A 66643-nucleotide genomic window follows, 5' to 3' on the forward strand; every position below is an offset into this window, starting at 1 on the left:
ATTTTCACATTGCTTGGGTGAAAAAGCGGCCATTACCTGAAAATTTTCCGACTTAAGCTCGCAAGAATTTACATACTTAAACTTACGTTACACGACGTTCACATCAGGAGTTGGCAAAAACCCAGTAAAAACAAATGTTGTTGACCGCATGACGCTAGGTGGTGTAGTTTTTTTTTTTTTTTTGTAATTCAATGACACGTTTTCTGGGACTGTTTGACTGTCGCGCAAGCCCTACAGGTGCTATACTGCGAGTAGACCAGGCGCCTTTCTGGAGCAGGACCGCGGAACTGCAAGGACCTTAGTCTTTCTCCTTAAGTTGCAGCTGCGTAGCGGCGTGCAACTAACCCGGGCAGCAGGTTAAGCTGGCCACGAAAAGCGAAACCGAAAACAACATAAAGTGCATCGACTTACCCTCCGGCGCCATGCCACAACATTCCCAAAAAAAATGTACACCCTCCAGGTGAACAGCCTCGGGCCCCACGTTGGGCGCCATTTGGTGGAAATTCTCTACCTTCTGTCCCTCAAAGGACACTTGTCTCATGCTCGGAGTCGTCCCCGACCCGTTCACCCTCACGTACGAACGACATCATAAAGAACAAGAGAATGGTTTATTTTACCATCTGGGCTTCGATGTAGACCGCTACACCGCAGGCTCATTCCGCTCCGTTCCGTGACCGGCTTCCCCCGGGAAGAGCCGGGCGCTTCCCTCAACAGTCTTTTAAGCCCGTCAATCGCGCCACGCTAGCACCCTCACTCTGGCACGTGTGTGGCCCCCCACCCCCTCAGATTGTCAGTTGCTCGCTCGAGATAACTGCGTGGCTGCCTTGATAACAACCTGCCGTTTTCGTAAAAGGTCGACTAGACACTGTTGTTTCCACTCCTCACAGAAATAGCCTACGTGCAAAAAAGCGCTCGAGCGCTCCAAAAGCTATATTATTACAACAAAACTTAAAATAAAGCCAAATGTTTCTTCCACTATAAGTATTGTGTTTGCTGGATGTTTTACAGTACAACACGTTACAGTACGTTGGTATTCTTCTTCTTGTTCGTGACGGAGTTTTCAAAACAACAAGTTCAGAGTTAGATTAGGAAAATGTCGTCTTACTCGAAAAAAAATCTACTGGAAAGTCACCCAGTACCAAACTGGTGGCAACTGGAAAGCGCACTGGTACCAGTTCAAGTTGGGCTGCTGGAAACTGGGCATTGTGTGGTACAGATGTCTGTTGCAAAAGAAAGAACAGCATCAGAACTGCGCTAAATTTCTGCGTCGAGAAGTACTCATATACAAACGTGTACATATATGACCATATGAATTCATCCTGAAATGGACATGATTAGCGCCTGCTTCTCGTCCCAACGCATGTATCACACCTTCAAATCATTAAGTTATACTTAGTGAGTCAGAATAATGCACGAGGTCATTTTGCCGACTATAGTTGAACGCAACCTTCCGCAAATGCTGGTAACGTCCAATGAACCCGACTCTCAAAAACATCTAACGTGCGTTTGCGTTACGCTGTGCTTGCGAAACTGAGTCCATTTACCTGCTCACTGGCCACTATCACAACAGGTTAGTTACGGCCTGTGTTTGTGACTTGCTTCACTTTGGGCCATACAAATACACATTTGTTTTTGCAGCATGTTAACGTGAAATTTCGGTGCGCCCTGGAGCACGTAGGCACAACATTCTGATACAAGAAATTACTGTACAATTTTATTAAACACTCTATACACACATGTAAATACTATCAGCGACCGCTTTCCACAACAACTCACAAAAAGCACGAATATGGCAGTTGCAAACAGCTAACCCGACAGACACCATGAACGATAGGGGAAAAATGGGACTGCAACTTGCCTGTAATGCGCACACGCCTCGCGCGGCTTCCATAGGTTGATTTCAAGGTACACACACAAAACACCTTCAGCGTGATCACTGAGAGGACACAAAGACACTGTCACAGCATACAGACGGCGATGAAATTACAGTTCGACGCACAGCATAGCAAAATACTTCCAGACGAGTCTGAGAACCAGGGTACAATAAGCAACGAAGCACCAATACATTGAAGCAGCACTCACAACACCTTAGATGAGAATCCAGGAGTCAACTAGGATGTTGTCCCAAGCAAAAACTTTTTGAACTGGTGCCAAATGCACTGTGTCACCGAAGAGGGACCAGTTCAACCGGTTCCAGCTCAACTGGTACTAGTTCGGGCAACTGGTCCCTGTTCGATAACACAGTTCAACCAGGCACAGTTACAACCGGGCCCAGTTGAGACTGGGACCGGTTATAAACTAGTTGTGCCAATGGTACCAGTTGAGACTTGGACCAGCCAGAAGCCAGTTGTGCCAAATGGCAAAAGTTGAGCGAACGGGGACCAGTTTGATCCAGCCAGAAGCCCAACTGGCTTCTGGCTGGACCCAGTCTCAACTGGTACCAATTAGTACACTATAGGTCTAGGTATAACTTAGAGACAAATCCTTTAGATTGTACAACCAATGTCCATGTCACGCATCACGCTAAGAACATAAAGAGCAAAAATCGCTGCTCAGGCACTCTTCTACAAGCAAGCGATAGTTGTACTGTAAACGCATCATTCATATCTCGGGAGCAGTAACGAGAAAAATACAAATATAACAATTCCAAAATAAGTTTCATTAATACTAACGAACTTTACCAAAAATTGGAATACGATCTTTTCTACTAATAAATTTACTTTCTGATCGTTTTTATAACTTCGTCTTGCAGTCTTCACATTAACCTGTCCTGGTACCGAAACTCCCCCCAAACATCTAAATAGTGCAGTTCGAACTGGCACCACTTCACTTCCAGTTGCAGCAACTCCAGATTCACCTGGCACCAGTTCACTTTCCAGTTGCCAGCAGCCCAGCTTGAACTGACTGCGCACAGTGCCCACTTGCCAACAGCCCAGCTTGGACTGATACCAGTTCACTTTCCAGTTGCCGCCAGCCCAGTTTGAACTGGTACGTTTTCACCTCCCGGTGGCTTCCAGTCGAGCTTGAACTGGTACTACCAAGTACCCAATTTCCACCAGCCCAGGTTGAACTGATGCCAGTTTACTTTCTAGCTGCCACTAGTTTGGTACTAATTGGTTCCAGTTGACCACCACTGGGCACTGTGTAGAACCAGTCCGGGCTGGAGTGTCGGCAACTGGAAGTGAAGTGGTGTCACTTCGAAATGGACCGGTTTACATGTTTTGAGGGAAGCTTCGGTTTCAGTACCAGGACAGGTTTCTACGAAGACTGCGAGACGAGTAAGAACGGTCCGAATGTAAATTTGTAGTAGAAAAAAAAATCATATTTCAATTTTTTGGAAAAGTTCTTCAGTACTAACTATAGCTATTTTGGAATTGTTATATTTGTATTTTGATCTATATGGTATCATTTCTTGTGGATCAGACTCCAAAGGCTTGTGTTTAACAACAACAAACACGGCTGTGTTCTAACACATCTCCAATTAAGTTATCAACATATTTTCACTAATTATGAGGGTAGATTATGAACGTTTACTAAGAGCTGCACCATTTACTGGAACACCACCACGTTCGAGAAGGCCTCATCGGGAACAGATATATTCAACGACCTTTCCGAACGTGAAACAAACAGCGAATTTAAGAAAATTCTTGCTAGGCATACGTGTCGTGCCACTTTACAGGGTGTTTCAGTAACCACGTTCTAGGCTTATAACTAAGTAGTAGTAAACGGTATTTAGTCCGGCTAAGTTTTTGCCACACGTTGCGTTAGTTAGCACATAAATCGCGCAATAAAGCAGCTGATCACGACAACTGAACTTGAAAGCTAGTCAAGAGAAGGTACCATTTTTCTTTCAAGCATTCTAGAACTTATGGCCGCAACAAACAATCCCGATACAACTAAGAGAGCTTTTCACGAGATCCCTGCAAGAGCTTGACAACCTAAAATCCGCTTCTCACCAATGCGCGCTTGTTGGAATACGGAGTTTTCCTTTCGGGAAAATTCGGAATTTTTTACTCCGCCAGAACTGCAGCAAAGCACAGTGTCCGACAGGGTGCTGTATTACACTCTCAACCCAGTGACGGATAGGTGCCGTCTGATCAACTGGCACGTATTTTAAAAAAATGTGCCAGATGACTTCAAGGGGCACGCGTGCCTGCGAAAGCTGTAGGTGCCATGTGCCCCCTGAAGCAACTGGTACAACAACCCTGCTGACGCCAGGAGCCACAGTGTACTGGACGTATTGAAGGTTTACTTGTACCCACTAATTACGCGAAACACATTGCGCCTCTCGAGTTCCCCAACAGAAAAATTACCTCCACGCTACGCAAAAAAAAAGAAAAAACAAGGAAGAAAATGCTCCACGCACATCGAACATGAAGCACCAAATTTTATTGGCTTGCACATACTTTTAAATTGCATCCAGTACATCGTCGTTTGCCGAATGGAAAGCATACACGGTTTACTAATCCCAACACACACACGCACATATGGAGCACACGTTGCACGGACACACAACTCATCCGATGATCCGATGCACCAGGCAGTCCTCCAAACGCCGAACACACAATCCTTGAAACTTCGAATAGGCTGACACTACAGAGCTCAATGATGATCCTTAGTGGCGAACACGACAGTTCCTCAAACGAAATGGCCGAGGAACAATTGTCCAACATGTGGCAACAGACACCGATTCGACGTGACAAGCAATCTTGCACGCGTATGTGTGACCGTTGAGACAGGTAACAACCTCCAGGCAAAAATCTAGAGTGGGACCAGTCCAAAGTGCTTTTTAAGACAGGTCTCATGCTGCTCCCCACTCCCAGGTGGTCCCAGTAGGGAACCACTCTGGGATGGGGACTGCTTGGGATCTGGAACCAGTCAGGAAATGGGACCACTTGATGGATGGGATTTCGTGGGACCCGTCTAGGCCCCGATCCCGCCCAGGGAAAAATCTGGAGTGGGACCACTTCAAAGTGGTTTATTGGACAGGTCCCGGTGTGAGTGTGGGACCACTTACTGTCTGGGACCAGTTGGAAGTGGAACCAGCTTCACGATGGTCCCACTTGAAGTGGCACCAGTGGAATTGATCCAGTGGTCCCCTCTGCTAAGTTGTCCGGGATTCGGCCACTTAGCAGCTGGGACCACTGAATGCATGAACGAAAATAATGCGTAGAAATGCACATATTACTGAAGTAAATACCGTTTATTCTGCTAAAAGCATACACTGAGCAGAAAGAAATAATCAATACATCTCTACATGTACATACTACGTAGTATAAGTCTGATCACTCACTGTGTCTAGACAAAGCATATGCCTGACTGTGCAATGCACTCACGGACCACTGGGAGCTTTCGTTCGTTGGCCACCTCACATCTTGTATTTTCTCAGAGAAGATGACACGTATAACACTCCTGTTTTCTATGCAGGTCGCGACATACACCCCCTTCCCACCGCGTACGTTCGGAATCTTCTTATCCTGTTTCTCTTCAAGTTCCTCCGAAGTTTCTAAAATGAAACATCTAATTAATAGTAATCAAAACATCACGGTCATCACTCATACCTGCAAACATTCGCGACGTGCAGTCCGATTCGCGTTTCACAGTGCGTTCTTACTCCTATGCCGTTTACGTCTTCTTGCCGTCAAAACTCTTCCGGGAAATCGACAATGTGTTGCACAGAAGCCACTGTCATCGCATTGTCTTACAAAGCGCACTAAAACACACGCAAATACTGCACAGGAGGGAGATACACCATCCTTGCGACGGCAACGGAAGACAAAACCAACTTGCTCCGACGCGTCCAAGTTCCAACTGCCACCTGCCAGTCTCCCCCCTCGCCCTCTCCTCGCCGTGGCGTCTTCACATTGCATCAGCCTCTGCAATTACCTTTTCTTCTTTTTTTCGTTGTCTTTCCTCTAGTTATTTATTTTAATTTTTGTTGTTGTTGAGATGTACTTTTTGACATTTCTCTGGTACTTAATATGTTATGATATTCATGCACCTTTATATGAGAATATGCGCACGAATTGGACTTACCGGGATATAGTATATGTTTGATCGCAGACGCGCGCACCTGGATAAACAGCAATAAAAAGAGGTCACGCATGTGCTAAAATAGATCAGAGTAATAGATCAAACAAAACCAGAAGGATATATGGCAAGCGTGGACAAGATGAAATCTCAAAGGGGGAAGCTGGGAAGCTTCCCAACTTAGAGTCTCAAGTGACCATTCTAGGAACAAAATGGTACCTGTGAGGCTCCAGTTGGAACTTCTGGAACCATCTGAGACCAGAGTGGTACCACTAATGTCAGCAAAGTGGAACCAGCCACTCCACTTCGGAATCCAGCTGGGACCATCCACATTCAACTGGAACCATTCCAGGACCGTCAAACATCCAACTGGAACCAGTCCAGATTCAACTGGAACCATTCTGGGACCAGTCTAGATTTTCGCCTGGGCCTGTAAAGAAACCGAAGTGAATATCACGCTGGTATAGTTCCAACGTTAATGCTGGAATAGTACTCCATTTTGTAACTCACTTCCTCGCAATCGATACACTCCCACGGTCACCTATAACGAAAGAATACAATTAACCTCGCTTGTAATGTACATCGTCGTTCCGCCGATGCAGCCGATCCTCTCCTGCCGCCATTTGCAATGCCTCCACCGTCTGCAACAGAATGTATTTCGATTGTTATACACGAGTAAAACGCAGGCGTCGTACGATGCATCACAGCTAGATTGACTTACCTGAAGCAAACATTAGACCCGTACTTAACAAGCAAGCTGTCATCCTTCTCAAAAGCGAGGTTGCTACGCAGACAGCGGACAAGAAAGCGGGAAGGAACGTACTGCGGGAGAATACGTTGTGCCATGTCACTCCTCACCGGCGGAGCGCGGAGCAACGTAGTACGCTCCAACGAAGGCACGGATATTCAGGCACAGATCTAGGGGGGGGGACGGATTCAGGGGTCCGAACCTCCCTCAATTCCAGACTTAAATGTAGGGTTCAATGGGCCAATCCGAGCATGCACCGGGCACTTGTCCATAGCGGGTCCCCTCCTCGGAAAAATGCCAGATCCACCTCAGAGGATATTCAGCCGGCACACGGATTATTCAACAAGCGCATGAGTACAAGGTTCAGGAGGCACACATATTATTCAGCTGGCACAAAGCCGTTTCATACCAACGTAACAGCTCGGTACCTGCTGCAATTTGATAACCGTTACGGCTGTTTCCAGACGGTTAAGTCTGTGTACCGGCTGCACTTTCTGAGGGAACTTTTTTAACTGGCACATGTCCGTCACAGGATTTAGAGTGTACCATAGAAAGTATTATGGCGCAATCCATTATATCTGTGGGTGATGGCTGGGCACAAAAGTGCGATTGCGGCGTGGCTTACTTTGCCCTTCCTTGCATTGAGGGACGGGGGGACGCGAACTTCCGCAGCGGCAAATACCAGCGAGTGCACCTCGGCGAGCGACAGGACGGGTTTGCGATAGAAAGGTCTTTGTATCTAGTTCATAAACTTAGAATACGGAAAAGCGAAAAAACTGAATTTTGTTCGAACTGTGTATTGTGCCCATGGGCTGCGGAATTCATGAGGCAAACCACTACCTTCACTAAGCTAAATTTCGAGGTTAATGAGCAAACATATTTAATGCGTGACATGGGCGATAGCTACCGCAACATGCTGCAAAATATGCAGCAGGAATAAATGCCGTTCGCCCCAAACAACGCCTTTATTTCGGGATAATGGGTGAGAACGAGAACGTTCAGCGAGGCTTGCAGATTCCTGTGGTGTCCGCACAGAAGTGAACGGTTCAACGCATGAACACGCATACGCACGCAGTAGTGTGGACCGGACCTAGTCAACAGGACCAAGTCAATGATACCTGACTTGGATAGGATACGGAGGCGACTGTCCACCTACGCAGTCTGATGCCGGCTCCCTCCGGAACTGTCGCATACAATCCGCCCCTCCCCGAAAGCCACACAGGTACCGCCATTTCTCATAACCCAACCTCATCTGACCACATCTTACGCACTGCCACGAGCGCCGCCGAATTCCCGCTATTGCCGCTGGTAGAAGAGTCACTATTATGTCAACACTGTTGTACACTCTTTTGCTGGGCGTTAAGTCTTTGCAGCACTCACCTTGTGATTGAGTCCGCGACGCATTTTGGTGTTCTGCCATTTATTCTCCAACTGGGTGCACTGGAAGCAAATCTTCTTCTTCTTCTGGTCTTTGTAGCAGCTGTAATCTTCTTTCCCACCCCGTTTCGGTTTTATACACCGGCGGCACGGTCCGAACAACCTCTTTGTTTATTTATTGTCACTGCACGCACTGCCACTGGCATGCATGGCAGGCTTGCTCAGAAACAATGGACAATGGAAGCATGTGTAACATTCTAGACAGGGCGGAACAACCCATTGTAAAGCAGTCATAGACAGCACAAGACAAATACGGCGCTTCTGGTATTGATCTTCAAAAATTGTGTGGGTAATGATGAGGGAGTCCAGCAATCTATCAAAAACCGTCACGATAAAGGCAAAACAGTGGAGGCGGGTTTCGGAATGCCCCTCCCCCACCCCACCCCCCCGCCCAAGTTAACACCGACTGGTGGAGCTTAGAATCTACCATGGAGGAAGGAAACAGAAGGAGCAGCCCCTCCGACAGTTTTCCATCGGGACGAGTGTAGCCGGCTTCGCATTGCATTCTGGGGTACTCCTGTCTACCACGTGACCGCTCACGTGACCCTCCAGACAGCACGGCGCCACCGGAGCAGACGACTCGAGCAGTAGTTTTGCAGCAGTTCAGATGGCAGTATTACGGTGAACGCGTGCTTGCACTTTATTTCTGCATGTTCGAATGTTTACTCTTCTATTAGAGGACCAGTCACAGTGTACAGAACGCAAAAGGAGTAGCGGGACCGGAAACATTACGTGTGGCAACGGTGACTTCCAACGTATGTACGTTTCTTGATTAAGTGGAAAAGAGTGCCTTACCCAGAGTCACATTTTTACAGCAACAGAGGATATGAAATGAATCTGTCGCACAGTGTCAGATCCCAAACGAACAATTCAAGATGACTCGAACGCACACGGACGACTAAAACAACTGACCGTGTACTTACGGACAAAACGTGCTCCCATGACAGAGCTGATATCAGTTCATCGAGAGCCGCAGCCAGGACGGGAACACATTACCATACGTCGTTTCTACGATGGTGCCTCATATTTTCACAATAAATTACTTTCGAAGAGCAAAACCACACGGAGAGCAACGCGAGGAACATAGCCTTGCAAAACCGAAACTTTAGAGAGGATCACGTGATGGACAAGATGTAATGGCGATTTTGACTCGAGCGACCGCTAGAGGGTGGCTACGCTAGTCTGGATCGAAGAGCCGCTCCTTGTGTTTCCTTCCTCCATGGAATCTACGATGTGTAATGTTGAACAACGTTGAATGTAGAATGATAATGCAGAACCAACGCTGTTTCAACTGTACCTCGTCAATGGTGGATTGTGAACGAAATGAAAGCTTATTTTCCATGAGACACTCAGCTGTAGGTATACGCAGCAAATTACAGCGTTGATCCTATATTGTACCTTCAACATATTGTCAACCTTTATCACGAATGGAAAAGTCGTTCTTGTTTCAGTGCGTACCCGATTGTGTTGCACTGTATTTTATTTTTACATTCTCTTGTGCCGTTGGCGTGTACACTAAGTGCTGTATGTCGTGATATTTATATCACTCCTGCTACCACTAATAATAATATTTATTTATTTTATACCCTCATAGCCATATACTTTTTATCCATATTTGTAAACGACTCATTACGTATCGCACGTATTCAGTAAACAAGGGAGAAAAACCTATTTTACATTTTCCACACCATTGTAATGATCGCTCACGGAGGTTGACGAGTGTCACAAGAAATCAATTCCCCAACAAGCGCGAGCCCGGCGCAACCAGGTCTGTCTCAACGCCATCGGCATTTTTCGACCGCCGTTTCAAATCGTCGAGGCTGGTGAGTGGCGAGGCGCGTCCAGGTCCCCACAGCTTCCCATAGAGACCATACTTTGAAGATAATTTAGGCAACACTGGGCATGCAACTTGTGAATATGCACGGTGATGCCTAACATTTCTGTCAATCAGGCGTCTCTCAGTTTGACCAGTTTGACTCACCTTTCGCCCGGTCCTGACTACCATCGACTTGTGCTGCTGTTCATTCCTGACGCCCGTTATTCCGTTTTTTAACACAACAAAGACGAGGTGTGAATAAAACAATTTTGTGCATCGTATTGACTGAAAAGTTATTCACAAATATTTACCATACAGAGCGTAGAGAGCCTTCCCAGGCGAAAATCTGTACTGGTCCCAGAATGGTTCCAGTTGAATCTGGACTGGTTCCAGTTGGATGTTTGATGGTCCCGGAGTGGTTCCAGTTGATTGTGGATGGTCCCAGCTGGATTCCCAAATGGGGTGTCTGGTTCCACTGTGATGACATCAGCGGTACCACTCTGGTCTCAGATGGTTCCAGAAGTTCCAGCTGGAGCCTCACAGGTACCGTTTTGTTTAAAGAATGGTCACTTGAGATTCCATGTTGGGCAGCTTCCCAGCTTCCCCCCTTGTGATTCCAACTTGTCCAAACTTGCCATATATCATTCTCGTCTTGCTTGATATATTACTCTGATCCATTTTAGCACATGCATGATCTCTTTTATTGTATTTTATCCAGGTGCGCACGTTTGCGATCAAATATATGCTTGTAACTTCAATTCGTGTACATATTCTCATCTGAAGGTGAATATCACCACAAGATATTAAGTACCAGAGAATTTTAAAAATACATCTCAACAACGAAAAAAAAGTAAGCCAAATAACTAGGAGAGAGAAAACGAGAAAACGAAGAAAAGGTAATTGCAGGGGCTGATTCAATCTGAAAACGCCACGGCGGCTACGAATTCAAACTTTAAACGGCGAGAGCCGAGAGGAAGAGGGCGAGAGGCGAGCGCGAGTGGCAGTTGGAAGGTTGGAAGTTGGAACTTGGACGCGTCGGAACAGGTTGGTTTTGTCTCCGGTTGCCATTGCAAGGATGGTGTATCTCCTGTGCAGTATTTGAGTGTGTTTTAGTGCGCTTTCTAAGAGAATGCGATGACAATGGCTGCAACACATTGTCGATTTCCCGGAAGAGTTTTGACGGCAAGAATACGTAAACGTCGTACGGGCAAGAACGCACTGTGAAACGCCAATCGGACTGCACGTCGCGAATGACTGCAGGTATGAGTGCTGACCGTGATGTTTTGATTACCATTAATTAGATGTTTCATTCTAGAAACTTAGGAGGAACTTGAAGAGAAATACGATAAGATTCCGAAAGTACGGTGAATAGCTCTTTCGCCTGAAAGATGCCAGTGTCCATGCGGTTCAGAGCCCGTAGTTTTGACCACAACACGAAGAAGTCATGATGGTCGACGACCTCTTCAAGTGAAACACTGGTCACTGCGCCGCGTCTTCATGACTATGCATTTGTAACCAAGAAGAAGCACTATATTTCGATCCGAATGTTCGTTCACGCTTAGCAGCATCACTTACCAGCCTCCGGTACATTCGTGTGGCGAAATCGAAGCTGGCGGAGCTTAGATTCCAACTCCATAAAACGTTTCGTCAAGAAGAGCAGACGTGTCGCCTAAACAGTGTTCAGTTCATCACCTGTCCTTTCCACGACGTCCGATGAACAACAACGCTTCCTGCACGGTCGGCTTGCCGGCGCGCCCGGCGACGCCGGAGCAATCGCAAAAAATACAGAAAAAGACGGCGCGGCCATATGACGTCAGCGGCTGGCAGCCGAGTGAGGGGCCATTTCTGCCACGAGATTCAAATCTCCCTCGCGCTCCAGGATTGCGCACTACGCCCAGACTTTTTGTGCGAATATGTATCACGGGGCTCAGAATCGTAATTTCTACTTCTCCCGTCATTTTCAATTCCGATCATTTCCATGCTCCTTTAATATTCTTCATGGTGACGATAACTTGAAAGAAATATACCCATCCCCTCCAAAGGTTGCTTTCCGCTGATCCAGTATCATACGTAATATTCTCACTTCTTCTTCTATGAGTCAGAACAAGCCTGGTAGTTATCCATGCGGTGGCACGCGCTGCCAAACTTGTAAATTTATCCTACCACGTGCTATAGCACAAAGCACAGTTTCCGATTTTAGTTTCAAAATACACCAATCCCTCCATTGTAGTTCGTCCAGTGGATGTTATTTAATATTCTGCCACAAATGCAATGTCCAATACATTGGAGAGATCTCTAGAACCATGAGAGAGAGATTCTACGGCCATAAATTCGATATTCGTAACAACCGCCAATCATTCAGGAAACAATGTATACAAGCTTCGAGATAATGTGTCTATTTTTGACCTGGCACGCTTTCAACAGCCATGACAGCCATGAGGGACCATGTTTCGGTAGAAAGAGCATAGGGAAGACACTTAGCCATGACCATACCTTATCTTGGCAGAGGATGTAGATAACCTCCTGAGTGAAACACCAACAACTTGCAAAGATGTGAGCTACAGTGAAATAGTAGCGGCCTGCAAAAGGCCTGAGCCCGCACCAATGGCTGCAATTGAACTGATATGAGAGAAAACATGGGAAATTTATAATAAGAAATTGAGAAAGTGTTGCAAAGATGGATGTGCACAGACACAGAAAAGGTCTAAAATTGTTGTCAACGACAGGGATGCCTCTGAAGAGAAGCCTCTGTTGATGCCATTGGCATGACCCCACCTAAGGCATTCTTATACTGATAAAGTCATGAACGCGAGATGTTTTATTTATGTATTTATTTATTTCTATTTTTGTGGTGCCCATGAACGGCCAGAGGGCCTCGCTAATGGTGCACCATACAAACAGTCAATACAAAGAAATGGATTAACAGCATAATTACATAAAATAAAACAAAAACAAATACTACGACAAAGACAAAACTATGTAGATGGCGAGGCAAAAACTGGTCTTGCTTTGAACTCATCATGAAGGAGGCATCGAAGTTGGCGTACGACGCCAAATAGGTCACCACTGAGCAGATCAAAAACCCCGGAATGGGAGTTATATACAGTCTGAAGCCTCAAAGAAGGTGATCTCTCGTAACCATTACCACATACATAAAATGTTTTGTGGGTTCTAGTGCTGCAATGTGGAACATAGAAATTGAGCCTTGATATGATCACAGCTGAATCGATATATATCTATCTCGATAGATAAATCGGTTATAGGCAAGCTGATAGCCTATGTTCTCTTAGAGATTGTGGACTGGAACGTGTTTGTGGCAAACACCTCTGCACTGAACGGAATTAAAAAAAGCTTACATACATTGCGTTACTGGTTGGTGCGAAGTAGCACTTGCAAATTGATATGAACACAGAATTGGGATGTTCTCCTTCGTTGCTTGCTTGTTTACTGCTATCACTTGTATGCTCATTCATAAACACAGTGATCAATAAAGCAACATTACAAGCTTTGATATCTGTAGAATGTATTTTACTGTGTAATGGCTGTCCGGTTATTCCAGAAGGGTATATGGCAGACCGCTATTGTTCGTGAAAGGGATACTGTTGTGATCAAGCAGTGTTCAAACCATCCAGTGTACCGCTGTCAAGATGGGAGGCAGTCAATGCAGCATACAAGCACCTGAAAGAAAAGTGAGAGCTTCATCTCAGTGAAAGTGAATAAACATGCACATGGTCAAACAGCATTTACTGCATCACACGTCAAAAAGGCGAAAGCCTTTGTGTGCTTCAGAAGGAAAGTTTTCCCTTATGGCATGTACAGCACATGCTTCGAGGACTTTTCTGCAGCGCTTTCAGCTTTCCTAATGTCCCCAGAGCCACCTGGTAAACTGTTCGTAGGCAACGTACCGAAACTTTCTGCATGTACCATGGACAGCGTAAAGTTATGATATGTAACTTTATTAATAAAAAACCGAAGGCACACATGGATGAACTCACTTGTTCACTTTGCTGTTCCTCTTAACAGCGTACTCGTCGCTTTCTCTCACGTAGCAGTAGGATACCTGGAGCAACTCAGTCTTCAGCCACAGTATTTTAAAGTACACATTTCTTGAAATGCAACCGCTGCGCTGCTTCAATAATGTCTCATTTCGCGGCAACAAAGGCATTCTTCTGCCGTCTGCATCGACACGCATGTGCCACAAGGACACCTGAACCTGAAGAGCAATGCCATATTTCCGCTGCGAGGTTCTCAACATTTTCATTACACATGAAGAGTGTTTCCTACGGCGGCTGGGTGACTGCAATGACGGTAATTCATCCTCCGTCGACGATTCTGCGGATGATGTCGTGTCATAAAGCGTCTACCGCGTGCACTCGTACGGACAAACGTTTTGCGGGCGTGACTGCTGGACTATCTCAAGCTCGAGGGCATTCAAGTTTGGAAAAATCAAAATCACACGACGTGGACCTCAAAACATGACGCCTTCGCCAGAGACCGGGAGGCGAATTAGAAAGGCGGGACTAGCCGTAGCCGACACCAGCCAACCCAGTGTTGTGTCTGAGGGGAGCTTTGCGCTCGAATGCAATCTTTGAAATTCGATTACTCAAAGAAAGAAAGGATTCAAAAAGAAATATTTCGTAACTGAGATGTACTCTTCCTAGGCTTTCATAAAATCATAAGGTAATCCTGAGTTGAAATTCACTTTACAGTTCCTTTAAGGCCGTCTGTGCGCCCGTCTCATACCTCTGTCGGACGGGCACGAATACGATTTTAAGGAAACGGCATTAAGAAAAGACCGTACCTGAAATATAGCTTTAAACACTCGAAGGCTGCCAGACGGTATCCGTGGAGGTGTTTTGACAGTGATGTCTACACGGGCAAACACATCTGCGAACGTTGAATGAAATGTTGTTAAGTCACATTTGTTCTCACTGTGAGTGCTCAGAAATAACGTTTCATTTTCACTTACCCAACTTTTGAAAACCAGCAAACGATATTATTGACTGATTTTAAAAGAAAAAAAATTGAGATGTTAGTCTCGAGCCACTCGGGACTGGCTACTCCTTAGACGCTTTCAGACATATGTCGGCACAGTTCCCTTAGAAGTCGGCCCAGGACGCACATTCCCCCAGGGCGTGAGTCGTGACGTTGCCCACATACGTGAGGCCGACAACGGCAAGCCCCACCACCACCACCTACGCTTTGTTGTGCACGCACAGTTTCGGACGCAGACGACACAGTAGCGCATCGCTATCGAGGGTAACACTACGAACTGACAAGATATGATGACAAGTAAGTGCAAACGTTCACCAGAAATACCCAAGACGTTGAGAACGAAAAAAGTTGACAGTGCATTATGCCTCCTAAAAACATTTTATTTCGAGTTGAAGAAAATCTGCACTATCCTGTGCGCGGCCTTTTGTAACGGGACTTCGACAGTTTCGGGAGAATGTCGTAAACGGTCTTGCGGGAGCTCCGTTGCATTCAGACCACAGTTTTGTCGCAAAGGCCGTATGACCGACAGTTTGCCAACAACTTAATGACGGAGGTACTTTGGACCGTAACCACTGAGGCCGTAGGTGCACCCGTCTGGCAGCGGCAATAAGCTATACGAAGATCTTACAAAATGAGAGGAATTTGGTTTCCGAGGGTTGTAAATGAAATGAATGAGGAAATGAGCAAACACTTCCATTATGCGGACCTCAGTTGGAATGGAACGGGGCTGGAGGAATTCGGAAACTCCGCCTCGGCTGTTTTGCTTTCACCGTTACCGTTTTTGACAGACGCACCTTTACCGAACTCCTTTACCGTTACCCATACAATTTTCGAAGAGATACCTGAACCGCTTTCTATGTTTCGTACTGTTGATTATATCTTTACCGTGGGTTACTTCGTCCTGTTCATAATCTTGCACATGCTTTCACGTTTTGAACAAGCCTGGCACGCATGCCAGTGGCAATGCGTGCACTGACAATAAATACCCGAAAAAGTTGTTGCGACCACGCCACCGGTGCATAAACTCAAAAGTAGTGAAGAAGAAGATTCCAGTTTCACGCCACGAAAGAGCAGAAGAAGGAGGTTTGCTTCAAGTGCAGCCAGCTGGAGAATAAATGGCAGAGCATCAAAAGGGTTCGCAGACTCAATCACAAGGTAAGATTATTCCAGTATACCATTCATATCCATAGCGCATCCCTACAGGCTGCGGACGTCCTGAATATCTGGTCAACCATGTGGCACCCATGGGATGTCCCAGAACGACATTCGTGTTTGGATTTTGTGCAGTAAATGAGAGATGTCCTAGATACACAAGATGGACAAAGCGGGGTAGTTGGTACAAGTTCATATCGGCTCACTGCAGCAATAGACGCGGACAAAGAGTTAGAACATACAAGAGACAAACTACCTGCAGACTCTCAACTAAGAGAAGTTTAAGGAAAGAGGAAGTATTTGTAGAACAAACATTGTGCGTTATCAAGGGGATATTAGTACAGGGTATACAGGGCATAGAGATCAAACTCTACGTGAGATAACGGAGGCCTTTGCCATTCACATGTTTGGTGAAAAATGTGTCACCTCCCCTTCCGTATCACTTGCTTACCAAGAAAAGGAATATCTTAACTGGGTACATAATTTATTGAATCTAGGTGAACCCTCAAGGTCAGGAGTATGACTGCAAAACCTTCTAGGTTACCACGTGGTAAACCTGTGACCTTATGACGTGTACTCTACTGATATGCCCTTGATGACGAACAATGTCTGTTCTACAAATACTTCCTCTTTCATTATACTTCTCTTAATTGAGAGTGTGCAGGTGGTTTATCTCCTTCTATGTTCTAACTCTTTGTTCGCGTCTACTGCTGCAGTGAGCTGATATGTCCTAGATACGTCTGCAGGATATCGCGCTTTGGATATTTGAATTGAGGGATCTCTGAGATACCCATGAAAGATTCAGTACACGACATCTTGGGCACTGGTTGAACGTCACAGGAATGTCACCAGATCGTCGCCTGAATATATGCGAATAAGGCGGACTGATTTCTTATGAAAGTATTGGAAACTTTCGTTCGTAGGGATCTTCTAAACCACGCTAAATTTGTACACGAAACAGTACGGGTGTGTTCCTCTCGAGTATATCTAGTTTTTTTTTTAATACCTGAAGCGAGTCACTGAATTAATTTTGGCGAATTAAAGTTTGTGAGATTTCCAAAAATGGCAATATATGGGAGATGCAACGAGATAGCTTCTCACGGCGCCCACGACTGCGATACCTGGGCTAAAATGTGTCATTCTCTAGAGTAAGAGTCTAGGAATCGACTCCAGTCAACAAATTCGATAAACTTACAGTAGTTTTCCAGATCCCTACCCGTAAAAATAATGGTTTTGCCGTCTACTAGCATTCTCTGCAATTTGGAGCCATTCCGTGGTCTCTTTCGATAAGAGAGCGCGCTCTTCTTACCTTTTTCTTCTTGTTCTGTATTCTCCGTCACGGATGCGGAGATCGCTGGAGCTCATACATGGGGTTTGGGTTGCGCGCATGCGCCTCAGAGCCGTTGCTATCTCTATGCATTGCTTCGCATGTTTGCTCGCCTCAGAGACCGCTTGTAGGTGCATCACTTCGCGATTGTTTGGAAAGCTGGTTTTCTCACGTGGAGTCTTGCGTCCACATTCTTAGTGTGGTTTAGTTGAGCAAACTGGTTCAGCCTGAATGCTTCGCTCGGATGTCTCAAATCGGAAGCACCAGCAGCTGTTTTTCTTTTTTTCTCTTGTGATCACGGCTGTAGTGGAGTCGAAAATGAACACAAATATTCGGAAATTGAATATGGGACAATTAAATGTTCTGAGGCTGGAGCACATAAAAAAGACAAATACATACGAAGCCTCAAGTGCCTAGGAAATTAATGATGAAAGATGGTAGTCACTGAAAGGGTTAGCCAGCTGTAGGACTCGAACCCGCTAGAGCCCTGGACCAGTAGTCCAGAAAATGTGGGTTCAAGTCCTACAGCTGGCTGACCTCCTCAGTGACTTCCACCTTTCATCAAGCTTATTTGAGCTGTCTCTGGTCGGCGCTCTCACTTTGGGTGCACAAAGGGGAAGAGAAATACACTAGTGATACGCTGAGCAGAGCACAGTCAGGTCTTCGTATTCAATACGCCCGCATGCAGGGGCGTCGGAACTGGGCCCAAGCCTAACCTAGCCTTATCTACAGGACAGCATACAGTGCAGGGTTCAGTTGAAGTAAGACAGTCGTTAGAAAAGCCAGACAGCCGAGGGTTTTCTCGACCTATATTTGTTTGTTGAAGCTCAGAACAATTACTTTCTATCATGCATCTGTGTTGATAAGTTCGGTGAGTACAACAATAGAAGCTATCGATGCGTTTATTAGAAAGGGCTCGTCCAAGAAGAGGCCCCGAGCTTTCATGTTTTGGCGGGGGGAAGGGGAGGAGGGGGAGGTGCAGCGGGCTTCGGTCCAAGAGCGAACGGAAAATGTGTATACGTGTGTTGGTAGACAAGGGAACGGTTGCCTCGATGAGCTCCCCCATGTTACGAGTCGAGTGCGTCTACGGTACCGTGTGGGCATCACCGGAGCTCCCCTCCTGCAGGGCGGCTCTCACTCCTTTACTTTTGCCGTGCACGGTACTTCTAACTACTGCGCAGGCAAACTTTTCTAGGATACTATTTTCTAGTATTTTTGTTACGTGCTCTGATTACACTCATTCTAAAGCTTGCACTGATCTGTGTCTGATTGACATGGGACAGAAAGAACAGGTGTAGTTGTTGTAGGAAGACTCTAGTAAGTATCTGTAGTAACTGTAGTGACGCCGTCCATAAGCCGGGGGAGTTCGTAAATCGAAGGTTTTTAAGACGAGGGTTTACCATATATCGCAAAAGCAAATGAGTCTCTGCATGGTACAAGGATAACTATGCAGGAACTATGCAGGAACTATGCAGGGCCGTGAATAGGCTACACCGTACAGCAAAGCGAACCAGAACTATGGCACGAACAAAGAATAATTAGCATCCCTTCTGTGGCTTGTGTGTACAGTACTTACCGGCTTCATCGAGCATCTTTCAAGTATAATCGCATAATGCGGTCTCGTTGCGCGCGCGCAATGTGGACTAAACCGCGAAAATAACGCGAAAATGAAGCATTTCAGCTGAAATGCCCACATCTTAAGACTACGAAATGCGGAATGGTTGTCGATACTCAGGTACTATCTTTATGGACAAACCCCGACAGGCAGATAAACGATGACAAAATTTTAGTAATAAGGTGCCTCGGGATGTGAGCGCAGCCTGTCGACACACCAACCTTTCAATACGCATCGAGTTAGACCGTGTAACAGCAGCGCGCACTGAACTATGTTGAGAAACACGATGGGGATCGGATTCAATCCGCATTGGAAGTGCAGTATGATAGGTGTATAAGGCTATTTTTCAGGAAACAAGGAACGGAATAGAAAACACTACTTAAAACCCCTATTCAGATAGTTAGGGTAATTATTTCGCTCATTCTGATCCCTCCCATTCCATGTGTTTTCTTTTATTTTGCATACAGGTTGATTGTCTATAAAAAGCAAAAATAAATAAAGATACAAAAGACCATTCTCTGCGTTCGCTATTTTGTCTGCTTCGTCATTGTTCGTGCCCTGTCTCACTTTATCCGTTTAGTCTGTAAACGAGTACACAGCTCTACTGCCGACACCTTGACCTCGATTGCCTCTTGGCACTCAACTTATGTTACAAGTTATGTAATGTGTTGTGGTTCCTTACAACAACTCAACTTCTAAGTTGTTTAGGTGTTCTTATTCTTTCCTCTAGTGATATAGTGATATAGCTTGTCGCTGTTTGGATTGTGTCATGCTTTGTTCCCTTTATCGATTACAAGTGTGCGACTCGTGCAGCTTTTAAGCGTTTGTGTGCATTCTTTCATCACTGAAGTGAAGCTTCAGCTGTGTGTTTTCAGATTGTCGCATAATACAACCAAGGACTGGTCTTGAGAGTCTGGCGCAGGAGACTATGGTGCACATGTGGATGTGTCGTGGACCAGGTGAGCGAAAAATTAAACCCACTCATGTGAAATTGCTGGACAAAAGTCTACGGAACACGCTCCGGCGCGTCCCTTCCGCGCTGGCAACGATGAGTACCGTATACGGACTCACATGCAGGTGACTGGGTTACCTGGGCACATGTATGTTTGTCCGTACGGTCCCATTCGCCGCTGGCGTGTCACCCCGAAAAAAGAATGAGCCGTGGCGTGTTCAGGAAACTATTGACCATCACCGTACGTAATTCGAAACTATAGCGAAACTCAAGAAGGCAATATAATAGAACATAACATAAACATAACATGTAAATCAGCCTGCCTAGTCCCGGCGGCGGGAAAGTGGCGCCCCCATCGCCCGGCAGTGTTGCCGTAATAGCCCTCTTCCGCAATTACGGTGGGGTCACCACGGGAGAGTTGGCCCCCCACGTATAGCTGTGCGTGGCTTTCCCGTGTTTTGGGGAAAGGGGGTTCCTGGCGGTTGAGCAGATCCGGAGGTTGTGTTGGACCCTCTTGTGGAGGCTGTTCTGGGCCCCTGTGGTGAAGCAACACACCGCTTTGGCCCGTGCTTCCAATAGACGGGTGGTCCTGGAAGGCACGGCCAGGACTATTCAGCTGGTCGCCATCTCTCTTTTCATTTCCTATTTCTCTCTCTCTCTCTCTCCTGCCCACTTCTTCCTCTTTTCACCTTCTTTGGCGGCAAGTGTCAACCTTGTGCAGTACTACTACTTTAGAACATTGCACTCGGGTATAGTGCAGAGGCAGTGTTAACGTGTGGGACACGTTCCCTCGTTGGGCACAATGGTGGGTGACACACTTCTGCACCGAATCACTTCCTCCACTTTATGGATAACACACACTCAAAAAAACCTGATCGGCGCCACAAAAGGCACCGCACCGAAGTTCAAACATTACAGCTGTAATATATTTAGGGGAGTGTCCCATATAACTGGCTCCTTCTAGGGGCATCATCCGAATAGCTCTTTTCCAATGATCTCGTGTCCCTCGTCTTCCTCCTCGTCCTCGTCGGGGCTACATTACTCCGGCACTCCCATCCCTCCGCAAATGGTAGGGAACGATGTTTCCCACCGACGCCCTTTCCTCACTTCCATTTGGTCCGATGTAGGTTATGGCCTCCAAAACACCTCCAATCTTTACCACGCGCTTGACCGCATAGGGACCCTCGAAAGGGTTCCGACTCCCACGCAAACCATACGGCACCAGTACGAGATCCCCTGCTGTAAGTTTCGGCATCCTGTTGCTGTGACGCTGGTCGAAGTTCTTCATACGCCATCTGTACTTGGCCCTCGTTTCGGTGGTCGACGGTTGTTCTTCCAGCCAGATCCTGCCCTCAATACCCAACTCCTGATCGGCCTGAAGGATGGGAACCGTATGAAAAGCGGCGTAGTGGGGACTACAACCCAGTGCTGCGGCATGTGACCGGTTATGATGGCGCACTCCCGCCTCCAGGGCACACTTCCGACTACCGACTCCTGTTGCGTGCTTTTGGTCTTCCCGTCCAAAACTCGGCAAAGGAAAGTAACCTTCCCTTTGAAGAATTTGCTCTTCCTGAAGTAAACCTTTACCCCTGCACTGCTGAGCGCCCAGAGCACTTGTGAGAGATGGTGGCTATGTTCTTCTTGAGTGCGGGAGTAAATAACGATGTCATCAATGCAGACGGCGCAAAATCTCCCTTTGGACGGCTTGAGGATGTGGTCCATGATCTTCTCGAACCATACGTCGGAGTTCTTCCAGCCGAACGGGAGCAGATTGTACTCATATATGTCGAATGGCGTCATGAATGCCGTGTACTGTTTATACTCCTCCGCAAGGGGAATTTGCCAGTATCCCTTCGTTAGACCGATACATGAAAACAATTTACATCCCCCCGTCTCGTTGATGATATCATCGATGCGGCGCATCGGGTATGGGAAGAGGTCAGTTTGCTGGTTCAATAGGCGATAGTCCGTCCATAGCCCAGCATCGTTTGCAGCTCCTTCTGGAGCCAGGCCTTCCTTTTCCTTGACAGCGGGTGTGGCTTCCTGCGTATTGGTGTGGTGTTGGCCAATTTAAAGGGGACGGCGTACCCAGCGGCCGCCGGTGGGCAGGGTCCAACATACTGCAGGTCTGGATACATTGCGGCTACCTCCTCGGCCCTGGTGGGCTTCAAGCGTGAATCCTCTGTGGTGATCATTGCAGAGGCGCCTGCCTCAATGTCCACCCTGTCATCCCAAAATAAGTTCATCCGCATTGCCTTCATGTAGGGCCTTGATAGCAGGAAGCTATATTCTACATTGTCCATGACAAGGGCTTCAACAAACAGCGTTCGGTTCTGATAGGCAAGGTCGACGGTCGTCCACTCATTTAGCTTGCGGCAAACTCCGTCATAACTCCGCACAATGATCGGTCGCCGCTTAGCGACGCTCGCATGGTCGATCTCCTTTCTGTTCACAATGCTGACGGTTGCCTCGCTGTCGACTAAGGTTTCCGTAGACCTCCCATTGAGCATTATCGTCACATATACTAGGTTTTGATTATTCAGGTGCACAGTCTCGTTTTTTATCTTCGGGCTAGACTGTGAGCCCTCTTTTATTCGTTTTTCCTTCGTCCCCTCTGAATACTCTGGGCTCTGGTGCGTTCACTTCATCGACATGATGAACCCCGTTCTCTGGGCGAAAATTTCTACCCTGGAAGGTGGTCCTCGCTTGACCACGTGTCCCCAGGTCGCTTGACCTCGACATTCTCGAACCTCTTAATTGGATCGCCCTCGGGGGCTTTCGTCTGGCGGTGCCCGTTCCACGCAGAGTTATCCGCAGCAACAGGTGAGTTCCTCGACGTTTGCAGGGCTCCTTACTTGTGCCTGTCGTTGGTGATCCTTCGGCATTCCCAGTACTACCAGCGGAACCACGGACGTATCCGGAAAGTTTGGGTCCGCTGCTTGTAGCAGTCTTCGTTTATCGAAAAAGTACTCGAGCGTACTTCCGGACCTGTACCTGAAGGACAGCGCTTGTTGCCTCTTGACGACGGCATTCAGCTGGAACGAGGTCAGGAAGCTTTCGCTCCACAATGTCCAAGTATCAGCTGCATGTTCCACTGTTCGCAGCTTATACCATGATTTTGCCATCTTCTCGAGGAAAAGCCTCAGATTTTTAATTTTATCTTCTTCGGCGTTCCAGTGGTTTTTCTCACGCGCGTATTCGTCAAAAGCGAAGCCATCCTTGGGGCCTTGCGTTGGTACCGTCGAAGGTACCGTTGGTTGGTAACGTTATTTTGCTTCCTTTGATAGAAACATTTTAACCACTCCACCCAATGCTTCTCCTGGGTGATGACAGTTTTATACCTTTTGAGAACGTGTATAGTATTTTTAGGGACACTGGGTTTTTAAAGGATCTGTGATTTTAAATACCAACGTAACATTACGTTATGCGCATTATGGCCTTAGTAGCTGATGCGCCACGAAAACCCCAATCACCATCATCATCAGCTCGCCTAGTTGAAGCTAACATTTCCCCTGAACCTGGAAAAAGACACTCGAGAAAAGTATCCCTTGGACGTACAGGAACAGTGCAAAATGAAGTGCGATGCATTCGTCAACCTTTGTTTCTGACCGGCATTCAAACGTTTCGGCGCCCACTTCACTGACAGATTTTGCATGCCCTTACGAAAATCAGCTTTTAATTTTTGTGAACATCTTCCAGAGTTATTTTTCAATCAATTCGGTACAATATCAATGTCATTTGAGTTAGCAGGAAAACATATGAATTGAACTTTTGTCGTACAATGCAAAATACTGCTGCGTTGCCATTGCTTTTCTGTTGGGCTTTAAACCGTTGAGATGGTTCACAAAAAATTCAATAAACCGTTTCATTGTCCTTTTTTTCAATTTCTTTGATGATGTGCCTGCACGCAGCTAGATTACAGCCAACTGGGCAGTGCACTGCAAACGGGAAAACATATACAGCCAGTCATCCCAGTAAACCATTTACGTCCAGGCAATATTTATGTGATATCTAATTCTGGATATTTTGATGTCTGCTGGAGATTCGTGAGGATCCAACTTACATCTACAGGACGTCCGTCAGATGCATTTTAACTTTGTCATCGCAGATATGTCCTCGCAAGGTATTCTAACGGATATCGGGACAAAGAGTGGACGTCACAAATAGTTCTGACTTAAAATTTAATGTTTACTTGGGCTTACTTACTTTTAGTTCAATACATACCTGAGACGACGATGCCACATTGATATAAACAGAGTGCACATTTATTACCAAATATGTTACATATGTTGATTATTACATGCTTGTCATCATGTGCGTGTTTGTTGAAATAAAACGCTTCGAAAATCAACAACAGGAGGGAAAAGTCCAGGATTTGTAGCGTGCCCCGCCAGCGTTCAGCCACACTTCGACACACAGTACACCAAGGCAGACCAGGTTGACAAAGGTGCTCTCACCTTAAAAAGAGCAGACTCTCTTTTTGTCCACTCTACCACGTACGCGGATTTGAAGGGAAACCAGAGCATTCACAATAGTCTCTCTTGACAAAATGCCCAGTGCATACACTGAAATACAAGTTGTTGGGACACATTCGTAAAGTGTATTGAGCCGTGATCCAATTGTAACGGTGAGGGGGTACTTCTTTGCAATTAACTCGTGTATCTGCAGAGTCAAGGTACAACCAATAACGCTTCTGAGATTCCTTCCTGTCAAATGCTCCCAAGCAGCACACAATATTGGGCCCATATTGACTGGTCATTGGCGATACGGGTCCAATATGGGACCCGTACACGGGTACGTATCCCGCCAATATGTAGTGTACGCGGGCAATATGGGGCCCATATTACCAAGATTTTCCCAATATTGGCTGAAAATGGGCAATATGGGCCCCATATTGCCCAGTTTCAGGCAATATCGGGAAAATCCTGGCAATATGGGCCCCATATTGCCCAGTTTCAGGCAATATCGGGAAAATCCTGGCAATATGGGCCCCATATTGCCCACTTTGAGCCAATATTGGGAAAATCTTGGTAATATGGGCCCCATATTGCCCGCGTGCACCTACATATTGACGGGATACGTACCCGTGTTGCACAAATGCCCAAGCAGCACGGCAAGATTGAACACTGAAACGTGTGAAATACTCAGTTCAGTAGATCGTCACATCCAACAACTTCCTGCAGATGATACACATTGTTCAAAACAGTCAACGTACGTGGCAATCCTAATGTAACGTTCGCTAGAACTCAACATTCCACGTCTCGAAAGTCGCCGCCATCTTCCATCGCGATGCCAATGCCAATCGGTCGAGCCGACTGAGAGCAAGCGGGTTCTTTGAGCGAAATCACGCGTCCTACAACTAACGCGCATGCGCGACAGCCACAACGGACGTTTCATAGGGCTAAAATGTCGCTGGTTGCTGTAATGATAACGGAATTGTGGCAGGTAAAGTAAAAAACACAATGTGTGATAGGAATGGATGGCTATTCTGTAAAGTTAGGTGATTTCAAGTTGCTGCAAGCAGTGTAAATTGCTCTGCCGTATGTCCGTCACCGTCTCGAAAGTGTTTCGCTCCTTTGTATTCTCGGAGCGAGTTGGAAATTGTTAGTTCACAGAATATTACGGTCCCAATGAAGGCTTCTGATGGATCTTTGGCATTGCCCGTTCTGTGGGACTGCTTGTGTCCTTCAGCAAGGCAGGTGTAGCACTTGTTTTTCGTTTTTTGAGCAATGCTGTAATTTTTTTTTCAAACATTTGGACGTGGGTCGATTAGATCTGCAGAAATAAAAAAGCAAAAATCAGACAAAAGTTATATCAGTGGTCCATAATGCTTTATTATTATACATGGACTCCCCGTTGGCGTTATCACAGAAATATTGGCAATATTGCTGCAAAATGGGCTTGCCAATATGGGCATCCCATATTGGTCCAATATGAAGCCTGGTTGCACTCCCCATATTGGTCCAATATTGGCAATCCTGGCAGCCCACCTGGGTCCAATATTAGACCAAATTGGCGTGCTGCTTGGGCTGCGTTTTTAATTCAAGCTAGTCTATGGTGTGATTACCCACTTAGTGGAGCTGTAAAAGTGATCGAATTCCACTGTTGCTGCGCGAGCGTTACGAATAGATAAATACTTTCACGGCTAGCAGCACGCAAACGATAAAAAGTATAACGCTCTTACTTGTTCCCCCATATCCAGTTAGCGTTTACAGAAGTTTTTGCTTGCTTTCAGCACAACGAAAATGTGGCTGTCGGAACAAGATGTCATAAACTTTACATTTATTCGTATATCTCCAGGCGATATCCTGTGCATTCAACCAGTGCCCAAAATCTCGTGTACTGGATCTTCCATGGATATCCCAGAGATGTCCGAGCTCCTCTCTCCAGTCAAGTATCGAAAGCGCGATATACTGCAGATCTAGCTGCTGTAGATATCGCATGGTTGTCCAGATATTCAGGACGTTCGCGACCTTATAGGGATGTCCCATGTATATGAATGGTCTACTGGGATAAAAGCACTGAGCGATGAAAACAGAATTTTCAAACTACAGTAAGGCTAGCAATGGTTACGAAGAACCAGATAAAGCAGTCAGCCGTCATGGATTAACAGTAGAAGTCAACACACGACAGCAAAATTTCTAAATTGACATACATTCACAAAAAGGTCAATATATCCTAACCGTTAATATGATTAAAAGGTGATTACATACAAAATGTAGGAATCATTGCAAGATTAATTAACTCGGGGGGGGGGGCAAAGTTTTCTACCTGTATATACAAGGCAGTAAATGCTTGTGATGTTAGCTAGGGTGCTTGGTCAAAGCGACCATCAGTGAAGGTTCATACTCAGACTGCTAGCGTGACACGACCAGGAATTGCGAGATGGGTACAATTCAAAGAGGAAGAGAGGAATTACAAGAGGATACGGAGGTACCAAGCGAGCTGAAGGTAGCAAATGAACCAGTCTCGAGTTTTTACGTTACGAGTTAAAAACTGTTGTAGTAGCAGTGAGTGGTGAAAAATGCAGATGAACCTGGGCCAGGCGGACTCCAAGCCTAGCGTAGATACACATGAACAACGCTGAGATGCCTTGAAAAGGTGAACCTCAGTGGTTGAAGGGCTGTCTGGGAAATATATATCAAGGTGTCAGGAAAGGTTTTTAAATGTGTGGTGGCAGCAGCAAGACTGGCCAAAGATCCTTCACGTTTCCCACAGAATGTCCTCACAGGGACCGGTGTCGTTCTCTGCACCGTTGCTGCTCACTCACGTACCTGCACTGTCTTCCAGCACTAACTCATGACAGTCAGCGCCACTTTTCTTAACAATGACTTTGCCGAAATTGACAGTCCCCAAACACAAACCGTACGAACTCGACCAAAACTAAGGGGTCCAACGGTCCGACACTAAATGAACGTAGGGGCACTTATGTCCACTATATCTCCATTTTGATGCACATTCTACAGCTGAAAGTTGTATACACCTGAGAGCTTATAGAGTTCAGCGTATTAGGGCAGTAGTAAGTATTGACCATTAGCTGCCCACAAGTCAACAAGGGGTCTGGACACCATTACTTAGCAATTAATTACTAATTAGGACCCCCACAGTAATTAGGATCATCCAGGAGGCGACCACACTAAGTGGAGAGCATCCAATTCGTGTCCGAGCTGCCTTGTGTGTTATGAACAACTGGGTCATTCCAGGCCAAATCACCCAAAGGTCGTGTTCAACCCCCCCCCCAATTTTGCTTCCAAAAATTATCATAGCCTAGTAAACCATTCATATCCGTAGGACATCCCTATAAGGTCGCGAACGTCCTGAATATCTGGACAACCATGCAATATCTACTGGATGTCTCAGAACGACATTCGCGTTTCGGTTTTTCCCAATAAATAACAGATGCCCTAGGTACATCTGCAGGATATCGCGTTTTGGATATTTGACTGGAGGAAGCAGCCTGGAGATCCCTGGGATATCCATGTAAGATCCAGTACACAAGATTTTGGGCACTGGTTGAATGTCACAGGAACGTCGCCAGGACTTCGCAGAGAGATATACGGATAAATGTGAAGATTATGACATCTTGTTCCAACAGCCACATTTTTGTTGTGCTGAAAGCAAGCAAAAACTTCTGTAAACCTTAACTGGATATGGGGGAACAATATGGGGGGGAACTGGATATGGGGGAATATAAAATCGTTATATATTTTTATCGTTCGCGTGCTGCTAGCCGTGAAAGTATTTATCTATGTGTAACGCTCATCAAGCAACAGTGGCATTCGATCACTGTTACAGCTCCACTAAGCAGCTAACCATATTATAGACGATAGCTTGAAATAAAAACATAGTATCTGGCAGGAAGGAATGTGAGATGTTATTGGTAATACCTTGACTCTGCAGATACGTGAGCTACTTGCAAAGACAGCCCCTTTCACCGTAACAAACATTTTACGTCCAATATACTTAGAATGAACGTGTCCCAACAACTTCTATTTCAGTATGTGCTCTGGCCTCCGGCCATTTCATAAAGAGAGGCAACTGCGAATGATCTGATCTCCCTTCAAAACTGAGCTCGCTGTGGAGGGGGCAAAAAGGAAGCCTGCTGTTTTTTAGCGTTTTGAGGGGTGAGAGCATTTTTAACAATAACACCTTAAATAATAACCTTGGGCTATGATAATATAATATACTTACTGATCAAACTACACACAGTTTCAAAACTACTGAATTACGGGGTTTTTATACTGGCGCTGTACAATATCCACCTCATATCCACATGTCTATGAATGACATTGTCTGGAGATTCCTAGGATCAGAAAACAGAGGTAAAGTCCAGCTCCCATGGATATCCAGTGGATTTAGTTGGACCCTCACGAAAATTCACTGGATATCCAAATATCCATGTTGTGACGTCTTATGCACGTTTGTGTGCAGTCGGTCTGGGAGACTCCTTATTGCAAATAAATATATTTTCCCAAGTTTTACTGGACAATGTTGAACCGTTGTCGATTTAGGCGAGGTCAAAGTAAGTCATAATTGCAAAAACCATGCCACGAAAAAGTTAGCTACCAGAAAAAAAGTTTACTCTGCCAAGTTCTTCCCTCGTGTTTCATTTCTGGCCATTTTAACAGGGCTGCTTTTTGGCGCTATTTCTTACATTTCTCTTTTTGCACAAGCTGCAAGGGCCAAATAAATTCAGCATGTTCTGGACCTTCCATGCCTCAAAATCACATGTTTAATTTTAATCCCAAATGCTGTATATTTGGTAATGTTGGCCGTATTCAAAGCCATTTATGAAAATGAAGCGGTTGGCCGAGAACAATCCAAATAGGTGGAGATGACAGATCAATATCTATGGTAAAGCAGATAAAAAAATTGAGAAGTGTAGCGTGCCTAGCCAAGACCAGAGACAAAAGCGGCTGCCGTTCCCGTCCTAGAACATTTTCAGAATGCCACTTTATTTTCCTCCACACGCGTTCATGCCCCACCATCGTCCTCCTCCTACATTACTCCAGAGCTCCTTTGTCCATCCCTCCGTGGATGGTAAGGCACTATATTTCCGATGGTAGCCCTTCCTTCCGTTCCTTTTCGCTCATGATGAGTCACAACCTTTAATATACCTCCGAACGTGATGAGCTTCTTTACGGTATAAGGCTCCTCGAACGAATTTCTACTCACTCGTAGACCGCAACGTACGATCATCGGTCTCCTTCCTCGAGCTTCGGGATCCTGCTGTTGTGGCGGAGATCGAATGCTTTCTTCATGCGGTGTCTCTATTCTGCCTCTGTTTCGGCGCTACGCGGACTCTCTTGTAGCTGAGCTTTGTCAGTGATACTGAGCTCCTGATCAGCCGGTAGTATGGGCACGGCCCGGTAAGCTGCATACTGGGGGCTGCATCCCAGTGCTGAAGTATGTGATCTGCAGTGGTGGTGCACTGCCGCCTCCAGAGCACACTTCCACCCTCCTCGGTCTTCAGGGTAGTATGCTATGTAGCCCTTAATGTCACGTACGCACACTCGGCAAGCCCATTCGCTACAGGATGGTATGGGGTCATTGTGTGTACCACTGTGCCTCTCTGCACGGTCCACGTCTCGAGTTTCCTGCTACGGCAAGCCGGCCCGTTGTCTGAAATCAAAACCTTCATATCCCGGATCATTTCACGCTCTAGGAGGTTGATCACGGATTGCACGTCCTCATTCCCCCACAGGCGGCAACCATTCTTGTCGCTTGGTCGATCGCGAGAAAGAAGGCCTGTGCCCTGGACACCCCCTGCCCCTTCTTCTTTATCTCTGCAAAGTCCAGGTGGAGTACCTCAAAGGGGGTCTTTGAACGGGGGGAGTACCATTGTGTCTGTCTGTTGCCGGTATTTTGCATTATGCAGCTGACACGTTTGGCACGGCCCGACGTACCTTCGTACGTCACGTTTCATGTTCTTCCATTCGAAACGCTTCCTTACCTTGAGGTAGGTTCGCCAAAATCTGTCGTGTTCCCTGGATCCGGGACTGTCATGGTACAACTTCAGGATTTTGCGGACCTAGGTGGCGGGTACGTGAAACTTCCCTTTCGGCTCCAGGGGGTTCGAAATCCATTGGGGCTCCTTCGCACAGGTTCGAATCCTGTCGACCGCACCAAAAATATAGTGTGCCTAGCCAAGGTCAGAGACAAAAGCGGCTGTTGGCCGTTGCCGTCCTAGAACATTTTCAGAATGACACTTTATTTTCCTCACCACGCGTTCGTGCCCCATCGTCGTCCTCCTTCTACAAGAAGGTGCTTTTCGAGAAAAGTGAGAAAATAATTTTTATATCCTACCCACTCTACACCTAGTTAAGCTGAGAGGCGCACAGCTGGGTCGCGAGGATTTGTTCGGCGAATAACGTTTTTTCGTGTGGTGAAGTTTTCCGATCCATTATGGAGGACCAGAACAGACATTATATACAGATAAGTCACATCTATGCGTCTACCGCGTACTAGCCCAAGACGTTTGTAGCGGTAGCCGCAATGAAGACGACACCTGGCAGTAGGTGCTCACGTTGAATAAATCGTGCAGTAGTTCAGTTGTCCATCGACTGCAATCAGCCTCGGCCTTTCTGTCTCTCTCTGTCCCCCTAAAGTGGTGACACGAACGTCTCCACAATAGCAAAATGGACTGGGACGCCAAGCACCGCCGCAGTGTGCACTTCGCCATCCGTCTACCGCCTTACATTAATTCATGGCCAAATATACTGTTCTGGCAGGCGGAATCGCAATTCACTCTGGCCACCATCACTTCCAGTCCACGAAATATCACCACGTTTTACCCATCCATCCTATAGGCTTATGGGTCATCTCACTGGTCTCGTCAGTCATGGCGTATTAACGCGCATGGCATCAGTCTGTTTTGCAATCACTCAGCCTCGGGACAGCGCCTTCAGCGACCTGCTACGCCAGTTTCCTTCCCTAATGGCTCCCTGCGACTGGACGAAGCCGGTGAAGCATTCAATGGTTCACCAGTAGCTGGTCATCACCACTCCACACGGTCCCCAAAAAGGCCGGAGACTGGAGACCTTGTGGCGACTACCGCGCATTAAATTTGGCAACCATCCCTGATCGCTATCCGCTACCCAACATCTCCGATTTCACTGCGGGCCTTTCGGGAGCAATCGTTTTCTCTAAGATAGACCTAATGAAAGCCTATCGTCAGATACCCATGGCGGAGGAAGACCCCCTGAAAACGGCGATCACACCCTTTGGCCTATTCGAGTTTCTCCGCATGCCCTTGGGGCTGCGAAACGCTGCACAATCATTCCAGCGATTCATCGACAACATCGCCCACAGACTTCCTTGCATTTTTGCTTATCTTTACGACTTGTTTGTAGCCAGTGCTTCACTCGAGGAGCATCATCAACCTTGATGAGCCTTGTTCGAGTGACTCGCCGAACATGGTCTGCTCATTAACGCTGACAAATGCAGGTTTGGTGTTTCCTCATTGGAGTTCCTCTTACACCGGGTTGACGCGCAAGGCATTACCCCACTTACCAGCAAAGCCGAGAGCATCCAAAACTTTAAAAACATAACATACATCAAAATACATACATACAACACAAAATACATACATAAACAAACATAAAAATGTTTGCTTTTGTTAGTACGCGTCTGCTCGTGTTTAGTATGTGTGGGAGGTCGTAGCTGTTTTCAAGCATTCTTCGTGAAAATTCAGATTTTATCGTATTATGCTGTCCGAGTAGAAGTGATTTGCCCCGTTTGATTTGTGCGCCCTTGTTCTGTGCTTTCTTTACATGGGAATAATGCTGTTGTTTATGTGGCATTACGCAATATTTATCTGATTGAAGAAATAGGTGTGTTCCTCTCAATTGATTATTGATTATGAGCGTGTGCTTCGGTTTTTGCCATTACAGCGATACAAGCAAGACTGTTTGTAATTTTTCCCTGCTCTTTCCTTCATTCACTGGTGTTACGCCGAGTAATGCTGCTTGGCAAACCCAAATGGCGTTCTATCACGAAAGGGGCTTTTTTGTTTTTTTTAGATTTTGTTGGGTGCTCGATATGTTGATGAAGTTTGCAGTTCTTGATTTTACAGTTCTGGCTATTTGAATTCAAATGCTTTTATCTGACTCCAAAGTAGAAACTCCTATAAAGCACGTCTCCACGTGCATTCCTGATCGATTTTGTTTGTTTGTTTTTCTGATTTTCGCCATCAACTGACAATATCCATTACACCTGCTCCGCATATCTATTGTTTTGCAACCACGTATAGATGTTCATTGCCTGATGGTTACCTGGTAGAAATTCAGAGTACGAGTGGAAGTTATTTTCCCTGCAAACTAGGAATATAATTTGTGCGTAAAGCGAGAAAAAGTGATGCACGTGTAGTTACATACAAAAATGAACTTGTGCATGCTCAATGATTTTCTGTAGCAGGATTAAGCCTCTTCCCCAATGAGGAGTGTTTTGTATGCGATGTCGCTTGTCTAGATTTGTTTAGCAGTGTCTTTCTTGTTGCAGTTTTTACCAGCCAGTATATTGTTGTTGCTGTCATCTTGTGTTAGCCCTTAAGTTTTGCAACCGCGTGCGGTGACGCTGTGATCATTCCTCAGCGCTGTGTCTTAAGGCTTTTCCTCACACTGTCTTATATGTGCCGTTGCATGTCACGACTTGTTTAGTGTAATCTTCATCCGTAAAAATTCAGAATGTATCGTATCATGCTGCCCGAGTAGAAGTGAGTTTTTCTGTTCGATTTGTGTACCCTTGTTCTGTGCTTTCTTTACGCAGGGATGTGGGTCTTCCTTCTTTCACTGCTTTTGCGCAGAGGAAGAACGCTTTGTAAAGCTGAATAATGTTATATCATGAAAATGCAGTGAAAACTGCAGTGAAAATGCGTTCGTTTGTTTGTTTTTCTTTGTTTGTTTGATGTTGTTAGGTGCTCGTTATGCTGATGAAGTAAGCTGCTTGCAAACAACAACTTTATTTTCAAAAGGAGAGTGGGGAGGTTCATCGCCAGAGGCGACACTCTACACCATATTATGCCCGATACCCCCATATCAGCCGATAGATATTTCTACAGACATTTGTGCATCTGAGCGCAGTGTAGAAATTCCTATGAAGCTCGCCACGCTCAGGGGTTTTTGATAAATTATTTTGAGTCTGCTTCACTACACGACAGGACCCAGTATGCTGAAATAGGAAGAGAGAAAAAGTTGGAGTGTTTGATTGATAGTAATCGAAGTAATATCACATATATGGAACAGTTTCCATAATGAGTAGAATTACGTTACATAATGAGTAGAATAACCTAACCATGGAAACGTGATCAGAAAGGCTATCTTCTATGCTCTTCTTCTAAATCTATCTTCGCTTGCTATTATTTGACACCGAATGAGTAAACCGCCAAAGAGCTGTTGATATGAGCTCATCTAGTATTATGTGCACAAAATAAGTCTAGTGAACCACATTACTTCACAAAGACACATGTTTATGCGAGAGGACGCACACTGTGTGTAGCCCCTCATACACCACTGAAACGCTTCATAATTTCCAGTATAACATATGTTTACCTCAAAGGGGGGAAAAAGAGCAGGGTAGCACTTCACGAACAGGGTAGCATCGGATAACCCCTGAAAATCTCCATAAGATATCTTACGGACATATCTAGCCGAATAAACCGTGGAGTTGCTTTGTGTATATCGCCCAGATGTATGCACAGGACGTATGTGATGACCATGATATTCCCAACTTCTTTTGGATATGCTTGGGAGATTGATAGTTTACTGGGTAAAAGTATAGTTGATCTTATTAAGAGTAGTACGGGCTTTTTATGATAGTTTTTCTAAACTGCAACGCAAGAATGAAAAACATTAATATAATATAGTAGTGCAAACACTTCATATATCTATTCCCGCAATGTGGTTTGTCTAGTCTTCCGTCGTGCGCGAGTGGAACTTTGCCCTGGCTTTCACACCTTTTTTCTTAGTCTTGCATGTGTAGCCTCAGAAAATCAATATATGAGCATAGAACAGTTTGCGCATCACGGGTTACATCAGCCTAGTAATGATGTTGAGTGTTCCAGGGTCCCAATTATTATTTTAGAGAGCAGTGGTTCGCATAATGGGAGAGGACTTCATAGTGCTGTTGTGATTCTAATCATTGAAAGTACCAAGGGTGCTTCCTGTCTCTGGGGTGAAAATGCTTATCAGATTTCATGGAAGGTGCCTTTTTTTGATAAATTTTAATTGTGAGAGTGAATACCTTTAAGAGTATGATCAAGAAAATGATCTTGCGACTCAATAAATAATAGCAGGTTTGTCTTTGCCGCTGCTCCGCCCCACTCGAGAGGTCCAACCAAGCCAAGATCCAAACCTCTTCAGGCAAGACGTGATGAGGTCACGCAGTGGCTCTATGTTACAGTTGTCTGTAGCATTGCGTGGACCATTAGTGGAGAAAAACTGTAGCTTCAGAAAATGGAAGGTTGATCGATGATGTGCATTTTCCCGGACGGATTTACGAGGAGGGCTGTGTTTGAACTTGTCAAACTGAAACCGAACCAAATTGGAGGGCTTGGTTTCGCGAATGGTCTCTTGTTTGCTGCCTTCTACTGAGAGAAAAGTAGTACGAAGGTCGCATCCCTTCCGGGGTGTCTGTCTCGTCTTGCCCCACCATACCTTACAGCTACAGGAGCAGACATTCTTCTTTCTGATATGTTAAACAGGACTGTAGGTTCCTTCATTACTCAATTTAACTTTAATGTGTATTTTTCAGATCCTGTGGTGGGAGTAGGGCGTCCATTTGAAGGGGAGAGTCACAGAGCGTACAGTAAGTAGACATTACTGTAAGTACACAGATTCCGAGGAACAAGAAGATAATTTAATACAGTATTGGCTGGTGAGCTCATAGCAGCGCCTGCCGTAATCTAGTCGTGTGTAAGGGTCGATTCACTTCGTTGCACCAACGGTTCCTCACAACTGAAGTGCGCGAGAAACTAAGCGAACTGATTTCACATGGTGAGTAACTGGCTGCGTTATAGTGTTCTATGAGCTCGTGAGAAAACGCGAGAAAATGCCATCGTCGTCGTCTTCATCCACTTGCACGAGAACAATAACTGAACAAAATACAATTTGCAGTTTGCACGGTTGGGAATGACATATTCAAGAACACACGTTCCCGCAAAATGTTTCTTGACGTGAACCTCTGGAACAGCTTCGATGCTGCTAGCGTGTTCTTTTCTGGTTTGGGGAATTTGGGGAATTTGAGTTTCAGACGTGTCCCGACAGCCAGCCATTACGTTTGGATGCCGTCTTCGGAGGAGAAGCCAAGTGATTGACAGATTGTGCCAGAAGACTGCCAAGGAAATTGCGTGTGGGGTAATCTCATTTTAGCTCGTGCAACCAGGTAGCGCAACCCGTTATTTTCTATTTACTCGTTCAGGAATACAAGGTTTTGTACAGAGACAGGTTCTATTGTCAATGCTAGCTCTGGGATCTTATTTTGTTACCTTATTTTGTTAGCAGCTCTACATAGCTAGCACACTGCTAAAAATGAACTTCACCGCATAGCACGCTCCCAGCAAACCATCTCGAATGATATTGTGTGCTCTGATTTGTTGAAACCGACGCGTACGCCTTTTTGTGACAATTATGAACAGCATATGCGTCACAAAAAAGGCGTACGCCTGCCGTTTGCAAGAAATCGGGAGAGATAACGAGATCATTCGAGATTACGGTTGGCTAGGAGCGTGCTATATGGTTAATTTCTAAAAGTGTAAATGTGTACGTTAGGTAGGTCAATATGTTCATCCAGATCAATCGACCCTAACTTTTCGCCGAGTATGGAATATGAATAGAAATGAAGAAAACATCCCCAAGAACACACGTGGTCCTCAGAATGTCCCACAGTGTCATCGTGTCCTCGTCCTTCGAGGTGTATCCCCAGAACGTCCTGACGGTAACACTCGCGGACTGTCCGTGAAGAGTCATTCAGGTACGTCCTGTGCCAGTCCTTGTGGGTAGCTAGGGGGACGAGAAATATTATTTTGTTTAGTTTACCTGCTCAGACTCCCTAAACACATTTGTTTTGTTTTGAGGCCGATCCTGGAACCTGGCCGACATTTTTCTTAAATAAAGGGTGGCCCAGCGTAAAATTCCCTGACGCCAAAAGGAATGACTGTCTGTGATACATGAAGGACTTCTTGTTGAAAGAATGGAAACTCGCCATTCTGTCGCACTGCTTTTGACTTTCAAAGGTTCCACCTGCATGTCTCAAACCAAAGGGAGTAAGAAACATAGGCATTGGAATGAAGCAGATATAATACCTCAATCAATTCCTCGCTTTGAGTTTCTTTTTCCTTTGCGTAATCGAAAGCAACATGGACAGCTCACCCTTCGTTTGGCGTAGCAGGCGAGCAGGGCTCTCGAATGTACGGAGGGTCGCCTTATAAGCAAGAAATGGTATCTATTTTGGCTTCGGAAGATAATTCTTTCGGAGTGCGTTTCGTAGTGGGTAAGCTTGTGCTTGTCCCACCTTATAGTTGGCAATACGAAGGTTTCTCAGGCTTAGTGTCCTTGACAAGGTTCTGTTTCTCGCTGGAACAATAAAAATGCTGCCATAGCTTTGGTATCATTGCAATTTGATGTAACTTCTGTGAGCACTTGGCGGAAGTGCGTGCCAGAAATAGCAATATAAAAGAAATCAAAGCAGGGACTTGACGGGAAGCATTGTCTTCCGTGTCTAAACGGTCCTAAATTGGTCCCTGAGGGTGCGCGACGGACAAGCTCGGGGACGTCATCTCATATGCCAATGTGGCAGTATTATGACATTCTGAGGATCACATTTTGACATCCTAGGGATGCTATACCTCTCCCCATCTGACAACCTTAGGATAGCCCTGGGACGACAGTGTGTTCTTGGGGATGCTTAATCGTGGGTCATTTTTGAGCATACGCGTAATCTCTGACGGATACCGCGCCCAACACATAACAGGCGCACCCAAAAGTGTGCTTGTTGGGCGGTGTTTAGCATTTGAGCGTGGCGCAACAAATGGAAAGCCAACCGTGACATCTCGAACACGTTAATCGCATTCTTCACTACAGTTCCTATATCCGTAACGGTATTCAAGTATAATGGGTGTGCCAGGAACACCCTTCGCGCAAACATTATCATTTTCGGCATATGCTCATCTACAGAGACAAAACTTAATTGTGTCGGTCGTAGCGGGTTCCTAAAGGGAAGCCGCAATGTGATCGATTTTTGTTGAATACATACGCAGTGAAAGAGAGTTGTAAAACGTCGTTTCTTCATGCAGCATACAACGTCTGGCAAATGACAGTGCAAGGAGCCAACAGCAATCTCCTATTCCTTGTGAACAAAGGTGTGTAAAAATATTACTGTATCAAGTATTACCGATGCGTCTGCGTTAACTGCCACGGTCTCCCAGAGACTCATTAGTCGATTTTAGCATATGGTACGCTGTGGCCTCTGCGCACGTAAGGGGTAGCGTTGGTGGCTGTGCGCACGCGCAAAATATAAACAAGCTTTGCGCAGTGCGCAGGACCAACACGTTATTCCTTACGTATGCAAAGGCGACAGCGTAAGACATAGGGAAACCCACTATCAAGTTTCTACCATCTGCACGTGAATATTTTTATTTGTTAATACGCTGACAAGGTTGGTGGTACATGAAGCATGAAAGCAAGCGACTGTGAAAATGGCAGTAAACAAATTGCGGGGTGACCATTGTCTGTCTGCCGAGTGCACGTTAATATTTTTAGTTATTATATATCTTGGCAAGGTTGGTGGTATATGTAGTATGTAGGCGAAGAACTACGAAAATGGCACTAAACACAAATCACGGCGTGACTCCTGAAGCAATCGATTGCGCCACATGACCCGATGATGTGTTTGCGTTCCTTTCGGCAAGTCTTTGCATCACTGCGGATTTATCTTCATATTATGCCAAACTTTATAGTACTAATGACAATAATGATTTTCCTTATTTTCCTTAGGTGTCCAAGAACAACTGTTGTGATTTCAGCGTTAGTGCACCACATACAAAATTTACATGCACGTGCTTTTTGTGGTAACGCAAGACAAAACGAGGAGATATAACACTTGCAGTTAATTCAGTGGAGGGTGATAAGTCAATGGATGTCAATATTATGGTTCAAATACATCAAATACATGTAATTCAACTACAACATCGAACAGCTGATTGGACATAGTTTGCTAGTTGTATCATGTAAAAGAAGCACGATCTCCTCTCAGTCACATGGGGGTGCGTGGAGGCTGAACAATGCAGTATTGCTATCCTGATTCCACGAGCAAATCATACACCATTCTTCCCTCAATGCTGTTGCGCGATTTTTCAGAAGAAATGGCAGACTGAGACTTCTGTTACTGGTAAGAGTATAAAACCTCCTCATACTCGTACCACAAATGCCAGCTAGTTTGTTTGGGTGAAACATAGGCATGACGCAGAAGGAAACAGGACGGAAGTTGTGGGGTCCTCCCTCGTACCCACGTAAGAGGCTATTGCTTCCGATTGGCCTTGGGCTATCGAAATCCCCATGTTCAAGGGAGGACCGCAGCAGGACAATGGGCGTGTGGAAAACATGGGGGAAAAGACACACAGAGAGAGGCTGCGACGGGCGATGCGTGCGGTTGTGTGTAACTCTTTGGCGGCAATGATTAAACGAGTCACAACTTTTGTGTCCGAGTCATTCTCGTTTGGCAATAGGGAACGGCTTTCGCTATTAGGACATACACAGTTGGGTTAAAGGCTGACTGGGAGGTTTTACCCACATCTGGAGCCCAACGATGGGCTATTCCTTTGTTTGTCATTTAGGGGTGCGCGTAGTTGTGTGTGAATCTTTGGCAGCAAGGAGTTAAACCAATGCAAGTTGCACCTCCTGTGTTGCAGGGATTCTTGTTTGGCAATAAGGGACGGCTTTCGCTATTAGGACTTCCAATGTAGGGTTAAAGCTGACTTGGGACGATTTACCCACATGTGGAGCCCAACGTGGGGCTGTTCCTTTCTCATGTAGGGGTCCGCGTGGTTCTGTGTGACTCTTTAGCGACCAGAATGTAACCAACCCAAGTCACATCTCTTGTATCCGAGTCTCTTGCGCCTCGACGAACACATCCTCGTGGTGAACCCTGCAAAGTACCTCTTTGGCGTCCATTCATTGGACCTCCTAGGGCATCACGTATTGGCAGACAGCGTTTCCCCCTTCCCTCCAAAGTGGGCGCCACTCAGCTATTCCCACCCCATTCCTCGCTTCCCAAGCTGCGAGGGTTTTGGAAGCTGGCTAATCTCCATCTCTTCTTCTTCTACTATCAATATCAATGCCAATATCATTCGACCTCTGACGGAACTTCTTCGAACACACACGAAGCCTCATTCTGTCCTGTCTCGTCCTCCTGAGCTCTCGAATTCCTTCACAAGATCAAGACAGTTCTTGCTTCAGCCACCCTTGCTAGTTCACCCGGTCCCATCTGCCCCGTCGTGATTGATGGTTGACGCTTCTTGTCATGCCATGGGCGCTGTCCTCCAGCAATTTCAACACCCGGGAGCATAGGCTCCCTTAGCTGCTTCTTTCGCGGTGGCTTAGGGCCTCAGAAGCAGGATACAGCACGTTCAGCCGGGAACTCCACGCTGCATATTACTCTGTCGAGGCACGCCAATTTTTTACGTTCACACTGACCACTAGCCTTCACATACATCTTCAGCTCCAACAGGTACATTAATTCCCTTACTGCCTTACGTCGTCTGTCACTGATTTCCGAATTCGTCACAGAGATCCGATTCGTCCCTGGTGAACAAAATACTGTCGCCGAAGTATTGTCCCCCCTTGTCGTAGATATATGCCGTTTGTTCACCTGACGCCCCGGGCCACAGCACAAGGCGACGATCCGGCGCTGTGTCATCTACTTCCTGACCCTGGCTCACACTTCCCGCGCCTTCAAAAAGTAAGTCTGCGCTTCTCCACCTCGGACACCGTGTGTCACGTATCGAGCACCATTCCTGACCTGTATTAGCATCCTGCACTACACTTCAACGCCTTTCAAGAACTGCGTAGTCTTTGCCACCCGGGAATCCTTGTCACGATGCGACTGTTATCTTCATGCTTTGTGTGGCCCTGTGTGGCCGAACAAAGATATTCGGCAGTGGGCTCGAGCTTGCGCCCCTGCCAGCAGGTGAAGGTTACCCACCACACACGAACCCCTGCTTAACCTTTTCCCTTGCCTGGAGCGCGCTTTCAGCATCTGCACTTAGACCTTGTCGGTCCGCTTCCCCGTATCAAGGCCAGTGTTACCTTCTCACAATGGTTGACCGCTACGCTCGGTGGCCAGAAACGGTTCCCTTGCCCGAAGCGACCGCCGATACCGTCGCTCACGCTCTCTCTGCCACCAGGACTGCGCGATCTGACTGCGCCGCTTGCATCACTGCCGACCAGAACCGCAAATTCTAGAGCACGCTTTTCACCGTAGAAACTGTAAGGAGTATGGTAAAAGGAAACGTAGGAGCGATGGGAGCGCCATATTGAATCAGCCGGTGTTGTGGCAGCCGGCGGAGCACTCCGCCGCTTATCTTATCGGATAGCATAACGCACTTAGTTACTCACACTAATTATTAGAAAACAAAGCATGTGCTCAAATATGAAACACATAAACGGTACACGCAACCAACGGTCATGTACATTATGCATAACAGTTGTGCGGGGAGCTGACAAAGCATATCTACCACATGCAAAAAAAGAAGCCTGTAAGCGTACATTGAACATAATAAAAAAGGTATTTTTGAACAGCAATAAGCAGCGGTAGTCCATTGCTGAAACCTCGAAATTGGGCGAATAAACACTGGCACGAGACGTGCGCAGTCACCACATTTTAGGGGAGTAACACACAGCCGCAATCCATTACTGAAGCCGTGAGATATTAGACAGCCACGTTACTAAGAAATACAGACAGGATACTGGCGCAATGTACGTAACGCAGTCACCACGTTCGTCCCGACAAGCCTTGGCTACGGGCCTGGATAGGAGTGGTAAGTGGTAAAACCCGTAACCAATGAAAACAGCAGAACAGGCGTTGCCAATAGTTTTCGGAATTGTGCCTGTCTTCAGGAGATAAAAATACAGGGCGTTCCCTCGACTGATTCAATATGCCTGCCTGCGGGCATCTACATTGAGAGTGGGAAGAGCCGCGTTCAAGTCCTTTGCTCTCCTACGACACTCCGCGCCTCTTTTCCTTCTAGCTTCTCTCCACAAGATTTCTACGCTTTATACGAAGCTCGTGCACCTCCTCGATGTCCACCACCCTCGCACTACAGTGTACCACCCCGCTGCGAACGACCTCGTGGAGCATTTTCATCGCTAACTAAAACCTGCGCTCATCGCTCGCCTGACCATGACCAGCTGGGTTGACCACTTGTCCCTGGTGCTACACGGCAATCGCTCGGCTTTCAGGTCTGACCTGTCCTGCTCGGCTGCAAAATTGGTGTGCGACATCAACCTTCGATTACCGGCACCTTTTTGGTCTACCGCTATACACCCATTCCCACCACTCAGCCTGCCGACTACGTCCTCGGGTTGCGCAATTACTTCCAGCTCGCTCCGACCCCTCCGCGTCAGTCCTCCTCTACCGCCATCTTCATCCCTCAGATCTCGCCGCTTGTACGCATGCTTTTCTGCGTTGCGGAGACGTGTGTCTGCTCCTGGCCCCTCACTACAACAGCCTTTACAAGGTCCTCTGCCGCACCAGCAAGATCGTTGCCCTCGACGTCGTCGGTCACAAGCGTCATAAGCGCCTTGTCTTTTGTGTCCGCGTGAAGCCAGGTAACCTTGAGTGCGACATCTCCTTCCCGTCAGTCAGCGCGCCCGCAGCCATCGACACTCCCTACCCCGGTCGCCGTTGCCGGACGAAGATCTCCTGGGCCAAGCCACTACAGCAAGTCTCTGGCACTTCTCCGGCGGTGTGACACCTGTAGCGATCAGCACCATCGCTGTGGTCATCAGCCTTTACGACGCGCCGCGACAATAAATGCACGGTGCACGAGGAGAGTTGTGTCTCTGTCCTACGACGAGCCTTGTAACAATAGGCTTGCGCGATAACGCAAATCCGAAGGGCTATTTTAGGAGTACGGATTTTGTGGAGAACCTGTTTAGAGAGAGAACGACACCAACTGGGTAAGGCGTGGTGGCGCCGCGTAGTGATACTTTTTCGACGCGATAGGGAAGGAGGACAGTGGGACCGTAGCAAAACGCGCTCATGTGTACATCTTTTGCACAGATGTAAATTTTTTAACATATGTCACGATATATGTCCTGGCAAAATAAAAATATCAAGAATGCACGACAGCATATATCACAGAGCGTTGCACGTGTGTACCAAAATTGGCGCTCGAGCCGCTGCCCTGTTGGTGAACTAAAGCACTGAAAAAAATCAGCACGAATATATTTTAAAACTCGGGAGATGTACGCGTGCGAAAAAGGCAAAAGTGAAACAGTCCAATTCAGGACCCGATTTTATCGACTTTTTTGTACCACAAATAATTTGCTATAAAGCAGTTATTTTACGCTATTGTTCACTGTTTTTGATGAGCTTCTAAAAAGTACAAAAGAATGAAGATGCAGAAGATCTATGAGACCTCCTTGCCTGATCTGACATGACACCGGGCCTCTAGCATCAGGAAATAACAGGATGATTTCCTTTGTCCACTTGTATTTCGTAAAATAACTCTCGCACACCGTTTGACTTGCCTCAAGGGAATGCCACCTACCTTCCTCTTGCGTCGTAATACGTCGGTAGATATATAATCGCCGGAAAAGAGACCTTTATCATACGTATCATGCTGTTCAAGTGCAGATAAGTGTATATGCCTAATTTACTCGTTTCTGTGCGTGTATCATGTATTTGATGCACATCTTTTCTATTTAAAATCCTGTTAAGCTATAACGTGGTTCGAACATATACAATATTAAGTGCGTGCTTCAGTCAGCTAAACTTAATTTTCTTCATAGATTATAATTATTTTGCTGTGTAAGCATTAGGATTCCTTATGAAGTCTTAGGATATGCGGACATCACGAGACTGGGTACTTGCCAGTGATCCATGATAAACAAACTAGTCAAATAATGTTGACGACAGAACATAACACAACATAGATACAGACAGAACAATATAGATAGAAGATAATTTCAATATGGCAGTTGCCCCTGCCTCTGTGTGGTTATTTCGCTGCTTTCTTCAATATCTTCGTATACCACATCTTCCATGTTCCTTTCTGATTTTTTTATGCAGAATATCAACAGTGTCGATACCTTCAACCATGTTTCTCTCTCGCAAGTGGATCCTTCATTGCTTATATGGTGAATATGAGTGGCGTTGTTGTGATGAGCTTCGAACGGCTTCTGAGACTTCAAAGCGGCTTTAAGGGATGTTTCTGCTGCTGCCTCAGGCAGGTAAGCAGTCTGTATTATGTGTTTTTGCTGCAGCTGGACTGTAATAGATGGAACCACAAAAAGCGTGCACATCAGAGTGATAGCAACATGGGACAAGCAGTCAAACGGCATTATTACCGGATAAACGAATAAGGAGCGAATGAATGGAGGGAATGGAGCGGAGATGAACGACGTGCAGACCGGGAGCAATTTAAAGGGCGCATATTTAAGCTCACAGAGGGCTTGTCGGTGTAAGTGTAGTATGTATGTGCAGAGGGACTGCGTGGTTCCAGTACTACATTCCGCTGTGGCGATTCTCGAACTCGTAATATCTACAGAAACGTGTGGGTTGCGTTGGCCTACGCTGTTCGCATATAGGCACTGTTGCACAAATGGAGGGCAAACCATGCACTTCGAATACACTGTGTCGTTGCGCAGAAAGCTGCGCAACTGAAGTTGGGAATCGCTCGAGGTGTATCACATGTTATTCGTCACGCACCAAGTCCTGCATTCCTTCGTGGTCCTTGTGCGGCGTATTGTTTCCCAAACTATGGTCGCGCGAGGGGACGCGAAGCGGCACGCAAATTAATAAAAAAGTGCTATGCAAGGAAATCTTCTCATAGGCAAGCTTCTTATAAATGCGCTTGCACGCGGGGCGCGCAACGCTTTCGATGCATCACACCGCCTCTCTTCCAAATCCGCAGCTTAAAGGTCAGCTATGCCGATATCCCAACTAGTCGAAACGGTTGTCATATTCTGAAAGCCCACATCCAGCTCTCCCCAAAATACACCTTCATTCTCTCAGTTCGGTACAGTACCATGTCAAAAAAATGGATAATTCATTCCGAAACACACATGGGCGCAGCCATTTTTATGACGTAGATGCACCCAAACGGGCATTGTGACGTGTACGCGCCTTCGTACTTGTCAGTGGATTTCAGCTACGGCTTCTCGTGGCTTCACGTATATCTGTGCTTGAAGATGGCGGACAGCCGGGTTCCACCGTTCCGCGATAAGTAAACAGTGCAGCAGCTGCGAACTCATTCGCGAACCAACCTCTGTGCGATGTTGTGACTGGAATTCGTCGTTTGTGTTTTGTGAGCATGTAACAATTTGTATCAAGTCGCGTCTGCGTTAGCCCCTTTACAGCACTTGCCCATTGTAGAGACTGACGTTTCGACAGCCGTGTTAGCAAGAAAATGCCGACAGCGTTTTATTCCTGCAGGAAAAAATTGTGCTATATATTTGAGAAACCGCATACTGCTATGGGACAAGTTTTACATACGATTTATCAATGTGCAACAGCGTCGACGATGGTATGTAGCGACGAGAGACGTAAAACGAAATACAAATCACATTTTAAACTTTTTGTGGGATTCTGTGCATTATCCAGAAGCTTTCTTTGCATCACACCCCCACGCTGCGTTGTGTGGCACGCTACAATCTACATACTGCATTTTATGTCTAACATCTGGATATTGTTTGTAATGAGCACCGTCGCACAAAAACATGCACACGAAAGCTCCAGTAGCCATGTGGTTGCACACTATGCAGACGCAAAAGAAGTATACCAGAGCACATATTGCCACTTAGAAATGGTGTTTTTAGAAATGTGGTGTCTGAAGAGTTAGGGCATAGCATAGATACTAGAAATCAGGTGCACCTTATCCTTCTGTAGAGTGCTCTTTCAATTCACAACTCAGCCCATGGGGTGTAAAAGTGTTAGCGGCAATTATGTGACTTGTCGTCCTGGGTGACATCACTGGCCATCCTCGGAATTAATTCCGTGCTCAGGAATTATTGTACAAATCACTTTGTATGTAGGACATGATAAGCAATATGCAAGTTGCAACCCTGTCTGCAGCATTCTCGATGGCCTCTTACCTTTACCAGTTTGAGACACGTTACCAAACCATCTAAAAGGGGCACTCTTACAGGGGCCGTGTAATATGAGTTTTTAGGTTATAAAAACATAAGTATGCAATATGTAATATGAAATTGATATAAAATAAAAACATTTATAAAAAGAATTTATAAAAAATAAATAAATAAGGCTTCATGGAAGCAATCCGTTAGCATACCCATTGCACATGAAGCACAATTATATATGCTTGGACATCATCTAATTAATCTTCTGAACCAAATGTGTGGCTGCATACGAAATTTTTTATGCGCATGCTCTACCTTTCTATTCCTTCATGTGCACACGAATAACAGTGAATATATGTGAAGTGGCAAAAAGCAACGCTAGACTCTACCATCATTGTGCCCGTTTAACTTTTCCACATTTATTTCTGGTGAACAGGGAATATCTCACTAGAAAAGAAGACATTTTTGCATCGTTTGGCAAGCAAATAAATATATTTATTTACATTTTCCATCAATCAACAATGTTGTGACCTGGAGCAAATATTAATGTCAACAAGGAAAGTACTTACAAATTATTCCTATGTGCTCAAATGCAGATATGACAATTATGTTTTTGTACCTCAGCACAGTACAGTTTCAAAATTAACAAACTGCACAGCATCAGCAATCTTAAAGTATCTCAAGAGGGGAATCACATAAAGCTCCAATAATAGACTGTGCAAACAAAGCTCCAAAAAACAAAGTACTTCAAGAAAAATCTGAATAATCGGTTGTCGTTGTGATATGTACTACTATGCAGAGTCCATGAATGGAACATGTTACCTAATTGCATTGCCTCCATGTGAGCACTAGAACAGGCGGCATTTTAGCCGCTCTTTTCGTGTTTTTCTATTGTCTTTTTTTGTTTTCTGTTTTTGCAATAGCAAGCATGGCCATAGTGAAACACAAGCAGCCAAGGACAGGATCAGACATCTGCAATGCGACTGCTAGCTCTAAACTGATATATTTATTAGCAGACTCTGGAATATACACATATATGCTGCTAAGCATATGACAATTTAACCAATAGAATAACAGACAAGAAAAAAAGGTTATATATCTTCCCCTCTCCTCCATTCTATTTCACAGGCAGCCCTAGTATCATTCTGAGTGTGTCCGTGCGTTCCCTTTGAGATAACGTATCTCAGACAGAAGCAAATCCAACAGCGGACAGCTTACACATGCAACTGTCTTGGATTTCTCTAACCACTTGTTATTTAACCGCTGCCTTGAGCTGTGTGTTCTGGAAATTTAGGCAGCATCCAGAGTCCCTGCAATGTGTTGCCATGTTTCTCGAGGGCATCAAAAGTCTGTCCTTGGCTGCCTGTGTTTCACTATGGCTCTCAGATACAAACTACCCATTTCAACACAGTAGAAAACACAGATTTGTAAATAGCATCTGTTGATTGCACTGTACATACCCCCCATATAAAGGATCATAGTGGATACTATATCTCGTGCGATAATGTCAGGAACATAAAAAAGCTATATTTGAAACCACTCTTACGTCGTAGTAGTATTTGTGTGAAGCTACGCAATTCCTGTCCTGCATATAATTTAAACCATATGTTTCATCTGCCAGCGTGATGATCCCCTGAAAAGTAATTCACACTTGGCGGGAACTACCGGTTCTGAAACCTATCCCTGACATGTCTAGCCATTAGGGAGGAAACCCAAGGGCTGCGGTGGAAAAGACAAACACACATGGGCTATGTTCTCACTGTGTATCAGCTGTTCTGGCTACTAAGAAGAACATGTTCCAAATTAATATAACATGGCTTGACATGATACGCCGGCGAAAGCTAACCAATAAAATTAGTAGTTAAATGTACAATACGTAAACACTTGCCATAACATGACAGTTCCCTTTCTGCATTTATGCGCTATCATTCAACCCACATAAATAATGTACTGAATTTTTTTATAGCATTACACGTCGTTTGACAGAACTTGAACAAGATTATATAGCACACGATAAAAGTAGAGTGAACATAATGTGCAGAAAAAATGGCTAGGAAGCAAGCGAGCTGGTGAAGATGATGCATATGTAAAACCCCGAGGCTAGGGAATACAAAGGGACGTGCTTGTGTCTGTCTGTTCGTGTTCCCTAGCCTTGGGGTTTTACATCATGCATAATGTGCAGCTTTCCCTTCACGTTTAATGGCCGTAGCAGTAATGCATGAAGGCCACTGCTAAGTTGTGTTGAGAAACACCACTTTATGTTTGCCATGTCTAAATGAAACGTACCTGACCTGATCCAAATTAACCGTTCTGAGTCTGGGACACACAAAGAGAAGAACGCAACACACGCCACAACATTAACAGATAGGCAAATGAGCTGTGGCGAACTCCACCTTGGGACAAAGTCAACAAGTAATCCACCAAAAGTCAATGAGCGCCTGAAATGTAACATCTCTGACCGGTAGCAGGACGGTCCACGTTCAATTCCTGGTGCTAGCACTGACTGGCTTTTTCATGAATTATTTGTTGAAGTTTCGATGTGCTTGGGAACCATTCGTCAACCATTGTATCCTCATGAGGTGATGAGGTCATGAGGTGATGAGGGTTTGTCATCCCAAAGAGACTCCCTTTCTGACATGTGTCCTTATGGATGCTCATCACTGCAGAAAAAAAAGAAAAAGCATTTAATGACAAGAAATGGATAGTCGTATTTACTGTATAATGATTGTGCACAACAGAAAGAAGACTTTCGCACAGAAGACTGTACTTCTTGAGGTCTAACATCAAGTTACAAAATTCCAGAATATATGACATGTTGTAAGGTAGAGAATAAGTAGAGTTATTGAGTTGTCGAGTTGAGCTGAGGGGGGAGTTGTACCCACTTTTTATTTTATTATATATGATTGTATAATTATTTTTATGTCTGTACCAACCCTCGCTCTCTACATTACAACATGTTTTATATATTCTGGGATTTTGTAACTTCATGTTAGACATTAACAAGAGCAGCCTTGTGCACGAAAGTCTCGTCTCATTAAAATTTAGATGCTCTCACCAGTCTTCTTTCTGTTGTGAATCTCTATCGCAGCATACCTGCACATTGCTGTTCTACGGACTGTGACTTTGCAGTAAGAGTATGGACTTTGGGTAAAAAGACTACACAGCACTGCTCAGGTATTTTTGCCTATCGAACAGTTTGTATGTATGCAGTATGCACACAGTATTTGTGCACCGGACCCACTAAAAATGTAGTGAATGTGGCATTGCCCACGGTAATGCACCAAGTTGAACACAATTATTGTAGAATCCAAGAGAAACTGTAGACAATAATTGTGGAACTGGGAGATAGCAGCTAATCGGAATGCTGACCTTTGTTTTCCACCCTGAAAGCGCAGGTTGTAACTTTGAGGGCAGATTTAAAAGTGGTGTCAAGATGTCTGCATGCGAGTGCACATGAAAAGTTGAACATAGGTGAATACTCAAATTACAACATCACATTGTCATACCTGTTGGTGGAGGTAGACTGCAACTAACGTGTCAGCAATTTCTTCATGCACCAGATGCAAGCCAGATCATGCTTCATTTCCGCCTTCAGCGTGCACCTGTGATAATTCAGAAGTTAGATTAGCAATACTATTGTGTTGTTAATCGTGGTTATATCAGAGTAAGGCAGTAGGACAGCTGCACAATCGATTCATTAAGCTTGCCATTTTTTGTATCTGAACCTCGACTTACCTTTTTTGCTCTCGTTTTTTGCCGTGATCCTCCGTGTAACGTTCAAAATGTTGTGCGTCGGGCACCTCAGATTTTCATCAGACGATTTTGTGCCGATATTCTAAATTTCCTCCGGAGTCGCGCGTAACCACATTCGTTGACGAAATCCTTGCAGTGGAAATTAGCAGGCACCACTGTCAGCCAAGAGCTTCGCACTGCTTGGTCTTTTGGCAGCTTCTAATAGGTAACACTTGAATGCTCCGATGAACTGTTCTAACAGTGTAGCACCGTCGACAACTTCGCCGTGGCATATCACGAATCATATCGCTCCTGCCCATAAAAGGCAAGGTCAGAACAAGGAAGTGCACTTTGCGAACGACGCCATGCCAAAAAAAATATTCACATGCTTTGTTTCCGGCTTAGCAGCAACATAACAGCTGTTCGCTTATGTACGATGCACAGAGAAGCCAAGCCAAGAGTCCATGCCAAGCAAACGACAGATAAACCGAGAGCAGTGACGTCGGTGCGCCCGTGCGCAGGGTTTGCCGACGGTCTGACGGCCGGGCGTGGGAACTAAAAAAACTGTTTTCTAAAAAACTACGAACAGTTGGAGCAAGATATTTCGCACACATATTCAGTGTTCGGTAATGAACACACAGCGCGAGTATCGCTCAGTTCTGCGGCACTTCAAAATCGGCATATCTGACCTTTAAATCTCCGAGACTATGTAAGGGACAACAAACGACAACACAGACAAGGTCTGTCGCAGGACACAGGACCTTGTCTGTATTTTTTTTCCTAATGTCGGGTTTTAAAGTTATGCATACATACCACCAGCTCGCTTGCTACCTCTATATTCTCTCGTTCAAGTTTGCTTTCACTTGTAGGACAACATATGGTGGGAACAAAAGGTGCATAACCTGTGCGAGACAGATAAAAATATATTGCATTGCACTGGTTCACAATGATATATTGAGATATTGAGGCCGAACATCAACACAAACTTTGTTTTGGAGTTACGTACAGATAAGCGACTAAGTCAATGTCGGATGAAACTTGTCGAGCGAAATCACCAAAATCACAGACTTCCAGTAGTGTCATAGCTTTAGACAGTTAGACGTGACCGATTACGTAATCATAACATCAAAGCGATATTGCTTCGCTAAAAGAAATATAACTTCTACTATCGTAGCTACAAAGCTACGCGGTCGGTCACAGCGTATTCCGGCCCGGATTTACTGTGAACTGCTGATCCACAAAACACGAAGTGAACGTGGTGTCGTAAGCAATAACGAATGACTTAACTATCGGCAGTCGTTGACTCCGTATCGGAAGAACGAAGCTCTTAAAATTTTTGAATCGTTTCTACCCCAAGAAGCAGTCGTCAATGCGGTCCCCGAATGGACTTGAGTTTGAGGACTTGCCTCTAGACATGAGGAACTGCTCAACAAAACAGTACCCGCTTTTTGGCACGACGTGGGGGCTTGTAGTAGAATTGCAATGAAGTATCAGAACTAAAGAACAACAACAAAAAAAGAAAGAAAAATACACCAGGTTCTAGACGCTCCTGGGCCTCTCTATTGCCTGTTTTCTAAGACTCCTTTCCCTGCACTCCAGAGTTCTAGAAACTGTTAGGAAAAGTTTGACACAAAGATTGAATCCCTGCACTAAGATTGCAGTAGACCTCTCTTTTAGTGATATATGTTCATATGTATTAGTATTCGCGCGTTAAACGTGTCCATCTTCGTCTTTTGTCTTCGTGGTTTTACTTGTCCAGAGAAAAGTAAAGTTTGGCGTATGACGAGCGTGAAGCCCGGGACATTCCTAGCCATCACGAGATAGAGTGTGGACGTGTCTTTGGCTTACCGTTCTCTGCTGCGCACTTAATCTGCAACAATATACACTTCTACACTATATTTCTTCAGCAAGGTAGGTGGATCGCCAACCTTGTCATCCGCAGGGAGCACCACAAGCCCTCTCTTCAATCTCTAGGTTGCACACGTACAACATAAAGACAATTACTTGCCGTTTGTCGTTCCTGGTCTACCTCTCTGTGGGGGTCATGAATTTTGTGGATTCGCAATATGCATTGCCCTGCGGACAATGTCTTTGGTCGTCTCTTCATCCGTTTTGTAGGGATCGCCTGTGGTTAAGTGTGAATTAAGGGAGCAGCCTCTTGATGCGATGTTGCTATCTAGTAATACGTTTTGTCTGTGCACCTTTCACGCTTTCGTGTGGTACCCTCCTTTTGATTGCAGGATTGGTGTGCGTGACACTTTGTTTAACTTGTTTCAATTTCACGGTAGCCCCTATCCCCGTTATCTTCTTCACCGCGTTGGAATTCATTTTGCATTTATTCTTTCAGGAAATGAGGTTTGAAGCTCCTCTTGGAAGACGAATTGCCTATATTACCGAAGATTGGACCCAATGTGGTACTTCTCTCACAATGTATGATGCCTTGGGAAGACGTGTGTTCAAGATCATTGGTCCCACCTTCCCGCCGTATTTCATGGGCTCTGACACTCCAGTCATGTTCCAGGTAGTGTTACCCTAGGCAGCACACAATATTGGTCCCATATTGGCTGCTCATTGGCGATACGGCTGGGGCCCGTTTCGCCAACATTTTCCCTATATTGGCTGAAACTTGGCAATATGGCCCCATATTGCCCAGTTTAAGCCATCAGGAAAATTCTGGCAGTATGGGCCCCATAATGCCCGTGTACACCCCCGTATTGACTGAACATACAGAAAATGGTACGTACCCGTGTTGAACAAATGCTCAAGCAGCACGGCAAGATTGGACGTTGAAGCGTGTGAAATGCCCAATTCAGTGAGTCTTACATTCAACAACTTCCCGGAGCTGAGAGACACTGTACGAAACAGTCAAAATATGTGGCGATCCCATTGTAACGTTAGCCACCTTGACAACTCAACTTTCCACGTTCCCATGTTCTAGAAGCAGCAGCCATCTTGCTTCGCGATACCAATGCCATCCGTCGGCACTTAAGCGAAACGCGCCGCTTTGAAAACATTGTCGCCACCGTCGGAGCCACGCCGAATATCCCTGACTGACTGTGTAATATATGCGTAAATATTGGGATGTTCATTGTTCTTCGAGAACGACATCAGTCTTACTTCGCGCTGATTGGACGAGAGTCATTTGACTGAGGAGCGATGAGCCGAACGGGCAACGGAGGAGAAACGTTGGAACCACTGTGGTTGGTAGCAAGCCATAGGCATTGGCTGACCTCACCATCTCCCTAATAATAAGAAGAAGAACGTTGAAGTTTGAAGTCACGCGTGCTCTCTCGACTCCGACCGTTGTGTTCGCGGACGCTAGCGGATAGTTTCGATAGTTTTGAATGCCTTAGATTTGAACGAAACGGCTAATGTGAAGACGGAATTGCTGATTCAGCTGATTATCACAACACTGGAAAGACTGACATGACAGCGGATCCCTGCAACTCCAAAGGACGTAGAAATCGTGAGGAAGTCGGCAGTGCTCTTTCCGATGTCCCGCAGGTGAACAGTAAGACAAGTCTGGTTACTTCTTGTTGAAGGAAGTAATGCAGGTCTATCGTGTGACGTGTACAACATTTCCAACTCCCTCCGGAACGTTAGAGGCGTTTTATAGTGCGGTGCTGTGCCGTAACTTGTGCATTTCGGATATGCCGCTAATCAATTTATATGTGCTGAATATACTAGTTGTCCCTAACGTCCCAGCTATTCATTCACTGTCTACGAATATTCATCTACGAGCGTTTGTGACACGTGTGCTCTGTGGTTCAAATAGCAAATCAGCATGGATTGCCTATTCATAAATAATACAGTAACTCTCGTCCAGAGTTGTGCTTGATCAATAAAGTGTTGTTATTTTTTTAGTGCTCCCCCAGATATCGGCGACAACGACACACCTGACTCATACATACAGAGTGTCCCAGAAAACGTGTCATTGAATTATAATTAAAAAACTACACCACCTAGAGTCATGCGGTCAATGGCACTTGTTCTTACTGGGTTTTTGCCTCCTCATGTGAATGTCGTGTAACTCTTTGTGTAAATCTTTACGAGCTTAAGTCGGAAATTTGCCTAGTAAAGCTTACTTTTTTACCCCACCAATGTGAAGAGCGTGTCTAATTTAGTCAAATTAATGATTCATGACCGAGCATGACCGAGCGGTGGCTAGACCTAAACGGTTGTCTTAAGTCGCCTTGACTGACCCCGATGAGTAGCGCGTGCAGAGCAGAAGCTGTACGCGCTCTTGATTACATTCGCAGAATAGCAGTGTTCGCTTCAGGCGTGCCCGAACATGTTTTCGATTAGGCCTGAGCAGGGTCCACTAACCTTAAGCCCTTTCCCTAAGCGTTTCTCTTATGCTGGACTCACGCAAGCAGTGTTTGTACACACCTTTGCTTGTCTAGAAGTACCCAGACTTAGCAGTGCCTGTCCTTGTTCGAATTCTTGCCTGCCGCTAGTATTTTGTTGTTTTTCTGTCTGCCATGCAAACCGGAATGAGGACGATGGTGGCGCCACCTTGTGTGATGCTTTGCAATTAGGTACACATCTGTCGTCGATTTCTGCAACCAGTAATGGCCGCCGATGGTCAGTAGCGCCTCCGAACCACATTCTTCGAGATGCCATAATTGATTTTCAAAAAGTTGCTTCCCTTCATTATCTTTGCATTTATTTGGTTTATGACCTCAACTAGTCGGTTTCCTACGGTATGGGCTGGACGCGTGTATAGATGCCCCAATTAGTGTAATGACTCACTCGATGGTCCCAGTTACTGTGGAGTCTGTTCTAATGCCAGTTCATGGGGTTGAGACCAGTCCTTGTGTAGCCGACAAGTTGGGGTCAGTAAGTACTACTTCTCACGTGTTCACAGTAGACAAATTGATTCAAATGGCTTCTCATTCCTTGTATTCGTGCAATCTGTGCCGCACAACCTATTTGATCTCATCAACTCGATTGGAAATTGGCATTTCTCATTGATATCCATTAGACCAATTCCCTGAATTTGTTCCCTGTGTGCGGTCCTCCTCAAACAACATGTGGAACACGATGTGGTGACTCCGCAGAAGGCTCCCATGCACTTCCCTAAATGAGAACTCAGCTTATACATATTGAACGAATTCGAACGAATTGGAACTGCGGGCAGATTTCATTGAAATCATGCCTTCTATTTCCCGCCGGGAGTAATCACTTCTTAGTTGTTCTCAGACCTACCTGTGTATTCTTTTCTTTTTTTTTTTTGCAGTGTCTGACTGCTGTACCGCCTGCTACTATTTAATCAATCAATCAGATAGAGTTTATTGTTGATAAATCAATATGCATACAGTTAATATGGAGATGGAGGTCCTATAGTTAAAAACTACTTTCAGGACCTCTTGAGGGCTACTTCATTTTCTTTAGTTGAACTAATGATTTCCAGAACTCATTCGTTCCCAAGACAGCCAGTGACTGGAATTACCTACGTGCGGCCATCGCAGTGGTCCGGGACTCAACAAGATTCCGTTCCTTACTGCACGACGTATTTCATGTGTAACTTTGTACTTTTTCATTTGCTTCCTTGTTACTTCCACTCCCCTCTGCAATTCCATGTGACTTGAGGGTAAATAAAGAAAGGAAGAAAGGACCACCTATTATTAACACAGTTTGAACAGCAAGCAACAGAGTGGACGTACCAAATGAGAATTTTAAGAATATACAAGCGTAGTAAAGAAAAATCATCCTGAAGAAAACATAGTAAGGCAGCCCTAAAGGCTGCAAAGTTCGTGATTCTCCCAATGTTTTATGGTAATGAGTTCCACTATGACCTCTTTATTTCCGTAGCACTGTTGTGTCCTCGTTCTTGATATACTACTGACGGGTGCATTGTCCTAGCTGTAACCCCTGCACGACGTATAGTCAATAGTGCTCTTTGTGCATTGTGTAATCGTGGCATTGTGGAATGCATAAATAAAACTTCACACCCCTTTCAGGTGAAAACAAAGGCAGGCAATATAATGAGCGAGATACGAGTCGCGACGACCATCAGCGTCTCATTTCCCGTTGACCTGGATGTCTACATCAAAGGATGTCTAATAGGCTGTGCAATTTTGGTTGTAAGTGTTTTGGTCTGTTCGCTTTCCGCATAGTACACTCTTTAAACTAATTCATTCCTATGAGGGGTTGAAAGATCTTGGCTTTGGTCATTTTCTTCAATTCGATGCGAAGCTCATTTGATAGCATTGCTCGTTCTAGGGATCCATTCGGGTTAAGCCGAAACATGCCTCATGAGAAGAGCACAGTATACAACGTTTCTGATCAAGACATTTTGGCTATGTGATTGCGGATTGGTAACACGATTTCAAAAAAGGGATTACAAGCAGACAGGCGAGCGGAAAAAGTTATCGGTTCGCTTCGGGTTCAATCACAAGGGTTCAGGTTCGGTCCCGCACACGAAAGCAACTATAGCGGTTCGAACTGGTTAATTCCAAACTGTTCTGTAAGTATGTGATGATTAATGATGACTTATGAATTTGATGACACTAGGCTGTATAATTGCTGAATTCCCCACGGAGCAACAGATAGTGGTATCCTCCTTATGTCTTAGGTATGCCGTGTAAGATTACAGATTAAGATTAAGATTACTCCATATACAGTATCGCAGTTCACGGCATAAGACACACAATAGTAGATTCATGCATATGAATTATGTACATAACTACTGTGAGGACAAAGCGTGCAATAATAACAATAACTGCCTATTTGTTTCTTTTCTTTGCGCATGCGTACAGGGGTATACAGGGTGTTACAGGAGAGAGCGACCCCTAATTATGAAACTCTACGTGAGATAAAAATCCCATACCTTCTGCAGGACACTTGCGAAGCTTTTGGCTGTCCAAACAGGAGATTGTGTATGAGTGTACTTCATTAATTCGTCTAATTGGCTTAATTGAACTCAAATATTTGCCAAGGAAAGGTAACTTATAGTGTTAGTTAGAAAGCACATGGCCACAACACACCATTTCAGTCGCGGATACAGGATTTTTCACAGTGTTTCCACTACAATTTGACACCCGAAAACACTTAACAACCCCCTGAGGGACCGTCGCTCGTCGAGGCGGATTGACAAAGTATGTCCGCTCAAAGTATGGGGAGGACGAAAGGACAACACACAAAAGAGCACAGAACATTCAATGGCGTAGAATATCAGTAAGCGATGGCTGCGAAGTGCGACCTATAAGCTTGCGAAGACGAAATACATATTTGCGCGCGGTCGCCGCCTTCAGTGGGAGTGTTATCGTGCCGTCATCGCCCCCGAGCGCGCTTGCAGAGATGGCAAGTTTTCGGGTGTCAGATAATTGGGAAAGAGTTGAAGAAACTTTATCAACAATTAATTACAACAATTAATTACAATAAATTACGATAATAGCATGTGGCCATGGACTTTCTAATCAGCAGAAAAAAGTTCCTTGGCAAAATTTCGAATTCAGTTGAGATAATTAGCCTAATTAATGAGATACACTCGTCGGAACCGTGCCGGAAAAATCTTCACAAGTATCAGGAAAAAGACTGCCCATTTTTATCCCACGTAATTTTTTTAAAAACAATTAGGGGTCACTCTCCTGTGCAACACTCTATACAGGGCAGGGCGACATCACGTGGGTGAACCATTACGGTTGCAGACAGTAACGAGACACTTAGTCACACAAACTTAGTCACATCTACTGATCCATCTAACATCATCAAACCAACACTTCATCACAACAGGAGCTAGGCCACACAGTACTTACTTTACAATCACATTTTCTCGTCATCAAAAGTGATTTTTATTTCTATTTACCTATTTATTTATTACTGATACGTTGAGAGCCCGCAGACATTACATAACGGAGGTAGGCACACGACAGGGATACAAAAAAAAAGGATATCAAAGAGAACAGAGTGCATGATAAAAAGGATATTTGACAAGATACAGAAAAACAAAACGTACCCATAAGCAATAAGGTATGGTGGGTAATACAGGGTGTCCCAGAAAACGTGCCATTGAATTATAATAATAAAAACTACACCACCTAGAGCCATGCGGTCTATGGCATTCGTTTTTACTGGGTTTTTGCCACCTCCTCATGTGAAGGTCGTGTAACGTAAGTTTAATTATGTAAATTTTTGCGAGCTTAAGTCGGAAATTTGCCTAGTAAAGGTCACTTTTTTACCCCACCAATGTGAAGAGCGTGTCTAATTTAGTCAAATTAATGATAATTGACATAGATCTTGTGGAGCTATCCCATCGGAAAATAGCCGAACGTCATGCTCTACCGAGATCGCACAGAATAGCGCACGATGAATTTTTCAGCGCAATCTTTGTCAGTCCGACGAAAGGAGGTTGGAAACCAAGCCCTCCCCGACATCGCAAAAAGAGATAAAACAGGCACGGCTTATCACGTCCGACTTTGGCTGGGATAATGCTTTTCCTCTCCCAATTTTAGGAACTGTTACTTTTTCTACTGTCACTCTGTGGGCTGGCTTCGGATCCTCCTTTCCTCGCACTGAGAGCCATTGCGCTCAAAAAGTCATCAAGCGCTATGGTCCGTGCTCCGAAAAGCATGATATTCGGCTATTTCTTCCGATGGGTTAGCTCGTGATTATCACTGTGAATTATCATGTATTTGAGTGAATTCGGCACGCTTTTCATATTGGTGGGGTAAAAAAGTGACCTTTACTTGGCAAATTTCTGAGTTCAATTCGCAAATATTTACATAATTAAACTAGGAGTACATGACATTCACATTAGGGGGTGGCAAAAACCTAATAAGAACAAATGCTGTTGACCGCATGATTCTAGGTGGCGTAGCTTTTTATTATAACTCAATGGCACGTTTTCTGGAATACCCTGTATAGGAAGTAAGAACATCTGCCATTGAAATGAAGCTGAACCATCGTGCGTCCACAGGGAGTAAGATGCAGAGCGTGCCAATAGTCCTCTACCAGAGACACGTCATTATGGCGTTGGTAGACAGACTGAAACCAAAGCAAATCAGGAGGAGAGGGCAGCGCTCTGCGAACGGGACCAAGAGACCATATCGTATTCCCCTCAAGACCGTGGCTTCCGGGCACGGCCTTATTCGCCTCTAGCTTACAGCGCTGTTCAACTCTACCAAATTTGTGGCGCTGTCGAACACTATGACGTCATTTGTTTACAAACAGGGAGAGGTCTCTTGTTAGACATAAACGAACACGATCTATGCGTGTCGCACTCCTCCGCAGGTAACTCGAAGTCTAACTCAACTGCTCACGCACACTCCACCTCCGTAATGCTATTTTGTGTCCGAAGTAACTTGGAAGTAACTCGTTCTTTTTTTAAGTAACTCAGTAACTGCGAGTTACATTTCAGGTTGAAGAACTTCGTTATTAACTTCGTTACGTTTCTCACACGGTAACTTAACTTGTAACGAGTTCTTTTTGACGGGTAACTTCTAAATCTATGAGGTCCGCCTCCACGTACGCTTCGTCAGCAAAATGCGAGGAACAAACGTGCCGAACGGGCAATCCTTCTGCAACGACAAGAAGCTTACCGGCGATTGCTGCTTCCAACTTTCGTTTGGCGTCCCTGTCCTTGGGCTCGTGAAATGTCATTTCTTGGATCGCCCCAGACGATTTTATTGCTGTCAGAAACACCACCATGCGTTCCCCAACTGAATGACATGTTGCAAATTCACAGCACTTACGGAGAAATAGCTTGTTTCATCCACGTAGTCATGCACGACGCCATCTCGAAAGCCGACGACGTCTCCGAGAGAAAATGAGAGAACGGCGCCAGTGGCGCGCCGCCCGCGTATTGGTCCTGTTTGCTCCTGCGTCACAATGATGTCATCGGAGGCTTCGCTGATCGAAAAAGCTCGTTTATTTAAAACCCAAAGATTTCTCAGCAGTGAAAATCGGTGAAATCGATTGTCGAATGATGCAATGCATTCTCGTAACCATTTCCTACCCATGTCTCCGTATGCGATAGTCCCTTTAAATTTAAAAGCAGCAGAAAACATGTTTCGTGCTGCTGTAACCTCTGTAGTGTTGCCTCTGTTAGATACATTTTACCTGCCCATGCGTCCACCATTTTCATGTACACTCCGCTTGGAAACTTGTACTCAAGTAGATCTGGTTACTTGTACTCAAGAGTTTAATCCGTTGTTCAGTCTAGTGATCTTAACAGTACAAACACCTTTCTAGTGGCGTCACAATGCCTCCCTTAAGGTAAAATCGGGAGGAAAAGCATGCTTCGTGCATCTGTGACTTTTATAATGTAGCCTATCTTAGATACTTCACATCCGAATTTTGTCCACCAACTTCATGTGCACTTCTAGCTTGCCAACTTAAAATACCTGGTTACCTGTGCTCAAGAATTAACCCTGTGGTACATTGGAGTCGTTTAGAAGTAAAAACGATGTTCCGCTCGTGTGACGGTCCTGTTTATGTACACTTACATAGATTTTTCACCTACAGGCGTTCATGTTTAACAAGAGAGGATGTGCCTTCAACTTCTGGCAGAGAAGAGGATTCGACAGGGGTTTAGAAAAATGAAAACTGCCAATGACAACGGGTTCTCCCAGCCGAAGAGCCTAGTGAGTGCGACATGATGGTCAATGTAGGAGCGCCCACTGCGTCAAGTGCACAAAGACTACATAAAGGTGCCCCGTAATGTTTCACATTGGGAATGTCACAAAATACAAGCTCTGATATACCCCGGAAGTTGTGACCACTAAACCCGAGCTGGAAGGTAATAGGTAAAGTCACAGATCCTGAAAAGGCGGTTACGATTACCCGTCAAGATTAGCGTTAGACAAAATAGGCGCCCACCGATCTTTAACTGCTTGTGAGGTATAAGCAGTGGTGTAGCCATGCGGGGGGGGCTCGAGGCTTTCCCTACCTGCCACAGACCGACTCACGCAAATCGTACAAATCCCAGGAGAACATAATATATGGGGGGCCAGTGTGACAGTCGCAAAAGTCCTGGCAGGTCGTGGCGTCTATCTACGCAGCACGGTCGAACGGTTTGCAAAGTACACTGTTAAAACAGAACTTCACCACATAGCACGCTCATAGCCAACCATCATACCGAATGATATCATTCTGTGTCATGATTTGTTCAAAACAGGGGGGAGGCGCCTATCTGGGACAAGGATCGGAGGGTCCGAAGTTGGGGGAAGTCGGTACATGACAAGTTCACACCGCTGCAGCCACAAACACAGACAAAAGGCACACACAAAACAGGACGAACTGCAACTCACGACTACTTTACTGTTGAATACACATACACTCTTAAATACCAGAGTAGGTACACGTTCCCCTAAGTATCCGACCTATTTTTTTTAGATAGCACAATTCATCCTGTATGAGGGCGATAGAGGGAACGCTGACACATTTTTCCCATTTTTCCTCTATCAAAAATGCTTCATATATCTCTCGATCCTCAGTGTACATCGGCCAGACGGGCAGGTGTATCAATACTAGGTTACGTGAGCACGCGACGTTGTTGAAAGGGATGCCACCGTCGGGTAACTTGGCATTCCATTGTGATAGATGCGGATGCTCGCCTGCCTTTGATAAAACTTCAATAGAAATTAATCTCCGATCACAGCAGGATAGAGATATATATGAAGCATTTTTGATAGAGGAAAAAGGGGGAAAATGTGTCAGCGCTCCCTCTATCGCCCTCATACAGGAGGAATTGTGCTATCTAAAAAAAAATAGGTCGGATACTTAGGGGAACGTGTACCTACTCTGGTATTTAAGAGTGTATGTGTATTCAACAGTAAAGTAGTCGTGAGTTGCAGTTCGTCCTGTTTTGTGTGTGCCTTTTGTCTGTGTTTGTGGCTGCAGCTTTGTGAAGATAATCTGTGCCAGATAGGCGCCTCGTCCCGTTTTCAACAAATCAATGCACAGAATGATATCATTCGGAATGATGGTTGGCTAGGAGCGTGCTATGTGGTGAAGTTCTGTGTCAACACTGTCTGAGCTTTTCGAGATACTTCCAATCTCGTGACACCACCCCATTGGTCACGAGTCATGACCAATGAGGCGGTGTCATGACTCATGACAGCTTACATGTAATCGTATTGTGAACGCCCAAACCAATTTTGTTCGCTTTTTTGGTCATAGGCATTTTGCGGTGTGCACAAGATACTTGTGTGTTGTCGTACCCGGGATCAGCGGGGAGGAGGAAGGGAAGTGGGGCGAGTTTTCGTATTAAGCCCCCCCCCCCCCTACCTTGGAGGTATGGCTACGCCACTGATCTTAACGCCCAGCACAATGATCAATAAACATAACGCAAGCCTGAAGGCCTGTAGTCTTCTACACTCTTAAAAATGAACTTCACCGCACAGCACACTCTGCGCCAGCCATTGCCACGAATGATACCGTTATCTACAATGGTTTGTTGAAAACCGGGGGCGTATGCCTTTTCTGTGACACTTATGAACAGCACAAGTGTCACAAAAAAGGCGTACGCCTCCCGCTTTCAACAAATCAGGGCAGATAACGATATCATTCGAGATGATGGTTGGCTAGGAGCGTGCTATGCGGTGAAATTCATTTTTAAGAGTGTACAAGATCTACGGCAACCACACACTAAGAACACAACTTCACCGCATAGCACGCTGTGCGCCAATCATTGTCGCGAACGATAGGGTTATCGCTTTTGAGTCGAGGAGACGGGGAGGCGTACGCCTTTTTGTGGCAATTTCGACATATGGTAATTGCCACAAAAAGCCCCCCCCCCCCGCTCCTCGAATCAGAAACGATAACCCTATCATTCGTGGCAATGGTTGGCGCACGGCGTGCTATGCGGTGAAGCTCTGTTTGTAGAGTGCACTACATATACAAAATAAAAGCGATGCTGAAGCTGCAACCGACAATGAAATTTGCCATATTGTATTAGTTACTGTTGCTTTGCTGCTATTGGCAATGCCCATGTTGGGATGAACGTGTGGCTTTTCCGTGCCCAGTTCTTGCATTGAACGATCCATAATAAACATATGCAATAAAGGTATTTTTTTAATATTCAGTTTGTCAATCAGTTAGCTCACGTGTGAACTTGTACTCATCCCTGAGGTGTTACAAGAGTGCACGCAGATAAGTTTCGGTTTTACTGATTCGGCTTATTGCGATCCGCAAACGGAATAGAGGAGGACCGCTGAGGAACTTTCGGAAAACTGTGTTGCTATCGCGAATATTTCCAGGGCTTCCATGTCGGCGGGGCGCGACGCCCTTACACTCTTAAAAATGAACTTCACCGCATAGCACGCTCCTAGCCAACCATTATCTCGAATGATATCGTTATCTGCCCTGATTTGTTGAAAACAGGGGGCGTACGCCTTTTCTGTGACAATTATGAACAGCATAAGTGTCACAGAAATGGCGTACGCCCCCAGTTTTAAACAAATCAGGGCAGATAACGATATCATTCGAGATAATGGTTGGCTAGGAGCGTGCTATGCGGTGAAGTTCATTTTTAAGAGTGTATATGCCGCTTGTCCTGCGTTTAGAGCTTTCTGGACGGTTCCTACACTCTTAGAAATTAACTTCACTACATAGCACGCCCCTAGCCAACCATCATCCCGAGTGACAACGTTCTCGCCCCTGATTTGTTGAAAACGGGAGGAGGAGCCTATTTTGTGCCGTGCATAATGGCACAAAATAGGCTCCTCCTCCCGTTTTCAACAAATCAGGGGCGAGAACGTTGTAATCGGGATGATGGCTGGCTAGGAGCGTGCTATGTGGTGAAGTTCATTTTTAAGAGTGTAGTGCAACAAAAGCTCGATCTTGAGGGCACATAAAAGACGACACACGCACGAATGCTATGAATCAGCAATTAAAGTTTTAACACAAAGGTATAAATGTAGAATATGAAAAGTCAGGGAAGGGGATGGACCGCCGCCTTGCGATTCTGAAGAAACGAATATGATGCCTGATGCTTCATTCATCATACAATTCGCGCTGACCAAAAGAAAGCACAGTGGAATGCTTTTGGGCACGAGACAAGGTTGTGTTACAACAGACGACTTCAGAAATTGCACGGATGGCCCGCCAGAGAGCGCCGTGTTGCGAATGCCGCAGTGCACCTTGGGATTTACTTTTCATGAGTCAGACAGAAGAAGAAAGGCGCAAACGGTTTCAGTTTTCCCTCCTTCCTTCGAGCAACAGGCAGGCAAGTACGAATGCAAACCATTTCCCACGACGCATTGCGCGATGCGCGTGACTTGAACGACGGAGGGCCCCCGTTCGGAGCACAAGGGCAATATCTGAAATCGCCTAATATGCTGTGTATTTTTTCCTGATGCATATACAGAGAGCCCCACCCAACTGCGAACGTATTTCCTAAATATATTTATATCACTTTTTCAGAGCTGAAACCAATTGCAACATTGCATATGCTGAAGGGCAATCCTGAGGGGGAGGGCATTAACAAACTCCTAATGCGATGTCTTAATTAAGGATCCCATATTGGACCAGTATCGCCGATGACCAGCCGATATGGGCCCAATATTGCGCGCTGCCAGGGAAGAGGAAGAGGGAGCTGCTGCTTCAGTTGCTCGTATTACCACTTATCAGCTTCGCTGGACATGCAAATCTCCCCCTTATCGATGCGCCTGGTACACACACATTTGACTCTAGATTTTTCCTTCACAATGACTTGGAACATGGGTTTCATCCAGTTTGGGGATTAACAACGGCAGTCATGACCAGCTCTGTGTTCTCTAATAGGGATTGCTCTTGGCGCTGCAGATATGAACTACGACCGAGCAGTCATAAAATATGGTGAAATGTTTCCTGGCGATAGAATGCCCACTTCTCGCACCATAAGGCAGACCTTTCTGCGGCTGTCCATCACTGGAAGCTTCGGCCCTGCGCGCGAAAGATGACCCCATCCTATTACCGCTCGTGACATCCGCCAGGCCATTAAGCTGGATTCACACATGCGTTTTTTGAGCGCGTTTCGCGTTCGCGGCGCCGCGAAACGCGAGCCGCGGAGCGTTTCCAGCCGCTTTTCGAGAACCGCTCCGTGCTGCAGCTTCGGAGGGCAGAAACGCGAACGCTTTTCATCCAGCCAATCGGAGCGCTCGGAGGGGTGGAGGTGGTGTCCTTTTGGCGCCGGCGTGCAATGGCGGGCCTCCCGATACCGCGCTGGGATCTTTTGTCATTTGTGCGTGTGTATGTGTTTGGTGCTTCCGCGTGAGTAAATTCCTTGTCACCAATAGTTGCTTGGTGTCTGAGCTGTAAACGATGAGCTGGGAATTTGCGCAAACCACGGAATCGACGAAAATAAATACGACTTGTGTGTAACCGTATGTTGGTCGTCGGTAGGTAAACATGTGTCTCGCTTCTTCTGCCGTTCTTTCTCTGCTATTGTGTCGCGTTTGTCGTCCCAACGATTGATGATTCCAGCAGAAATGCTTCACGATAATTTTAAAATGGAGAACATGCTTCACAATGTAAATTTTGAGGAAAAGAGCTGGAAGTGTCGGTACGATGTTGACGTAGCAACAACAACGAAGCGCGTTTTTAGGATGGCGGCTCGGCTGTGTGTGACAGGCCCCTCTCGGCGGCGTCGCGAACGCTGAGGCGGCGCCGCTTTTTGAAACGCATGTGTGAATGAGCCTTTATAGGGTGCGGGAAGAGGTTGCCCGGGATCCAAATATATAAGCATTCGATCAATTGAAAGGACAGAAGTACCAGCGAGCAGTGCCAGGAATGTTCTGCGCGGGCACGGGTACCACCCCACCCATGTTTGTCTGCACCAACATTTTGAGCCTGGAGACTAGAGTTCTGCAACTGGGTTTTTAATACAACTGAGGGAACTCCAAATTTCGTAGACAACGTGATTTGGACGGACGAGGCACATTTTACGAGGGACTCTGTGGTCAATCTACGCAACGCGCACTATTGGAGTATGTCAAACCAGCACTGGGTACGGGACTGCAGGCATCAATTCCAGTGGTCATTCCATGCGTGGGCGGGAATTTATAACGGAAACCTAATTGGTCCGATATCGTCCGGAATTGTATATCAGTTCTACTATTGTTCCATTCAATGAATCTCTCCTTGTAGAATCTGATGGGGTTTGTTTGGTTCATCTGTGACTCCGATGATTTCTCAAATCTACCTTAAAGGGACAGTCGCATCGACCACAGATCGATTCCGAAACCACAGTGAAATGAGATTCCCCGTCCTTCACTGCCAATGACTCCGAAAGTCCCATCCCGATCGACGGAATACTTTTTGCATAATTCGTGTGTAAGCGGCGCTACAGCAGACGACGGATGCGGGCTTCAAGCGGAACTCCCTGCTGAGAATCTTTAGCAACGTCACAAGAAATCTGACCAATAAGAACGCGGCGAGCCTGAGGAGTCCCCGCGGCTTGCAGCGTGCATGAGCAAAGTCAGGGACACGAAGGCGAAGGCACATACGGAGATGGCGGACTCGGAACGCGGAAGCAGCGAATCGTGCTGTTCAAATGCCTTTAGTAATAGCTCCCGTGACGAATATACATGTTTGATGACGGCCCATATTCGACGGATCCGCTTCCTCTGCAAGTCGCTTGTAATGTACGTGCCGCAGCTGCGTTAGCGCAACAGAACGAGCCTCAGGACCATTGCTTTAGGTACGTTCACGATCGGAGTGCTCAATACTTGATCCCGTGACATTTACTACGACGCAGGAAACAATCCAAGTGTCTGTGCGGCGTCTGTGCTCCCCAGGAACCCGATGAGTAGCTATATGCTGCAGTGCTGGTCAAGTGGCAGAGTTGTGCAATGACGGCGAAGTACAGTGTAAGCACGCATCACACTTTGTTCCCAGCTCTCTGTCCTCGGCCAGAACTTCTGGTGGTGTATCCACTGCAGTATTGCAGCGACGATCACAGTCTTCGCCTACTGTACCCACGATAGATAGGCACGTCGAGCAATCCTTATTTTCGTAGTTGTCGTCGTTGTTTGCACACACGACGAATACCCCATGAAAGTTACGAAGGCTATGACCAACTGTGCAACTCAAGGGCCTGGTTAGAATTAGAATGATTGTCAC

The 66643-nt window shown here is 45.7% G+C and overlaps 1 protein-coding gene across 1 annotated transcript; it reads left to right on the top strand.

Moving 5' to 3' along the window:
- The first annotated feature begins 19999 nt into the window (after positions 1-19999).
- LOC135365834 (phospholipid scramblase 1-like) lies at positions 20000-60308 on the top strand. The gene is made up of 7 exons (XM_064598534.1): positions 20000-20079; positions 35322-35375; positions 37861-37926; positions 43857-44017; positions 51945-52118; positions 55561-55683; positions 60065-60308. Exons 1-7 carry the CDS (start codon positions 20049-20051, stop codon positions 60140-60142), a joined length of 687 nt encoding a protein of 228 aa, XP_064454604.1. The 5' UTR covers positions 20000-20048; the 3' UTR covers positions 60143-60308.
- Positions 60309-66643: the final 6335 nt, after the last annotated feature.

Source organism: Ornithodoros turicata, chromosome 8, assembly GCF_037126465.1.
Source record: "Ornithodoros turicata isolate Travis chromosome 8, ASM3712646v1, whole genome shotgun sequence".
NCBI classification, from domain to species: domain Eukaryota; kingdom Metazoa; phylum Arthropoda; class Arachnida; order Ixodida; family Argasidae; genus Ornithodoros; species Ornithodoros turicata.

Bases quoted from the DNA above. Each gene is read 5' to 3' on its own strand.
- LOC135365834 (XM_064598534.1), top strand. From the start codon at position 20,049: ATGGTGCACATGTGGATGTGTCGTGGACCAG. The intron at 20,080-35,321 runs GTGAGCGAAAAA...TGTATTTTTCAG, and splicing joins GTGGATGTGTCGTGGACCAG to ATCCTGTGGTGGGAGTAGGG. The intron at 37,927-43,856 runs GTGTGTAAAAAT...TTTTTTATGCAG, and splicing joins CCTATTCCTTGTGAACAAAG to AATATCAACAGTGTCGATAC.